Source organism: Lampetra fluviatilis, chromosome 1 (genome assembly GCF_964198595.1).
Source record: "Lampetra fluviatilis chromosome 1, kcLamFluv1.1, whole genome shotgun sequence".
In the NCBI taxonomy this organism is placed as follows: domain Eukaryota; kingdom Metazoa; phylum Chordata; class Hyperoartia; order Petromyzontiformes; family Petromyzontidae; genus Lampetra; species Lampetra fluviatilis.
The window spans coordinates 29,814,332-29,886,420 of NC_136275.1; the positions used below are offsets into that span (position 1 = coordinate 29,814,332).

Sequence of the window (72,089 nt, forward strand, 5' to 3'; positions counted from 1 at the left end):
TATTTATTACTGAACACAACAGTTAACTCTAACATTACGCATAGGGTGGTGACCACCGACCTACTCTAGCTAACACACACTTCTCTAACTCTCAGATACTCTAGCGTGACCCAGCCAGGTGGGCTACTGGCAGGTCCGCTGACTGGAGGCTTGACTCTTCTTGGCGTCTTCACGAGGCATCTTCATTCTTGATACGGGCAGCCTCGAACCTCGTGAGGAGGCTGCTTATATGGGCCTCGGCGTGCCCAGGTCCCACCTCGGCCACGCCTCCCTTCAAGAACCCTCTCGAAGCCCCCCTGCTGTCCACGTGCTCCCCGAGGTGCACCCTGGGCCCCCGGCCCCCACTGAGATCCGGTCACGTGTCCAGCCGGGGTCACAGAGAGTGCCACGACCTCACACCATGCCCGTGGACTCCCGAGTCCAGAACCGGCCATGACGTCATTCCCGCCTCCTGCCGGGATGGCGCCGTGTGTGTGTAGACCCGCGTGGTAGTGACGCTCCCCCGCATAGTAACGTCCCACGTGTGCATGATTACACAGTAGTGATGCTACAATAACTACATAAGTACGGGGTTCCAGTAGTCCTTTCACTCCACCTCCGGCACACATGTTTCCCTCCTTCATTCACATCTTTCTCCACACAGCTCCCTCCTTCAGCCACAGCTCTCTCCACACACAGCTTCCTCCTTCATCATCAGCTCCCTCTTTCATCCACAGCTCCCTCCTTAATCCACATGTATCTCCTCACACGGCTCCCTCCATCCACAACTATCTCCACATCTCCCTCCATCCACAGCTCTCTCCACACACAGCTCCCTCCATCCACAGCTCTTTTCACACAGATTCTTCCTTCATCCACAGCTCCCTCCACACAGCTCCCTCCTTCGTCCACAGCTCCCTCCTCCATTGACAGTTCCCTCCTTCACCCACAGCTCTCTCCACACACAGCTCCCTCCATCCACAGCTTTCTCCACAGACAGTTCCCTCCTTCATCCACAGCTCCCTCCATTGACAGCTCTCTCCACACACAGCTCCCTCCTTCATCCACAGCTCCCTCCACAGTTCTCTTCCTCCTCTCACGTCCCCCTCCCGTCAAAATGCATAACTGTTACAAAAGCGGTTGATCGTGAATGGCGATGGTGATGGCTGCTTCAGTTTTGAGTTGAGGGGGCCTATGGGAGTGATGCTGTGAACATCTGGAGATGCTGCCAGGGAGTGGGTGAAGCGGACATGGTATGAGGATAATGATGAGCACCACAGCAACAGAGCCACATTTAATATTTCTCCGGTGGAGTTGGTGGGCAGCACATTCAAGACTGAACAAAGACAAAGATCCCACGTATAGCCTGTAACAGACTTGGGGCAAGTGCTGTTAGCGAGCAGCACCTATGAAGGCCGGCACGGCACACTATGGGGTGGGTGGCCAGCACCACGCCTGGCCACCTTTGTCTCCACAGTGACGAATTTACTGCACCAGGTACTCATTTGAGACTCAGTCGACCTAGGGGAGGCCCAGGACCAGATCATATAATCGTCACTGGTGTTGGCCGTGAGCGGGAATTGAACTCGGGTCGCCGGGTTCGTTGAGCAGCGCGCTAACCACTACACTACTGCTCCCCATATTCAAGACTAAACACACAGGCACAGACACACAAGTCGCTATTTGCAACTCAAATTTAATCACGCGCTATTCATTAACAGCGGAGAATATTGTTTTCTTTGCACTCGTCACAGAATATTGGTGTGCACTCGATTATTACCACGTGACTTCTTCCCCCAATCACAACGTCAGATTCACGAGAAATTAAAACGCGGAAATCTACACATACATATATACGTATTGACTGATCAATTAAGAAAATGTGGACTGGGCGCGTCTGATGGCACGTAGCATGCAGCGTTTGGGACGCAAGACGAATCCCGGCTGAGGTGTTAGGTCAGGCAAGGGGCCCTCAGCGGGAGCTTGAAAGGAAAATGTGCGCAGGAGGGAGGCGAAGAAGATGAAGCTCTCCGTAATGGCGAGGCTCTCTCCCAGGCATGCCCGGAGCCCTGGTGGAGCAAAGCAGCATTCTATTATTATTACAACTTGTGACGAGGTCAAAGAGAATCCCACCCCCATCGGCGGAGTTTGTGGGGGGGTGGGGGGGGGCAACGTCCTGCCAAAACTGGATACCTTTATTAGATTATTTTCAGTAGTTTACATATAAACATTAAAAAAATAATTATATGCCTCCGCGATTCCTAACGTGAGGGACTAAGCTAACCCCCCAAATATAGAAGTCACACTGCGCCTATGTTTGGTGCGTTTTGTGAGAGTGGGAGTTGGAGCATTGCCCATGCATGTTAGAAAAGGTGATGAGAGTCTGAGCGTGGCTCATTCCACTTAAGGCTCCCCAGAGCTTGATCCCTGCTAGATTATGCAAATAGAAATGCGGTAGGGGGTATAAAAGGCAACGTAGAACACTCCGAGAAGAGCTGGAGAAATGAAGGCCTCGTGCATCAGACACGAGCCACCAGCAGGAAGGCCTGATCATCTGCCAGAGTGTGGGAGCAACCCCACCCGAGGCTGCGAGAGGGGGCCCAAGCAGTGCCGACCCCGGATGCTGAGAGTGCCAGATCTGGGGCTGTGAGTGGGCTGCACTGGAGAGGGAGGTGTGTGTGGGGGGGGGGGTTGCAGTGTCCGCTGCTAAAGTGTGGGGATGCGCCACACCAGGAGCTAAATGGAGGCTCCATTAACCGAGTTGGGAAAAGATCATGCCAGGAGGGGTGAATGCTCTCTATATTTTAGTGGTTCTTAACCTTTACTGCAGCCTTGCCACCCCTTTGGTTCACAATCGTTAAGTAAAGTATAATGTCAATAACTACATAGGTTTGATGAAACAAAGTAGTTGTACTTACGTGCCCGTGCTTAATTTGTGTTTCGATAATTTACCGTCATATCTCGCATCCCACAGAAAGGGCATATCGCACCCCCGGTTAAGAACTGCTGCTCTATAGGCCAGGGGAGCCTCATCCACTTGTGTGGGGGGGGGACCTAAGCACTGTTGACAAAGGGCTGTGAGTTGCAATGCACCCCGGTGCTCAGTGTGTGCTGTGGGTTGTTGTGTGCTGTGGGGTGGGTTCGGTCAGTCGGTCACTCTGGGGTACTGATTGTGGATGATAATTTTCGGGGATGTACAGCCTCGTCGCTTGTTGTCAAGCGCTGCGAAGGTTACCGACACATGAGTCGATGGATAACACGCATGCAACAACCCGTCATAAGGATTTCAAAACCCAATACGTGAAGCGTGCTGAGTTATTCCTTCTAACGGGGGACCACACCACCCCAACCCACACCAAACAATATTCCGATTACTTTACATCACCGCACAAACTCATACGTTTACTGAAAAGGGCCTGTAGGCCGAAACGTCGAGATCTTTATCTGTCACAGTGACCACTTGTCTTGACATTTTACTGGAACGATTCTTTTGATGTGGAGCTACTTCTTTCCAGCCAGATTAGTGATCAATCTAGACGATCGTTTTCGGCTAGTAAACGAGCGGTGAGATCACGTTCAACTCCGCAGACAGCAGCCGATAGTTCTAGATTTGAAGCTTTCGTGACTGCAAGGATTCATATTCTTAGGTTTTTTGGTAAAGTCACGTAGGGAAAACAAATTAATTTATTTATTTATTTTACTTTTATTAATTAAAATTTTTTACCTACGTGACTTTACCGAAAAAACCTAAGAATAAGCAGCCGATAGCTTAAGGCAGTTGGCGAACTATGCGACTGCAACAGAACGCAGACGACACCGCCCAATCCCTCGGCACATAACAAACGTCTCTTGCCCGTCCCGGCTCCAATACTTCTTCCAGTTTATACAGTTGTATTGGGTTCACTTGAGAGACACACTTGACTTAGGAGGCAACACGTTAATTCTATGACCACAATGGGGTAACTACATAAACGTAACGGGATAACTATATTGCGGTAACCACCACAAGGTAACTCCATAACCAGGTCAGGTCAGTAACACGCATGCAACGTGGGCCTGACCCACGATGCCGAGCGTGAAGACCGAAGAGACGTAACACGGCGGGTTCCATTCCAGTGGACAGCCTGGATCGGACCTCAGGATCTCCCTTTATTGCCCCTCAGCGTGGCCTGCCTCCGCCTCGCCCACGCCCCCTTCTAGAACTCACTAGAACACTCTGGACCTTATATCACATGTTCCTTCTGTCACCTTTGGCCCACATCCTTACCCTGTCCTGTCACGTGCCCTTGCCAGCCAATCGGGGTGCTACTTCCTCACATTCTCTCTGCCCGCCGCGAGAACCATTCTCCTTAGGGACCATTTACCATGGCATAGCACACCCTGCTGGCAGAGAGGGTTAATTACACTCCAGTTCTCCTCTCCAGAAGAAACTGGCGCTGGGCACCTCAGTGTCCCCAATATACGTAAATACACAGTTGATTATAATTTATCCGGTGCGTGATTATTATCCGGCTGCATACTTGTCAACCTTTTCTCAGTGCCTATCTTATTACAGACCAATTAAGATATTATTGGTCACCGAGTGCCCTTATAAATCTCAAGGTTCATCCTACAACGTCCCATCACAAGGGAGATACACAAACAAATAGACAAAAAAATGGTTTTGCCCGTATTAAAACGGCTGCACGCGGTATGGACCTGAAGACTAAATTTCACTGTACAAGAATATGGGTAAACCGTATGGGTTGACAGCCATGAGGTTGCTTCCAACATTCGGCCGATCTGGCAAAACCAGAAAAACCGCTACAAAGGCTGTTACCAGTCTGGCGATTGTCCAACACAATCATGGTTGTGTTGAAACAAGAGCGTAGTACTACGTACATCACCCCTTGCAGAGTCTTCGAGATTAAGAGTGGTAAATACGTTACAGTAAATACCTTTAACAGTAGGATATTTATTTGTGTCTATTTGTATGTTTATTTATGCCAATTTCACATAGTACATGTGTAGTAGTTTAATGCGCCAAGGTGGCTAATTGTACACACGTGTGGGTTGGGAACAGTGGGGTCGAATCGGGACATACTGCTGTTGCTGGGGGCCAACGAGTGAGTCGGAGACGGCCCGTTAGGCAATTATGATGCAGGGCAGTGATTGGCCGGTTGTTGTTGTTGAGTACAAGGTGGCGCCTCCAAGTCTGGGAATGGAGACAGGTGGCAGTGGGGGGGGGGGGCGCGGGGCGTAAGGGGGGATGCCAACTAATGTGCTGGGAGCTGGACGGAGTAGGTCGGGGGAGAAGAAGAATAAGCATAGAGTAGCAGTGGAGAGGAAGAAGAAGCATAGAGTAGCAGTGGAGAAGAAGTGTAGGGTAGCAGTGGAGTGGAAGAAGACATATAGGGTAGCAGTAGAGACGGAGAAGCTGAACGAGAGAGATAGTAGGAGTAAGACGCAGAAGCCGAGAGACAGCAGCAATGGCTGGAGTGGGATGGGGAAGCAGAGAAGGGAGTCGGGAGAGACGGAGAGAGAGAGGGAGGAACGGAGCGAGCGAGGAACGAAGCGAGCGAGGCCGGCGGGGTGCGGCGAGCGAGCGAAGAACGCGTTAAAGGATGGTGGCAAATTGTGCTGTGTTGGACAAATAAAGTGACGACAGAAAAGGAAGAAGTTGTCCACGTAAAGTTCAGCACTAAATATATACACAACACCTAAAAACATTACGTTATGCAAGAATAGGCAAAAATAATCTATTTAAATAATGATGATTCTGGATTATCCGGTGCCCCCTTCCCCCCCCGAAGCCGCCGGATAATCGACTGTGTATATTTAAATAAGAGTAACATGTACCTGCAGAGAAGGGCAAGGCGGCTTCTCTTTTACGGAACTTGCCACTCGTGTCAAGGAAGTGGTTCGGGTTGAACTCAAAGGGCGCCTCCCACTGCGATGGGTCCTTGAGCACCGAGTGGAGCATAGGGATCACGTACGTGCCCTGTGGGGCCCAGGGAACAGCGGTCAAAATCTCCCCCGCACCACCGATTTTAGCACGGGTTTGACAAAGTACGGTGCGAGAAGTTTAAAACGTACACAATGGTACGGGTATGTATAAATCACCGCACACGTGTTGCATCCGGAGTCTCGCAAACCATTTTAAGTGACTGGCAGAGGTTTGCGGTTCCAAGGCGGACGGCCACCCTGGTAATTATTACCGTGGGTGGTGTAATAACCGCATCAATAGTGCACAATGTCCGATCCACAGTGGATATTAAAGATCGCGAGATGTCGTTGGAAATGTGGAGGCCATTGTGTTGTCGGCGCCAGGGGTCAAAAAGTTCCAAATTCAAGAAATGACCCCCCCTCCCCCAAACTAATTAATCATTCGAGGATTACCCGAAGAAGTCCTCACTACCTCGTGGCAAGCTGAATACCCGTTTGCAGGGCAGTTACTGTCACCTTGTACAGATTGAAAACTAATTTCCCTCTCGATTAAAAACACTAGGTTGAAAACTCATTCTTTCGAACTGATTTTTGTTTTTAGTTTGTTGTCCCCCCCCCCCGCACCTCCAGTTATATTTTTTGTTAAACTTTTAATTTTATTTTACCAGGTAAAGCCCACTATTGAGCTCTGTAGCTCTTTTTCAGGTGCGACCTGGCAATCACAAATGATAGCGCAACGAAGTGGCTTATCACGTGGAAATGTACAGCAGCCAAATACTCTAAACGCGTTTTTCTAAATGTGGAATGAAAACCCGGAAGACCTGGAGAAAAATCCATGCGACCACGGGGAGAGAGAGACACGCAGATTCCAAAAATACAGGTGTCAGGCTTGGTTGGGATCGAACCCACGACGTCCTGTATACCAGGCAAGGTAGTTAACATCTCGCCACCACGTCCGGTGCGGAATATGTTCAATATGCATACATAGGGACAGCTGTCACTCGGTGTGCCCTTTCAAAAGCTTGAGGTGTGATGTTAGCTGCTCTCATGCTGCGGCGTAAAGGATGCAATATAAAAACAAATATTTGTCCTCATTTTATGACTGCGAAAAATGTTTCATACATTCTAAATTGTATGTCTGCTCGCTATTCCTCTTTCTTGTTTGGGAATGTGTAGAATATAACAGGCTACCATAACATAGAGAGGGGCAGGGGGAATTGTACGGCGACGAACCTTTGGAAGGAAGTATCCCTGGAATGTTGTGTCGGAGGTCGTCGCGTGCATCAAGTTTGTGGGTACAAAGGAAGAAAATCGCAAGACCTCGTGGACCACGGCGTTTGTGAAGGGCATGACATTCCGGTCGGCATACGTCAACCTCCGCGATGGACCCACTGCATTGTCGATCTCCTCGTGAACTCGCGCTGCAGATGGAATGCAGGGAAACAGCTATGAGCGTGCATATTGAACATTAGTTTTTTTTACTTTACATGATTTATAGGAGCATAATTCGTAAGGTCTGATTTCCGTACGAATAGTGTGGGCACCTCCGATTAGCACGGTTGGCTACGTACGATGCGAAAAAAGTTCAACATACATACTATTGTGACGGAACATCCATGGCTTAGAGATTAATGCGCGCGGTCATTTTAGGCGAGATTGAGCTGCGATAGACCGAACGTTGCACGCGTTGGGATGTTGCGTGCGTGGTCACTCAAAGAGCAGGCAGAATTTACCACCACCTTGCTCACCATTGGGTCGGACTCGCAAGTTGTGCAGGGGAAAGTGCTCACACCGCAAAAGTCATTCATTTGCTCGCTCACCATTGGTCAATTGTGCTTGCTCTTCGAATATAACAACCTGAACGTTGATGCAGAGCTCCGATTTAAAGCAATTTGGTGGGCAAGCCCGATGTAATTGCTTAAGTGTGGAGTGGCCCTCCCATTGACTAGGGATGGCTTGGGGCTATGTTTATAATTAAGGCAGAGGACGTGGTCACACCAGCAGCTACTGTACTTACAATGGAGGCCAGCTGGACTTCCAGCTAGACTTCCAGCTCGACTGTCAGCTGCACTACCAGCTGCAATACCAGCTAGACTACCCGCTGGACTTCCGGCTGAACTTCCAGCTGAACTACCAGTTGGACTATCAACTGCACTTCCAAGCTGGAATACCAGCTGCACTGCCAGTTGCACTATCCAGTTGTACTACCAGCTGCACTACCAGCCGGACTAACAGCTGCACTACCAGCCGGACTAACAGCTGCACTACTATCTGCAGTGGAGACTGAAGGCGAGTGTAGTCGGTTCACCAGCTACAGGCAACTGTCACAATTTATGCTGAGTAAATTCCTACGTTCCCTTTATCAATTACACAAAACAATAGAAGTAAGTGGAGATAGGTGAGTGATGCATTCTTGAGTGTGGAAGGGCAGACAGTGGATCACGGAAGCACCGGCCGCGGCGATCCACGTGTAATGTAGCACTCAGAGACGCTGTCTTGCTTAAGTTTTATTTTAATATTTATTATATATTAGTCCACCCGACTCGATGACATGTTATCAGGTGGACACAGGTTGACTAAATACAACTGGGTGACTGTAGCTGCTACACGATGTTCACTATATAGCTGACTAACTATATAGGAGCCGTCGATGTAGAAGCCACGGCGAAGATAAACAACTTCTTTCTCAGCCTTCCAAGATGATGAGGGCAATCCACCCTTTCTCCGCGCTGCCTTTTATTTCCCCTCGGCTCTGCCACGCCCCTTTTCCCGAATTTTTTCCTTTGCCTCACTATAACACCTCAGGGGTTCCATCTCTACCCCTGAGTTGACTCCTCACCCAGTTACTTCACTTGACCTTGCCTGTTCTCATCGCTGCAATCATTATTTACGGCCACCTAGGCCCCGTACTGTCCTTGTTAATGTAAGGGCGAAAAACCAAGCAGTAATCACAGGCTGGCACACGATTGGCCGCACGGTACGATGCGACCCTGGGCTGCTGAAGTCAGGGGGATAAAAAGGGGGGCCCAGGGGTTGTTTAAAAAAGTTAATGTTAAACATCTTGCCCGTCAAGACCCCCCTGCCCATTCTGCCTTCTTCAGTAGCTCGCAGCATCCGTGTGACGCCTGTGAGTGCCACTACGAGGCAGTGTTCGGCAAGGCTTTCTCGTCCTCTTCCCTCCGCCTCTCACAGCGTGCACGGGACGCCGTGAATACAGCTACGAGGTATGTGTAGTAGGATGTTTGAGTGACTGGGTGCGTAGGCAGCAGTAGGCTCGGCTTTTCTCGCAAGATACTCCTTCTGGGTAGGGGCGGCTGGGCAGCTTACTGTAAAGCGACTGCATGTGCAAGCTGAGTCCTGAACGCACGGCGAGCAGCCCCCTTTTGTTAGCGGGGGGGGGGGGGGGGGCACGGTGTGCACGGACATGCACGTTAAGAGTTAACCGCCTGCAGGTGGAAGTGTGCGGTTGCCGCAGCGCAGCTGATAGCTAGTTAATCGCTCGCAGATGATAGAACGGTGTGCGGCCCCTCTGTTCACGACAGCTGTGGTATGCACGGGCGTGTGTTTTAACCCCGTGCGGCTCAGAGGCCAGCAGCATGAGCATGTCCCTCAGAGAGGGTGCTAGCGGGTGGGGATCCATCACTCGGTCGGCGGGGGCCCGGCGGGAGCCGACTGACCTGGTGGAGGAGGGAGCGGAATGGGCGGACGTCGCGCCCCACCTGCCCAGCGAGGGCGGCGGGGTGTACATCGGGCCCCACACATGTTCTCCCTGTGGTCATATGGATTCTTCTCTGGGTGCTCCGGGGTTTCCCTCCACATTTATAAACATGCGTTTAGAGTATTTGGCTGCTATAAATGTCCATGCGATGATAAGCCAATTTGTTGGGCTCTCATCTGTGGCCAGGTCGCTTCTGAATAAGAGCTACATAGCTTTGTGCAGGCCTTACATTTCGATCGCAACACAAGCAATCGTCATCAGGTGGGACAACCACAGCAAGAAAAAACTGCTGAAGTAGGCGAGAGATCTGCCGTGGCACGAGGTTATATAGGACTCGGCAGTAGGGGGGGAGAGAGGAGGTGGGGGGAGAGAGGGGGGGCGGGGCAGAAAGTGGACCCCGCGGCAGCACTAGAGAGATCGGCCTTGTGACCATCTTTTACTTATTGAGGCTGTGCCACCTGGATTCTCTCTTTTTGAGATGCCATGATCCTCAGGTCGTGGTGGCGGCCTTGCACTTATCGGCGCTAATTCTACTATGCTGCATCCACTATTCAACTCACGGTATATCTTTTGAATACCTAGCGCTTGAATGGAAAATTACACAGTCTCTTCGGATTGTGCTAGTTATCGCCCACCAAAGCTGTCTCTCCTTTCCTTGAAAGATTTCACAGTTATTCTCCATGCTCTGCCCCCTCTACGACCGGATACTGTTGCTTGGCGATTTAAATACCCATGTTGATTAGCCATCTAATCCTTTTGCCAGGGACTTTCTGGCAACTCTTGATGTGTTGAGTTTCATTCAGCATGTTCAGGGACCTACCCATTCCCATGGTGATACTCTGGATCTGGTTTGCTCTACTGCTGTTCACGTGAATAATATATCTGTGTTCGATGTGGGTCTATCTGACCATTCTACAGTGTCCTTTGAAATGTCCTTATTTTGCCTTGCTCCTTCCTATAGTCAGATCTCCTTTCGGAATTTTAAATCCATTTGTCCAGCTGACCTTACTGATGCTTTATATCTCTCGGTTTTATCTGAGTCCAATCTACTCCCTATTGATGAGGCTGTGCTTGAGTATAACTTTTCACTCTCTGATAGTCTGGATTCCATGACTCCCCGTAGGTCCGGATTAATTTCAGCCACCCATCCCCTTGGTATTCACCAGAGCTACAGACCCTTTAGTTCAAAGCTCGTCAATCTGAACAGTTTTGGCGGAAAGGCCTCACTTCATCGTCTTCGGTTTAAGCAATCGTTATTTGTGCAGAATCAATCTCCCCCACCCCATGATTTGAAAAATGTGGAATGGGGTTTATTTTAGGTGAAAGCAGTTATAACTGGGCATTGGACCCACAACTTTCTAATTATGAACATTGTGCTCTTTAACTACTGTATATATAATCCAACCAGATCCTCCTGAAAAAAAATAAGAGACAATAAGTGGATCATTCTTCATTGCAATACATTTTTTTATTTTACCGCCAACTATTTTCAGACTTACTCTGTATGTCGGGGTGTTTCACCATGAGGTAGAGAGCCCATTGGAGCAATGTGGAGGTTGTTTCGGTACCTGCTTGAAACAGGTTGATTACCGAGATGCAAAGGGATTTTTCACAAAACGATGAATCGGCTTTTCTGGACTCCTGAAAAATGTAATGGAATATATAGTTAGAAATATAGTGTGGTATAGTATCTGCATCGTCAATGTTAATATTCCCCTCGGCTACTAGAGTAGACCCATAGTTACTATTCACGTACGCGGCAGATTCGGCCTCTGGGATGTGTGGAGCGCCAGTCTGCTCCACTATTTCCAACCAATGCTAATTTAGAGGCGGAGTTAGGCTAATTTCACCACCACCACAATGTGATGCCATCGTGACGCATTCCCCACCCGACTGATGGTTTAACACGTAGCCTTTCGAGACAAATATTATCCATAATAGGGGTTTTTGGGTTATATCGCATAACTATAAATGTTGGTACTGGATATCCATTGTAATTTATTTGCATACATTACCCCCCCCCCCCCCACATCTGGCCTTTGCACCTGATTGGCTTACAGTGACGACATCACATTTATCCCTCTATTTAAGACCGTAACAGGAGGAGGATTTCTCCACAATTCTGGCTATCGCCTGACGATTCTAGTTGTAATTACTGGCGAAACGTTGTACTCTAATTGTAAATTATATGGGTTTACTCTCCAACACACCGGTGTGATGTACTAGTGTAGAGGAGAAGTGTGGGTATCCCATGAGGAGGCGAGCGGAAGGAGATGCGAACGCGTTGAGAGTCATGTGGGGCCAAGGATGACGTAATATTACGGGTTACGTAAGGGGCTTTTGGATGGCGCATGCGAGAAGGTGGGCAGTACCGAGCTGGGGGGAGGAGCCGCCCAAAGGGATTCTTAAGGGGGACCCCGGGACGGGGGCGGGGTCGTCGTTGGGGGCCAGGGTAAGGAGCGGCTGGAAGAGGGTCTCTCTCCTCGTCGCAGAGCGATGTTGGCTGATCCCCCGTTCCGGGCAGACGAGTGAGAGAGCTGAGGGGATAGCCGGGGTAGGCTCTAAATAGTTACTAAGTGTCCGGGTGAAGGACCGAGACAGAGTGCACCTACACTGGTGTGAGTGTAGTGGTGGTATTGACGTGCGCCGACTGTGACAGTGATGGATCACGGGGCGGCGCGGGGTGCGGGGTTGGGCACGCGTTGTGGGCGTGGTGTGGACGCGCGCGCCGGGAGTGACAGATGACGAGGCGGCGCGGAGTGAGTGGTGAGGCACGATGAGATGTGGGAAAAGAGGATCGTAGCCAGCGCCCGGCGATTGGTCGAATAAGTGGGTGCTCGCAGCGACGTCCGCAGGTGGGGTATAAAGGGGGACGCGCGAGAGCACTCGGGGAGAGTTACCCAGTTGAAGACCCGAAGACGGAGCTGAAGACCTAGTGAAGCCGAGTAGCTCAGTGGCGTTAGTCGCCGAGTAGCTAAGTGGATGTTGGTCATCCGAGTAGCTCAGTGGCGTTAGTCGCCGAGTAGCTAAGTGGATGTTGGTCATCCGAGTAGCTCAGTGGGCGTTAGTCGCCAAGTAGCTAAGTGGGTGTTTGTCACCCGAGTACTAAGTGGATGTTGGTCATCCGAGTAGCTCAGTGGCGTTAGTCGCCAAGTAGCTAAGAGGATGTTGGTCATCCGAGTAGCTCAGTGGGCGTTAGTCGCCAAGTAGCTAAGTGGGTGTTTGTCACCCGAGTACTAAGTGGATGTTGGTCATCCGAGTAACTCAGTGGGCGTTAGTCGCCAAGTAGCTAAGTGGGTGTTTGTCACCCGAGTACTAAGTGGATGTTGGTCATCCGAGTAGCTCAGTGGGCGTTAGTCGCCAAGTAGCTAAGTGGGTGTTTGTCACCCGAGATACAAAGTAGGTGTTAGTCACCTGTAACCAAGTTTGATAAAATAAAGAGTGTGTTACCCGTGAAGTCGTCTCCCGTGGAGTTACTACATTACAACTGGCGTCAGAAGTAAACCTGTCTTCAAGAAGTATGGACACAAGGAAGACTACCCGTACCCACGAGCGAGGTCGGGATGACGACGGCGTACCGGGGACACCGACCTCGGGAGTAGAGGACGAGGAGTTGCCGCCGATGCAGCACTTCGCGGTGATGGCCGACGCTCCGCTTGCCTCCGACACCGGCCTCCAGGACACGCACGCCCGCTTGGCGGAGTTGCTACTCGCCGCCGCCGCTGTCTTGGCCGACATCTCCGTTCCGGCGAGCGGAAAAACGGCTGCGGGGGTCGTGGAGGAAGCGACGGTGGAGGATTCCCGCCAAAGGGCGCTTCGCGCCAAAAGCCTGGAAGTTGCCGCCGTTTTTGGGGGGCCGCCACCGATTGGCGGGAAAGACGGACGCCACGTGGCCGGACACCTCCGCGCAGCGCAGCCCACGTCATCGGCGCGCCGGAGCCCTCCATTTTGCGCCTGACAACCGAGCCGACATTTTACACAACTCCAGCGGAGCGCGGGAAAATCTCTCCGACGTCGACGACGATCGGGTCCTCCAGCAAAGATTGCCCGCGCTGTCGGCGTTCAAGGCGGATGGGGGCGACTGGGGAGCCTTCCAACGAAGGTTCCTCGCTCATCAGGAGATGTCGGGGTGGTCCGACACCACTGCCCTGCGTGCGTTGCCAGCGATGCTTGACGACGACGCGCTTGCAGCCTTCACATCTGCTGCAAGGTCGTCCCGCTCTACGCTCCAGGCCGCACTACACCTGATGGCGAAGGTGTTCGGGCCGCCCTCCACGTGCCGCCACCAGTTCTACGATCGGCGGAAGGTGGCTGGGGAAACGACGCTAGCCTACCGCACGGCACTGCTCGCCTTGGCGGACGCGGCTTTTCCCCGCATGGATAAGGAGGGGAAGGACGCCATGATGACGGAGCAGCTGCTGGTGTTGGCCCACGAGTTGGGGGTCCCCATCAACGTGGCAGACGAGATGGAGATCTGCTCCCTGGCGATCGCCACGAGCATTCACGCGTACGAGGTCCTCAAACGCAAGCCGGGGGTCGTCTGCAAATGGCCGGGGAATGCGGCACTGGCCGCCACGATCGCCGAACCTCAGCCAGCTGCAGTGCAGGAGCGGGGCTTCGCTGCATCGTGTCCGGGGGAGTGGAGAACGGGAGGTCGTTCGCCCACACGTTCGCCCCGCAAGCTGGAGCAACCGAAACCTACGACGTCCGTCGTCTGCTACAACTGCGGCCTTCGGGGTCACGTCGCAGCCGGGTGCCGGGCCCCGCGTCCGCGCGCCGCAGGACCACGTCGGGACGACGACCAGGGCCACAAGTCATCCCAACAAAACCCGGTGCCTCGGGCTTGACGGCTGCTGACCGTCGAGAGCCTGAACCCCGGGGCACGCACGAGTCCTCGATGCCTGGCCGATGTCTTCCTGAACCGCCGGCACCACCGGACGTTCAACCGCGTCTGGTGCCGTACGACGGACCGGCAAGGCGGACTCGGGCTAGGTCTCAACAATTTTCATGAGGACGGTTTTTTTGTGCTCTACACCGAGCTCGCCCGGTGTTCCCCTCTGCCGGGGTAATGTCCCGTTGTAGGGACGCTCGGAAGAAAAGGGGACACTGCACGAGTCGAAAGAAAAAAAAAAAAAAATTTCCATTTATTTTTTTTGTATACACATTGCTATTGTCACTCGCCGGTTTGTATATATTGTTCTATTGTCGCGGTGGCATTGGTTGAGGGTTGCAGATGGTGGTGTTCGCGTCGTGTTGTGTTGTTAGCTTAGTTGTTGTTCTTGTTGTTGTGTTGTGTTACGGGGCACACAGGGAGGGTTTGTATATTTTTGTAGCAGCCGGGGCGGCTGCGAGCTATGTGGTAGGGGGTGATGTAGTGGTGGTATTGACGTGCGCCGACTGTGACAGTGATGGATCACGGGGCGGCGCGGGGTGCGGGGTTGGGCACGCGTTGTGGTCGTGGTGTGGACGCGCGCGCCGGGAGTGACAGATGACGAGGCGGCGCGGAGTGAGTGGTGAGGCACGATGAGATGTGGGAAAAGAGGATCGTAGCCAGCGCCCGGCGATTGGTCGAATAAGTGGGTGCTCGCAGCGACGTCCGCAGGTGGGGTATAAAGGGGGACGCGCGAGAGCACTCGGGGAGAGTTACCCAGTTGAAGACCCGAAGACGGAGCTGAAGACCTAGTGAAGCCGAGTAGCTCAGTGGCGTTAGTCGCCGAGTAGCTAAGTGGATGTTGGTCATCCGAGTAGCTCAGTGGCGTTAGTCGCCGAGTAGCTAAGTGGATGTTGGTCATCCGAGTAGCTCAGTGGGCGTTAGTCGCCAAGTAGCTAAGTGGGTGTTTGTCACCCGAGTACTAAGTGGATGTTGGTCATCCGAGTAGCTCAGTGGCGTTAGTCGCCAAGTAGCTAAGAGGATGTTGGTCATCCGAGTAGCTCAGTGGGCGTTAGTCGCCAAGTAGCTAAGTGGGTGTTTGTCACCCGAGTACTAAGTGGATGTTGGTCATCCGAGTAACTCAGTGGGCGTTAGTCGCCAAGTAGCTAAGTGGGTGTTTGTCACCCGAGTACTAAGTGGATGTTGGTCATCCGAGTAGCTCAGTGGGCGTTAGTCGCCAAGTAGCTAAGTGGGTGTTTGTCACCCGAGATACAAAGTAGGTGTTAGTCACCTGTAACCAAGTTTGATAAAATAAAGAGTGTGTTACCCGTGAAGTCGTCTCCCGTGGAGTTACTACATTACATGAGTGTAGGAAGAGGAGTGTGAACGTGCTTAATAAACGGCAATAGCCGTTATACAATTCCTTGTCTCCGCGTGGTTCTACTGCACAACACTAGTAACGAATTGGCATGTTTTGTTTACGTGATAATCCTTACTAATTGACTGTATCGGGTGGTGTCAGGTTTAACAACACATTTATATTTACACGATCTGACCCAAAAACCTCTTATCTACGGATGGTGCTGACCAACTCAAGCCTTCTAACAAAAACCCACCCACACGTGTGTGTGTGCACAATTCCTCCATTACTCTGGCATGAATCAGAGCCTCCATATATCAACCACTGGCGACTTACCACTAAATCCATTGGATTGACAAAATGGCTGCTCGTGTGTTGTAGGTGAGGTAGGTGTGAGCGTATGTGTGTGCATGCGGTCTTGGGGGAGCAGTAGTGTAGTGGTTAGCGCACTGCGCTACGAATCTGACGACCCGAGTTCGATTCCTACGCACGGCCAACACCAGTGACATTATCTGAACTGGTCCTGGGCCTCCCCTGGGTCGACTCAGCCTCAAATTAGTACCTGGTGCAGTATGTAAAACATCACCACTGGGTAGACAAAGACGGCCGGGAGTAGTGTTGACCACCCACCCCCTCGTGTGTTGTACCGGCCTTCATAGGTGCTACTCACTAACAGCACTTGCCCCAACAGTTTGTTATAGGCTATACGGGGGGAATCTTTGTGCGGTCTGTGCAGAATGGATCCGTTTGTGATGGAACGCATACGCATCTGCCACTCGTTTCCAGTCAGGGGTGAAAGGTCAGCTGTTGCCCGCCCCCCAGCGTTCCCTGTGTGGCTGCATGCCTAACTATAGTGATTTTTGTACATGGCTGAGCTTCGGATTGAAATTTGCAAACCTTGGTGATCTCATCGAGAAATGCATCGATGTAATCTCGAGGCTCGCCCGCGCTCCTCGTGGCGCGATGCTTGGCAATGCTGGATTTCACGAACTTCGTGAGCCGGGCTAAGTTTTCGACGACCTTTCTGTGTGGCCCAGGAAAGTGCTTAAAAATGGGGAAAAAATTTACCATCTGTAAAAGAAACATTGGCGACGCGTTTAAATCCTTCATAAGAAAAACAATGCGCACAAATAAGAGGGGTTGATTAACAAACATATTTTGCTGTTTGGCTTTTTTTTTGCCAGAATGAGACTGCTGCCTACACCTAACGAAGAAAATTCACTCACCTGAGCCCAAGCATTTCCAGTCAATTTGAAATCTTCATTTAGTAATGTAATTAGATGCAGAAACTCTTCATCGTTGTAATCAAAGCGTTTCCCAAATACGATGGAACAGATGATATTAGACACTGCTGGCTGGATGGAAGAAACAATGTCGCTTGGTTTCTCTAAAAACAAAGAGAAAAAACAGTCTTAAAACCTTTTCAAGCATTACTTGTTTTTAAGAAAGCACATCTTTTATGTAGTAGACTCTCGATTATCCGTGCTACGGACAGGGAGGGCGGCCGCGAATAATACAAAATCGCAGATCCGAAAATATCAATTTTCTGCAGAAGCCCACAGAGTGGATGACAGCAGAGCCGAGCCATTCAAAATCAATCAAACTCCACCCGTCGTCGTCGTCGGTAGTCCCTCGGAGTTCGAGGATGACATCCATCAGGTTTAGTGGTGGCTCTTCAGGTGGCTGAGGAGTTCCATTCTGGATCAACAGATACTTGGACAATAAGGGCACGTGGTCCCAGATGGAAGTGGAATTAACAGTGCCGCGTTGGTTTCCCTATCTTTTCTGGCATCGATCCACTTTGGCATCGAGATGTTGGGTCTCGAAGTGGGCCGTGGCCTGGTGGATGCAGCGGCGCCACCCGAGGTGGTCAGCAGCCTACTATTCTCAGTCTTGAAGGCTGATTTTTCTGCACTTCAGGGAGGACTTGAGGGTATCCTTGAACCGCTTCCTTCATCCTCCCCTCGTCCACTGACCAATGGAGAGCTGGGAGAAAAGGATCTGGCAGGGAAAGCAGTTCTCGGGCATGCGGATGCAGTGGCCGGTCCACCAGAGTTGTTTTATTAGAAGTATCGCTTCAATGCTGGTAGTGTCAGCTAGAAGGACACTCGCATTGGTGCATTGATCTTCCCACTTGGCAGCACTGATGGAAGCACTCCAGTGCAGTGACATGGCGCCGGTAGGTTGTCCATGTTTCGCTTCAGTAGATGAGCATTGGGATGACAACGGCCCAGTAAACTAGGATCCTTGTTGTCCTGTAGAAATCTTTGTTATTGAAGATGGCACTGTCGCAGTTTGTAGAAGGCGGTGCTGGCGCACTGCACTCTTAAGTTGGATCTCCTCGTCAACAGTGGCTGTTTGGGAGAGATGTATACCGAGGTAAGGGAAATACTCCACATATTCAAGTGCCTCTTCATCGACATAGATTGTCGGAGGGTTGTTTGATTGGTTGGATGGCGGTTGGTGGAGGACCCTGGTTTTGGTGATGTTCAAGGTTAAGCCAAGTTTCTTTTATGCAGAGTTCAATACATCGAGGGTCATTTGGATGTCCCGCACAGAGTGAGCCACCACGCAGCAGTCGTCTGCAAACTGCAGATCGTGGATATCCTTTGTGGTAAGCTTATACTTTGCCCGAAAACGTCCAAGGTTGAAGAGCTTCCCATCCAGACGGTACTGGATGCTGACGCCAGATGGAAGTCGACCGTCGACGAGGAGGGTGACCATGACCAGAGAGATAGTGAATAAGGTGGGGCGATCACACAACCCTGTCTGACACATGTTTGGATCTGAAAGGCATCCGTTTCAGATCCCCCACTTTGCATGGTGGCGGTCATGTGTTCGTACAGGAGCCATTGGATGGTGGCAAACTTCTCCGGACATCCAAGATGGTGGAGGATACTCCAATGGGCTTCCCGGTCGAGGGAGTCAAATACCTTGGTTAGGTCGATGAATGCCAAGAACAGTTCTTGATGCTTCGCTCGACACTTTTCTTGAATCTGCCGGGCAGCAAAGACCATATCTGCAGTGCCCCAGGATGGACGGAATCCGCACTGTGTCTCTTGCAGGACTTTCTCAGCAACAGGACTGAGACGATTGAGTAGGCTGCAGGCCAAAATCTTTTCTGCTATGGACATGAGGGAGATTCCCCTGTAGTTTCCGCAGCAAGACTTGTCGCCCTTCTTGAAGATTATTACGATGGTCGCATTCCTGAGGTCGCCGGGGAGGTCTTCTTTGTGCCAGATCCAGAGGATCAGCTTGTGTAGCCTTGCAGAGAGCAGGTGGCTGCCAACTTGGAAGACGTTAGTTTCCCAACTAAATCCGGACCGCAGACTCTGTTGGACTTCTTTTTCTTGATGGCACACCTCAGTTCACTGATGGTTTGTGGCTCGTTGAGGTGGTGCTCTATGGGGTGTTGCAATTGCTTTTTCCACCCACCAGCTGTTCTTCATGGCGCGGATCTGACATTTTGTTTCGGCCTTTAGTTGGTGGTACGCTGTAGTCCTGCGCCGTGTCCTCGGGTGGTTTTAGAATGCGAGGAAGGCAGCAGCTTACACTCAAGGAGGTCACGGATCTGGGTGTGATTTGAGTCAAACCAGTCCTTTTGTCTTCGTAGTTCGTAGCCGATGGTTTAGGCCAGGGGTCCTCAAACTACGGCCCGCGGGCCACATGCGGCCCACCGAGGGCATTTATCCGGCCCATGGTCACTAATTGGGCTGCGCTTGTGAGCACTAATTGGGCTGCGCTGGTGAGCACTAATTGGGCTGCGCTGGTGAGCACTCATTGGGCTGTGATCTGTGAACAAAACTGCAGGTGTAATTAACTTTTTAATGGCACCCGCACCAGTGTGAGCCTGGGGTAAAAGCGGAGTTCCCCCAATCAGACTGCATTGATGGGCAGTGCAGTCTGTATGTCTCTGTGTGGGCAAAGTTATTGCTGGTATATTGTTTTTGTAGCGCTGTATATATATTGGTATTTTACTAATAGCAATTTTGACTCCCTAGGAAACAATGATGTCAAGAAAGAGAAAAAATTACTCGGAGTGTAGGATATTCAAAAAACAGTGGACTTATGATTACTTTTTCATGCAGTACAAGGAAAGAGCTGTGTGTCTGATATGCCAGAATATAGTGTCTGTGTTCAAAGAATACAATTTACGTCGACACTATGAAAGTCAACATAAAGATAAATATGATTGTTTGGTCGGAGAAGTGAGAAAAGATAAAATATAAAAACTGAAAAATACATTAACAACTCAGCAAAATACTTTTGTGAAGCAGAAGCAGCTAAATATTTCATCACTGCGAGCAAGTTTTCCAGTTGCCAAGCTAATAGTGTGCACTGGCAGACCATTCGTTGAGGGAGAATTTGTTAAAGAATGCCTTCTTTCTGTTGACAAAGAGATGTGTCCAGAGAAGGCCGATTTATTTAGTACAGTGAGTCTTTCAGGACCTACAATTACACGGAGGATTGAAGAAATGGGAGACAATTTCCATCAGCATTTGCAAAACTCCACAAAAAAAACTTTCCTATTTTTCTTGGCACTCGACGAAAGCAATGATGTTCGTGATTCTGCACAACTTCTAATTTTTATTCGTGGGATGAATGACTATTTCAAAGTCACAGAAGAGCTTGCTGCACTGCAAAGCATCAAAGGAACAACTACAGGAGAGGATATCTATGAAAAGGTTTGCCAAACTGTGAATGGTTTGGAGCTGAACTGGGCTAAACTAGCCAGTGTGACAACTGATGGTGCTCCTAGCATGGTGGGGTCTAAGAAAGGAGTAATTGCTCGCATTAACCAAGAGATAGACAAACATAACCATTCTCTTCCCATAGCCATACACTGCCTCATCCACCAACAAGCGCTGTGTAGTAAATCACTGAAGTGGGACTCTGTTATGAAATTTGTGTTATCTTGTGTTAACTTCATTAGAGCTCATGCACTAAACCACAGACAATTTCAGGAATTTCTGTCTGAGATAAATGTTGACTATGAAGATGTTCTGTACCACACAGAAGTCCGTTGGCTGAGTCGAGGGAGAGTTTTGAAACGTTTCTATGACTTACTTCCACAGATTACAGCTTTTCTGTTTTCAAAAAACAAAGAAGTACCAGAGCTCAATGATGCAGAATGGAAATGGCACCTTGCCTTTCTGACAAATGTAACAGAGCTACTCAACAGTTTCAATGTGCAACTTCAAGGAAATGGGAAGCTCATCTGTGATGTGCAATCACATGTCAAAGCATTTGAAGTAAAATTAGGCCTCCTCATCAAACAAGTGAAGGAGGAAAACTTCTGCCATCTCCCCACAACTCAAAATCTGTTAGCGGAAAAACCATTGGTTGCATTCCCAAACAAAACATATGTGGATTCACTGGAAAAATTGCAAAAGGAGTTCCAATTTAGATTTAAAGAGCTTCATCTCCATGAACAGGACATACAGCTTTTCCGTAACCCATTTTCTATTGACATTGAAAATGTGGATACACTTTACCAAATGGAACTGGCTGAACTGCAGAATTGTGACTCTCTGAAAGACGCATTCAAGTCAAGCAACCTTCATAATTTCTATGCATTTCTCCCCTCTGAGACATATCCTCATCTCAGGAACCATGCACTCAAAATGGCAACCATCTTTGGCAGCGCTTATGTCTGTGAACAAACTCTTTCCAGAATGAAACATTTGAAATCCCCAACCAGATCTAGACTAACGGATGCACACTTGCATCACTTGTTACGACTAGCAGTGACAAATATGGAACCGGACATTGACCATCTCATTAGCCAAAAGCAGGCCCATAGTTCCCATTGAAATACTGGCAAGTTTGTTGATTTAACTTTACTTGTTCTTCATTTTAAATATTGTATTTGTTCCCGTTTTGTTTCTTCACTTCAAAATAAGATATATGCAGTGTGCATAGGAATTTGTTCATAGTTTTTTTTAACTATAGTCCGGCCCTCCAATGGTCTGAGGGACAGTGAACTGGCCCCCTGTTTAAAAAGTTTGAGGACCCCTGGTTTAGACACACGAGTATAGTACAGTGGTTTTGAGCTGGTTCCATTGTGTGTGGATGGCGGTGGCCTCTGGTGTCGTAAGGTTTTCCAATGCGGTATGAAGTTGTGCTTGACGTTCCTCTCGCTTTCCAGGGGCCTTTAGTGCTGAAAGATTCAGCTTTTTCTGGCTGGTCTTCCTGGTCTTTCAGTGTCTCAGCGCCAGGTGAATAACCATCATGGAGCCCACAAGACGGTGGTTGATCGGATTTCCTTCATTTTTGTAAAGAGAATGTTTATCAGATCACTGGCATGGATGATGACATAGTCCAGGAGGTGCCAGTGCTTGGACCTGGGGTGCTTCCATGTGTTTTTTTGTTGGTCTTTCTGGCGAAAGACTGTTTGTTGTGATCAGGCTGTATTGGGCACACTTGGTCAGAAGGAGGATGCCGTTGGCGTTGACTTTTTCCACCCCGTCCTTGCCAATGGTTCCACTCCGGATGCTGTGGTCACGTCTAACCCGGGCATTGAAGTTGCCCAGGAGTATGACCTTGTCGCTTCTCGGGATGGCGGTGAGGGTGTCATCGAGATCGGAGTAGAACTGCTCTTTAATGCCGTCATCCATGTCGAGGGTCGGGGGATAGGCGCTGATGACAGCTGCGTGTTGGTTTTGGCTGAGGTGGAGGCATAGGGTCATCAGTCTTTTGTTGATGCCTGTGGGAAGTTCCATCAGCAATCTTAATATTGACTGCTAAGCCGACTCAATTGATCCGAGGTTCACTGTCCAGCTTCGTCTTCCAGAAGAAGGTATACCCTGCTCCTCTTGTTTCCCTCAGTTGTCCCTCTCTGGGTAGTTGTGTTTCACTGAGAGCAGCAATATCAATGTTGTGCTTCACTAACTCTCTGGACACAATGGCTGTTCTTCGTTTGGGGCAATCACTTTTGATGTTGTCCATGAGTGTTCTTACATTTCAGGTGGCAAAATGTATATTTCTTTTAGTTTATTTTCATCCATTTAGTTTTCGTTTTGTTTTTGTTCGATCACAAGTATGGTGACCCCGCATGGTGCGGTTTCCTAGCCAGGAAATGTGGGATAGCCTTTGTTGGGGGCACATTTTCTTGCCCCTTCCCCCATTTGAGGGTGAGCAGAGGGCATCCTAAAGAGGACTGCTCAGCCACAGATGTTGCTGCCGAAGGACACCTCTATCCTGTTGCGGGTGTCCAACGACCATCACACATCCACCGCCTGCATGCAGAGTCTTTATTAAGGGCTTCCAGATTGACAGCTCTGCCCCCCTTCGCTAATTGTTCATCGCTGCAGGACTTTTCACTAACCTGATGAAAACCTGTAAGTGGAGTTGATTTCCGTGGGGAACCCGGTGTGCAGGTGGGATCCACACGACCTTGATGGGTTAGTGGCTGGGTCCAGTGGCATGGCGAGCTGCGACGACTGGAGCCTTCGTCCGCCTTTACAGCCGTGGAGACCCACAGTGTCTGCCTGTTCTGCCGTTGAGGACTTCTTGGATCGCTTTTAATCTGGAACTTCTCCTTTGACCTTGCAGCCATAGGTGGGTGACCCTACCAGGAGCACGAAGCTCCCGACGGCTTCACTCTCGGGACCATTGGGACACGCAAACCTCTCTACCACAATAAGTTGGCGATCCTTGAAGAGGAAACTCCACCCACTGTTGTAAATATATTCAACTACTGTACTATCGAGGTTATCACATCGATTTCGAATTAACCGGAGCAACATATTTGTTTGATTTAAGCACGTGACTTGTCATAAGCATTTTCAAGAATAACAATGTATAACTGTTTTTAGATGATTAATTTGGGCTTCAGGGAAAATCCATGATTTATTGATTTATTTCAAAATCTCAGGTGTGCGGTTTATCCACAAATCGGATTTTATCTTCATGGAATTTATACAGCTTCTTCTTCCGAGTCTCCTGTCCATCCTATATGTGGCACATTAGGAATGGATCACTCTTTTAATTATATCCTTGTGCAGCAAGGGAGTAAAGTCTGGTTCTGTGAAAGTCCTGATGTGCTGTGCAGTGCATCAATGCATGTGTGTACAGCAGCACATGATGACTGAGTTGGGCCTGTAGGTGGCTGGCAGGGTTAATGAATAACCGCACGTGTAAACCAGCCACATGGTTAATGGCGACTCGTAAGAAATGCTGTTCGTGACACGTGCTGTTGCATTTTACAGGTGTAGAGGAGTAAAATGGGGACGTGACATCAGGTGTGCCGTTCAGTGCGATGACGTCACGTCTCCTAGGGTACTTAAGGGATACCCCGTGACGTAAGCTAGGTCACTGTGGGAACGGGTAAAGTAAACAGGGTGAAGAGGGAACCAGGGGTAGAGAGAGGGATCGAATAGGGAGTCTGGGGAGAAGCCGGTGGTAGCCGTAGAGGTGCTTCTCTCTCCGGTCGGTGGAGTCGGCAGAGTCCACGATCCGACGCGAGAGAGAGAGACCGGAGCTAGCCGGCAGGGACCAGGACTCAGATTAGGACCCCTAGCCCCTGGGAGTTGTGCCCCCTGTGTAATATTGATAAGCTTTAATAAACCCTGGCGGAAGCCCTTAACTTACCGCCGTCTCCTAGTACGTCCGTCGGGACACTTCTCTACAACTGGTGTCAGAGTGTCTGCACTGCCGCTACCATGTTTACATCGGGAGTGGATCAGAGGATGAAGACGGCGGGGAGGAGGCTTCGGCAGTGACCCCGGAGTCCGGGGCTCCGGTGACAGGCCCTGGGAAGACGACGGGCGGGGGTGCCAGCTCGCCGCCACCACCGCCGGAGACGGGGAGCGCCCCTGCAGACCTGCTGAAGTAGCTCCTGCAGACGATGGCGCAGCTCTGCGCCCGTCTCGACATCGCGGAGGCGAAGTTGGGTGCTCCCGGCCCGCACTCGGGACGGGAGCAACTGTCAACTGCCGGGACGCCGCGAGAGGCGGCCACCATTTTGGCCGCGACGCCCCAGCTGGCCGCCATTTTGCCTGCGACGTCGCCAGCGGCGGCCATGTTGGTTGGGGCGCCTCAGGTGGCCGCCATTTTGGCTGCGACGCGACAGGCGGCGGCCATTGTTCATGCGACGCCGCACGTCGGCGCCATGGCTGCCATGGCGACCGCGACGCCGTTGTCCACCGTGGGTGCCGCCGCAACTTCGCGCACGCCACGCGCGCGGGGTTTGCCGTCGGCGACGCCACAGCTCCACACCATGCTGCGCCCGCCGAGGGAGCCACAGGTACGTCCGGGGCTCCGCACCTCGCCGCACCACGGGAGTTGCCGAGGGTGCCGCCGTGGTTCCGGGCATCGCCGCGCTGGCGGGGTGCGCTGCGGGTGTCGCCGCGGCCCCGTGCATCACTGCCGCGGCTCCGCACGACGCCGCGCCGCAGAAGTTACCGCGGTTCCGAGCGTCGCCGTGCCTGCGGGGTTTGGCGCGCCCGCCACCGCGGCTCCACAAGTCGCCGCAGCCGCGGGGTGGGCCGAGGGTCACGCCGGGGCACCGCACCTCGCTGTGCATGCGGGTTTTGCCGCCGCCGCCGCACCAGGCTGCTATTTTGCCGCGATCGCGGCGTCGCCGGCGGCCCCGCACCTCACGGTGCCTGGGCGTTGCCATGCCGACGCTGCGGCTCTGCATCTTGCCGCGGAATGGGCAGCAGGAGCCGCCGCTCGGGCCGGCGCGCGCCTGGCAGGAGCTGCGTTGGGCTGCTCGGCTGCTGCAGCTCTCCCGGGGCCTATCACCAGCTGGCGCGGTGCCTGCCCTGGCGATTCGTGCCACATGGGGAGGCGTGCGCTCTGTTGATGGCCTGTGGGAATGCTGCCGTCGGCCTCCAGCCCTCATCGCCAAATTGTGTTATGTTGGCGTGTTTTGTCTAGACTGCCCAATTGTCAGTTTTGGTGTGGTTTGTCTGGGCTGCTCATTGTGTTATGTTGGTGTGTTTTGTCTAAGACTGCCCAATTGTCGGTTTTGGTGTGGTTTGTCTGGGCTGCTCAATTGTTGTTTGTTGGTGTGTGTTGTCTGGGCCATCGGGATTCCGCCTTTGTATTGATGGCAGCGCGTGATGAGAGTTTCAAGGTTTTGAAATTTGATTGATTGATGTCATGCTGCCTGGATGTTGTCGGTTGGTTGTGAATATGTTGGTTTGTGGTTCTGGGACTCCTCTACTTTTATATTGTTTACAGCCGAGTCGGCTGAATTTTTTTCACAGGGGGGGGGTAATGTAGAGGAGTAAAATGGGGACGTGACGTCAGGTGTGCCGTTCAGTGCGATGACGTCACGTCTCCTAGGGTACTTAAGGGATACCCCGTGACGTAAGCGGGGTCACTGTGGGAACGGGTAAAGTAAACCGGGTGAAGAGGGAACCAGGGGTAGAGAGAGGGATCGAATAGGGAATCTGGGGAGTAGCCGGTGGTAGCCGTAGAGGTGCTTCTCTCTCCGGTCGGTCGAGTCGGCAGAGTCCACGATCCGACACGAGAGAGAGAGACCGGAGCTAGCCGGCAGGGACCCGGACTCAGAGTAGGACCCCTAGCCCCTGGGAGTTGTGTGATGTTAGGGTGCCCTATACCAGATAGCACATATAGGCAGGGAACAGGGGTGGCTCTCAGGCACCCTGTTACGATTGTGCACCTACTATTTAGGGCGGTGTCGACATGTTTAATGTGGGTTGAACGTTCCCAGGTAGAGAATGCATATTCAACCACAGAGAAACAAAGTGCTAAGATGGTGGTGTGTAGAGTGGATGGATGCGCTTTTGCAGAATGCAAGGGTGACTGGGGTTCGCGTGATGGTTTATGCTCCGTGACGATATCAGCAAGGGTATTGCAGTGCATTTGTGGTGAGCACTTTGTGTGATAAGCCCGACCACATGGTCATACTCCCTGTCCTCGGCTGCATTGACCAATGTGGTGGTGTGTGGCCAACGAAGCCCCATCAGCCGCAGGCAATTGGGAGGCCCAGTTGATTGGCAAAAGGACCATATGTGTATGCGTACAAAAGCTGAGACTTGCAGCTCATGACATAATTAAATTAAATGAATTCTTCATTTTTTAAATATTTTTTATTGAAATACATCGGTGGGGGGGGGGGGTTAAATAATCGGGTCCTTCATTGACCATTCATAAAAATGAAAAAATGACAATGTTTGTAAAATAATTACCTTCTGTTTGTGCTATGTGTTGCACTAGAAACTCGGTCTCTTCGACGATTCTGTCCTCAATGCTATGTTTGCCCATGCCAAAGCTCTTGAGGGTCCTAATGGAAAAGCGTCTCCTTTCCCTCCATGCTTTGCCCACAGACATGACCAAACCTGCGTTTCACAGGCAATGAAGACGTACCAATGAGAATGTATGTTTTTTGTTTGTTTTTGATAACCACATTGGCCTATATTGTAAATAACAACAATAAACCACTATTTCCATAATATAGTTTTTTTTGGTTCAATCGCGTAAATATAAATCTGTTGTTAAACCCGCCACCTCCTGAACACAGCCAATTAGTTATGTTTGGCATGTAAACGTGCCAATGAGTTACTAGTTCAGCACTAACCGGTGTGTTGTAAATCTTGTAGGTTTCCTCTTCAACACACCAGTGTGCTGAATTAGTAACTAATTCGTCTGTTTTGTATATGTGACAAACCTTACAAATTGGCTGTGTTGGGTGGTGGCAGATTTAACGAACAAAAACCTTATGGAATAACTCACTCGGTAACCAAGAGTGACACTGCATCACATTCTGGATACAATGGACTCATCGAATGTTTATTGTAAATTGTTCAGCGCGATTGTAATGGCTTGCCATGTTATGGCGTAATAGAAATTGTCGTTATTATTATTAGCTTGGTATAAATCGTCAGACTGAGGAGGGGGAGATATTATATATACTATGGAAACGTGATAGTTTTGATCGGAGTTTCAAGTGGCTGTTTCTGTATGGTGGGAGAAACAGCTTGGCGGATATACATACATAGCAGGCGTGACCAAAAAGATCTCCAAAATTCTAAACAATCATAAGATCCCAGTCCGATTCAGTACAGTACATAAAATCCGTGATCTAATTCCATCTGTGAAAGTTGTCATTTCTGACTTACAATACCCTGAAGTCTACAAACTGAGTTGCAGCTGTGGCGATTGTTACATTGGAGAAACGAAACGTCATATCTCTGATCGTGTCCGTGAGCACAAGTCAGATCTGAAACACGGCAAAATTGAGTCTTCCGCCGTTGCCGATCATTGCTACAACGCTGTGGGCTCTCATAAGATTGTCTTTTCCGAGACCAAGGTACTCTGCAAACTTGCTGGCTACCATCAAAGGTTTGTACACGAAGCCATCCAAATATACAAACACAGACATAATTTAAACCGTGATGATGGGTACGAACTGAGTAATCATTGGAAAGATGTTATTAACCATGCAAAAAAGATTTAACTACACATATTTGGACAATCTTATTTGGCAGGCACTATTCTTTAGTTACTGTACAGTTTACTGATAGACAGCCAGTTTTGTTTTATCATGTTTAGCTTCTTTTTTCACACACTGGTTTCCTGCTTTAAGTTTTACCCACCCAGCAACATAGCAAAGGGCTGTTTCTTCCTGACCTCCTTTTCTGCTTCTACCATCTACATAACAAAGGCTCAGTCCCATTTGCAGCAGCCACACCTTAACAACTCTGGCACCTCCCAGTTCAACCAATCTACACAACAAAGGCTCATTCCTAGCAGCAGCCTCAGCCGCACCAACCTCATAATAACAATACAAAACTCTGATCCAGGGGCCTACCTTGGCTCCTCCCCCCTCAACCAGTATATATAAAAGGTCGGGTCTCTAAGAATGTATCTTTACTTGATACAGCAATCGTGCTGTGACGGTTCCACCTGAAGACGGAAGCTTGTGTTGCCTCCGAAACGTCGTGAATTTAGTATTTTACTTTTATTAATTTTAATTTTATATTTTACCTACGTGACTTTACCGAAAAAACCTAAGAGTATGAATCCTTGCAGTCACGAAAGCTTCAAATCTAGAATTGACTGAGCAACCCAACGTTCCTACCAGCTCCCTCCGCAGGAATGTGTTGTAAGGGCACCACGGGGTGACCAGCCCCTCCCCACCCAGCCCCACCCCCCACCCAGCCCCATCCTCCCCACCCAGCACCTTCCTGCACGACGGACGGACGGACACAATAATCCCCTGTGGGCTGGTGGAACCAGTGGGTTCCTACCAGTATTAGTATCTACTGACTAGTAGTATTAACTGACCGTAGTATATCTACTGACATTCGTCGTATTTACGAACTATACATGAGTTTTTACTGACTCTATAGTAGTATCTACTGACCGTAGTAGTATCTACAAACTGTATAGTAGTATCTACTGACTCTACTGGCTGTAGTAGTAGCTATACTAACTGCATATCAGTGTGTATTGGCTGTAGTAATAGCTATACGAACTATATAGCAGTGTGTAATGGCTGTAGTAGTAGCTATACTAACTCGATAATAGTACAAACCTCTTGACTTTAAACTTTCGTGACTGCAGCAATTCATATTCGTTGGTTCTTTCAATAAAGTCACGTAGAAAATTTTCAATAAAGTGAATCAATAATAATGAAAAATAAAAAAGCATAAAAAACAATAAACCACTAATGTAGACTGTAGCCTGGTTCTAAATCGGAGTGTACAGGCAGTCTATAATGTAGACTGTAGTCTGGTTAAGTTTGGTGAGTGTACTGGCAGTCTATTATGTAGCCTGTTGCTTGGTTCTTAACCTCGGTGAGCGTACTGGCAGTCTATAATGGTTATTAAATGCTTACTCAGTTTAATAACCATTGCTACAGTCTACATCATAGACTGCCAATATGCTCAGCAGCGTAAAAACCAGGCAACAGTCTACATTATAGGCTGCCAGTACACGCACCCAGCTTAATAACCATTGCTACAGTCTACATTATAGACTGCCAGTACACTCTCTTCGATTAAGAACCAGGCCACAGTCTACATGAGTGATTTTTTTGTTATGTATTGTTTTTATTTTACTTTTACTATTTTTAATCACTTAATTTTTTATGATTATTTTCCTGTCTACGTGACGATACCGAAAGAACCAAGAATATAGTACTTACCTAACAGTGCCGTGGTAAGGCCTAGTTCCATGCAGAGCCCCCGGCCTCGCCTAGATTGCCCAGCTGGCTGAGGTGGCACTTTGGCAGGCTGGGCCGCTACCCCCCCCCCCCACCATCCCCCCGCCCGCTCTACAGTAATAGTTGTGGAAGTGTGCATAGCATTTTGCAGCGACAGAACATTGACTTGGATCTTGCGGAGAAGGAAAAAAAGCGACGGAACAAACTTACAAAAATAAATTACGCGCATGACCTACCATCGCACATGTCCAAGATTTCAAAGATCGGCACTTTGGGACGATCGGCAAACACCTCGGCTTGATGAACGAGAGCATCTCTGACGGCGTCAAAGCCAACGATCACCACGACCCGGCTCAAGCCCATGGACACGCTAAAAACTGGACCGTAAGCCTCGGAGAGCTAAGGGACCAATGAAACAACACGTGTTTATCTGTGGCATATGACATTGAAATTAGTCTCGTTACACGTGATCACATTTGATCCATGAAATATATCGTGAAACAGATGTGTGATGATTATTATCCTCGCACGGATATATCCAACTTTTTGTCTTTAGTTTGTTGTCCTTCTCCCGCACCTCCGATTAGCACGGTTTGGCTACGTATGGTGCGAAAAAAGTTCAACATACATACAAAGCCATTCTGAGCTTCATGACTTTTTTGGAGGTTCATGCTAAACGCTTTCACAGTAATAATAATTAGCACTAATTAGGTGCCGTTAACAATGCCTCAAGACAACCCACGCACGAAAATCACAAAGATAACAAAGGGAAAAGCATGGTAAAATAAGAGCCAGAGAAAACCAGTGCTAATTAGACAAAACCTTTTTATAAATGTTTTTTGTATTTATTCAGAATTAGGGTGAGGGAATTGAAAAATATCAACACATCGATGATATCGCCAACCATCAGGAGTTCCACAACCCGGCGGGGGGGGGGGGGGTACCATAATAAACGCCCGATCAAGCCCAAGGACCGCAGCCGAGATGGAGGTATACATAAAAGGTGCACAATCGGCAGATCTTAAAGACCCTGAAGGGGCGCAAGATTAAATTGGCGCTAATTATAAAGTTGAGCTAGTCCTAGTTAAGGCCTAATCCAGAAGGGGAGATCCAGGATCCAACAGATCAAAATTTGACATTGAATGAGCAAATAAAGCCAATACAGAATATTGGTCAAGACCTTGGTGTGGCGTTCCTCACGATGTATACAAATAGAACATCTCAGGATGCCACGTATCCAGCAAACCCATGACAAAATCGGCATGCCCGAGGCAGGAAGCCAAGCACAGTTGTTGTACATTAAAATGGGACTATCCCTGTGATGTTGCGTCCAAAGTGAACACAAATGTTGAGATGAAGCTGACAACGTTATGTGGCACAGCGATCTCCTGCCACGACACGCTCCTTCATGGCAGCCAATGGTCACAACAGCTATTGATATTTTCTATACTAAAATTTTCGGTTAGATTGTGAAGAATCACGGAACAAATTGGTGCTTAGTTGAAGCTAACTGCAGTGAAGTGACGTACACCAAAAGTCAACCAGTTTACTCAACTAACCTTCTTCAGTGCACGTCGTCATGTGGCAAGATGAAGTTGGAGCCAAATGGTTTTTTAAACAATGTCGGGCCATGTCTACGCCCGTTTAATTCCATTTCTTACCTTCATGAAAGACTTGTACAGGAAGTTGAGGTCAAGCTGGTGGATGTTGCCAATCAACGGCCATGGCCGAGGACCAGGTGGGAAGCTCTTGGGGTCGTTCCTGAGGCACAGGGGGCCAGAGAGCAGCAGGAAGAGGAGCACCACCACGGCCAACAGGGCCAGCGTTGTGGTGCCAAACGTCGGCAGCATCGTGTCCATTCCCAGCACATCCGGCACCATTTTAGAAGATATGCCGGCACTCTGGCCGAACAGTTAAAAAAATTGTTATAAAAAAAAACGACCATAACAGACAGTCCCCAAGATACAAACGTCCGACTTACAAACATCTGCATCAACCAACGAACCGCCATAAGATGTTATTGTTTAACCATCTGAACGTTTCGCTCGTATTTTACAAACCAAACCGAACAGCAGAACTATTTTGTTCGACCGAGCGGTCCTCCATGAGCTGTAACGAGTCCCCAGCATCCTGGGTGATGCACGACAGTGAACCGCCCCTTCTGAAAAGCACCTCCGATTAGCACATTTGGCTTCGTACGGTGCGAAATAAGTTCAACATGCATACATGCAAGCCAGCATCAGGATTCAAGGTAAGTGGAAATAAAACGTATTCTTTAAATTGTCATATTCCTTTATGTATGCTTTATTTACTATATAGTATTTATTACAGTATTACATGCGAATGTACAATATTTCTTATTATTTATGATTTTAACAATTCCTTCCTATGTTTCACAAAAGCACAACATATAACACTGACTATGTACTGCAGAGTACAATTACATTTTGAGCTCCGAGATACGAACAAATCGACTTACGAATGGGTCTCACGAATGTAACCCGCTCGTAAGTCGATGACATTCGTACGCAACAAGTCAGCTTCAACTTTGGAAGATGGGGGGTCTACGTCATTTGAAAAGGCATTTATTCACTTTTCCCACGAAGTTTTTCTCAATAAAGTAAAGCTGGATTTTCCCAGCAAATGTCACGGTAACATTCTTTTCTAAGGGGCTAACATGTAGCAATACGAAGAACATGTTAATTTACAGTTAATATTAAAATAATTTTTAAAAATGCTGTATAATGTTTATATATATTTTTTGCTCATGGTATATACATCAATGAATGTGTTAAAGTGCAGTTCGTACATATGCAACACCATTCAGAAAACATAAGCAAGATATACATTTCACAATGCACTGTAGTTATAAAAAATGCTTTGCTAATTTTGAGGAACTATGCATATTTTAATGTAATTGAACGCAGGTTTTGGAAAACGGTTAACCCATATTGTACCAGAAAACCAATGGGTTCAACTCCTGGATTAATTATTTGGCTACCCACAAAATATCATACTGTTGTCTGATATTGCAGATGTGGCCTTCGTTTTAGAGAAATTGCCCAATGTTGTTAATGATTACAACTAATCAGCTTTGGCTCATGCAAGCCATCCCCGACTTATGAATGCCCCACTTACAAGCATCCACACTTCCAAATGAGCTTACATAAGATATTAATTGTTTTTAATCATCCGACTTGCGAACGTTCACTCGTACTTGCGAACCGAACCGCGGTACTATTTTGTTCAGCGGAGCAATCTTACACGAGATGTTGTGAGCCACATCATCTCTCATGGAGTGTCTGTGTGTGTGCACGCGCACGTGTGTGTGAAAGTGAGTACCTGATGCGGTGTGTAAACATCACCACTCGGGAAACAAAGGCGGTCAGGCGTGGTGCTGGTCACCCATCCGCTCGTGTACCATTCCGTACTTCATAGGTGCTCGCTAACAGCACTTGCCCTGACAGTCTGTTCAAGGCTATACGGCGGATGTTTGTAGTGGAAAATGGTAGTGTAGCAGTTAGCGCGCTGCGCTATTCCCAATCATGACCAACACTGGTGACGATGATCTGAACCGGTCCTAGGGCTCTTCCCCCTAGATCGACTCGGCCTCAAATGAGTACCAGGTGCGGTGTGTAAACATTGCCATTGGGGAGACAAAGGCGGCCGGGCGTGGTGTTGTTGGTCACCCACCCCCTCGTGTCCTGTGCCGGCCATCAGGTGCTCGCTAACACCACTTGCCCCAACAGTCTGTTAAGGCTACACGGGGGATCTTTGTCTTTGTATCCATGTGTAGTGTCAGCGGAGCGGAAGACAAGGTTCTTGAGGAGGCAACATTTTCGGGTTCACAGGTTCGCCCTCACTTCTCCCCAGTCATCTAGCCTCGTTTTGACACAACCCTGACCGTTTTACATTGACGGCGCTGACCAAGACAGTCAATAACTATTCGGCCGCACAATATCTAGCGAAGACGGCAGTGACGAAGGCGGGGAAGACAGCGTTGATGAGACGAGCCTACTTCCCAGAACCGGCAGCCCCGAGCTCCCATTCTCCGCTGCTTTTATGCTACCAGGCGCGGCCCGGCTCCACCCTGGCCGCGCCTCCGTGTGTGTGTGTATGCAATTGTGACTCATTGCACCCCTTCCGACAAGCAAGCCAGAATCAGTACTCAACGTATGTGACAATGTTTCCGTCTTCTATCTATGTTACTTTATTTAATGTTTTATTTTCTGTGAAGTACTTTTTTTGACAGTGCAAATGTACAACATTTATTATTATTCACGAGTTTAACAATACTTCCCTTTTTGTTGAACCGTTACACATTTCATATCACTGACTGTATGGGCAATTAAATGTACTGTATTTATTATTGTTAAGACAAAGATCTCCCGTACAGTCTTAACAGACTGTTGGGGCAAGTAGTGTTAGCGAGCACCTATGAAGGCCGGCACGGCTCACGAGGAGGATGGGCAGCACCACACTTGGCCGCCTTTGTATCCCCAGTGGCTATGTTTACACATTGTACCAGCTACTCATTTGAGGCCGAGTCGACCTAGGGAAGGACCAGGACCAGTTCAATGATTAAATACACACACACAGACGCACACTCCAATGAAAAACCGTTCGACTTATGAACAGAGGGATCGGGGTCCGTTGTGGGGATCAGCCTGGAGTCCCGCCGGCGCAGCAGCACCTGGCACTCGAAATACTGACGCCATCAAGGAGGGAACACCGCCCGGAGCTCGCTTTTGCCGCTGCCGCCAGGGAGAGAGCGCCGCTCGAAAAAAAGAGTGCCTCGGTGACCTCCTGGCCGCCGTCGCAGCTCTGGTGGTTGTTATCCAGCGGGAGGATGACGACGACGTGGCGCCGACACCGCTTCCACGCACCTCCGTCGCTGCTTCCCGCGCGCGAGTAACGCGGGAGCTCGCCAAAATCTTCAACGCGCAGGAACTAACTCCCGCCGAGGCTGACCTCCCGCCAAAACAGCTTGATGCAGAACGTGGCTTCAAGAAGCGGCTCCCCTTCGTACGGGAGTTCACCACCATGGACGGCGACTGGGAGGCGTTCCGCCACCGGTTCTCCGCCACCTGCACGCTGGCGGGGTGGACAGAGGAGTCGTTGTGAGCGCTCCTCACGGCACTCGACGGTGATGCTTTGGCGGCGCTCGACACTATCCCTGGCGCAGATGGGGGTGATCTTCGCCCCACCGTCCACCAAGCGGCATAGGTTTGCGACGCGTAGGCAGGGGAGGCCGAGACGCCCCTTGCCTACCGCATCGCACTCCTGGCGCTGGCAAAGTCGGCGTTTCCTGGCATGGACCAGGTGGGGCAGGATTCCCTCATCCTCAAGAAGATGCTGTTGCTGGCCCAGGAGCTCCAGGTCGTTTTACCAGCCATGGAGGACGATGGGCTGACATCCCTCCAGGTCGCGCGGTGCCTCGAGGCACATCTTAACATCTGTCGGCATTCTGGTGTGGTGGCGAGCATGGGACCGGCTGCGGAGGAGGAGGGAGCACTAGCGGGGGAGCAGCACCTGCAAGTTGGTGTTTTGCGTCCCACGGCTAAGTGGAGGAGATCGCGAAAGATCAACTGTGCGGGCGAGACGGATCGAGGGGAGCTTTCCCTCGACAGAGGGACGGCCCCATTTTCTGCTTCAAGTGCGGGCTGCTGGTTACACGTCTCCGTAGGGTGCCGCGCTCAACAATGAGGACCCTCCTCGTCGACGCCAGCTACGGATCGTCGCCCCTTCTCTCCACTTGGTCCTCAGGCGAGTCACGGTGCACCTCACACAGCCCTCTGTTCCACCTCACACATCGGGTTCGGAGTCGTGTGTTGGGAATTTTGTCATGGTTCGTTGCGTGCTGATCGGCACTCTGCAGGCGAGGGTTGGCCGCGGCGTCCCGCGTAATTGACGGCCCTGGCACGCCGTATTGTGGCTGCAGCGGCCGGATCATCTGCTATTATCGGGACTCTTGAGGGGATAGAGGTACGTATTCTTGTTGATACGGGAGCGTCGGCGACGATTTTTTCGGAAATGATTTTTGATTGTTTGCCACCAAAATCGCGTGCCATTTTGCCCGTCTCCATACCCTTTTTTCCCACCAATGGTCAGTCGTTAGGAATTATTGGCCAGTTATTGGCTACAGTATGTATTGGCGACATTTGATTGATGGGCCTGATTCTCATTTCCAAATCCCTTGCCGTATCCTGCCTGCCTATTAGGGACGGATTTTCTGGGTAAGATTTCGCTAAATATCCTGGTGGATCAGGGCTGCATAGAGTTGCCGTTAGGCCGCCGAATGTCATTCTTGTCATCGCCAACTCTATTTCGCACGGAAAAACGCATCAGCCCCAGCGTTGGCCAACCGAATGGTCAATATTCCCCCCGGTGCACAGATGCTCATTCCCTTACGTTTAAAAAAACAACTCGACCCGAAATTCAATCATAGAAGGGATGTTATTAGCCCCCTCTACCAAGGCGGTTCGTGGCCAAAATTTAGTGTATGTGCAGACATTGGTGGCGGGCGATCAACAACCATTCATCCAAGTCTTGAACGTCGGTCCAGATGCATCTGTTATTCAAGAGGGCACTGTTTTGGCACATGCATCGGCCGCGGGTTGCTAAGGGAAGAGTGGCAGAAATACGGGTGTTGCAGCAGCTGCGGGGCAGGGTAAGGACTGTGACGAGTCATGGCTGGACGCGCTCTGTACCGAAAGCAAAGATTTATCAGAGGCACAGAGGTTCGAGCTGCATGCGCTCTTAAAGGAGTTCTCCGATGTTTTTAGCAAAAAAAATTCGATATTGGCCGCACACCCCTACTGCACCACCACATCGACACGGGAGACTGTGCCCTCATTCGTCAAAACCCATATCATTTGAGTCCCAAGGAGAAGGCCGCCAACATAATTTCTCCGTCCAACAGCCCTTGAGGGGCACCCATTGTGCTCGTTAAAAAGCAGGATGATAGTTTGAGGTTTTGCGTGGATTTCCGCAAACTCAACAAAGTTTCCATGGCTGATGCGTAAATGCTCCCATGGATGGACGACTCATTGGATGTTTTGTCGGGAGCGCGGTTCTTCTCTACACTCGATTTGTTGTCAGGGTTTTGGCAGTTTCCTTTGGATGACAGCTCTCGACCAAAAACTGCATTCCGCACACCCCAAGGGCTCTTGGAGTTTAACCGGCTTCCGATGAGACTTCACTCAGCCCCGGCCAAATTCCAACGGCTGATGGAGCTGGTATTGGCAGGCCTACAATGGGACACGTGCTTAATTTACCTCGACGTCATTGTATTCGGACGTACATTCGAGGAGCACCTACAGAGGTTTGCGGGCAGTATTCCTCAAAATGCGGGCTGCTAAATAGAAGTTTAACTGCAGAAGAGCCACCTGTTGCAGAGTTCGGTCAGGTACCTGGGCCACATCGGCGAATCCGAGATATCAACGGACCCTGACAAAACTGCGTGTGTGCGCACGTGGCCAACCCCCAAGTCGGTGAGTGAAGTATGTAGTTTTGACTTTTCATCCCCGGGTTAGCCATGATCGCAATACCGCTCCACGTCCTCATGGCCAAGGGTCAGAAATTTCGGTGGGGGGAAGAGGAGGAGGCTGCATTTGCCGCACTGCGTGACGGCCTGGTCAACGCACCTCCCCTTCGGTACCCCGATTTTTCTTTACCCTTCATCCTCGACACGGACGCCAGCAACACTGGTATAGGCGCCGTTTTTTGGCAGGTTGTGGACCGGGTAGAGCGTGTGGTTGCATACGGGAGTAGGGTGCTGTCATCGGCAGAGCAGCGCAACTGCGTGACACGCAGAGAGTTTCTGGCGATTGTCTATTTCGTACAGCAGTACTGGCCGGACCTCTATCAGATCATGCGGCTCTGCAGTACGCGCTGTGTGTTGAACAGTCGTCGGGTCAGCTTTCCCGTTGGCTTGAGGACCTTCAGGACTACGCGTTTGTAGTTTCCTACAGGAAGGGCGCTCGCCACATAAATGCGGACGCGCTGTCATATGCGTGTGCATTTCGGGTGCGGGGCGATGCAAGCCCGCTGATGGGGTACCGCCCCGCACTGTGGTCACTGCGGTGGACGGTGCAGGTGTAGAGGTGTAATTGTGGAAATGTATGGGCACGGATGGGTAACAAACACAAGGGGCGTGGCTAGGGCCGTACACAGAGGAGGTGCTCACACCGACGTCCGCACCGGCATCCCCCACGGGCCCCTCCCGGGGGCCGAGTGCTATAAAAGGTGGTGAGCCGGAGGGCTCGAGGTCGAGTGTTAGCTTTAACCAGCGAAGAGTGAAGACCAGCTAGAATAGGCCCCGGAGCTCCCCTGGCTCGCTGTCCTTGTCAGGACCGACCAGGGCAAGCCGGTGGCGTGGCCCCGATAGCCCAGACTGACGTTCTTATAAGAGCCGGTCTGGAGACTCAGGGTGCCGGGATCCCAGCTTGACCAGGGCTGGGATAGGTAGCCTCCCCTAGCTCCGTAGTGGAGGACTCGGGCGTAGGTTAGCGGGGTTAGACGTTGTGTCTCCCTGTTAGACGAGTGAAGGGGACGATACCCCTTCAAGTGTTGTGTGTACCCGTTACTGTACACGAGTTGGTATTAATAAATAAGGGTGCCTCTGACCCCATCGTCAAAGCCTCCTAAATACTTACTACATCTGGGGTCAGAAGTGATCATTCAACGATGGACACACGAGGGACGACGCGTACCAGGGAGTCGGAGATGGAGGACACCTCGGCCGAATCGGCACCAGAGATGGCCGAGGTCGGATCAGAGCAGCCGGGGCCGAGTACACCCGCGCCGCTACGACAGGAAGGGAGGGATGCATCGGCCAAGGGACTTCGGCTGGCTCACTCCCGCCTGGCGGAGTTGCTCTACGCTGCGGCCGCCACGTTGGAGGAGATCACGCGGCTGGGGGCTGGAGGGGCTGCGCGGGACGACGACGGCAGCCGACACGCGGCGCCGTTTCCCGCCACCCCGACGCGGCTCGCGGTTAAATTTCCCGCCATCGCTACAGTGGGAGCAGAGGGCGGGGCCGGCCCGCGTCAGGTGACTGCCGAGGTCCAAGCAGAAGCCGTGACATCATCAACACCGGCCAGCGCGTCAACAACGGAGCGACCGGCGATGCCATGCTCGCAGCCCGCCCACACGGGAACGACGGAGCGCGATCCACGACCACAGACGTCGCGTTACAGCAGCGACTGCCGCCTCTTAAAGAGTTCGTGGGCGCGGACGGTGACTGGGGTGGCTTCAAGAGACGGTTCCTCACTCATCAGGAGATGGCGAACTGGACGGACGGTGAAGCACTACGCGCGCTGCCAGCGATGCTGGACAACGACGCCCTGGCTACCCTCACCTCGGCGCCTAAGGAAAAGCGCGCCACGCTGCACTTGGCGCTGCAGCTACTGTCCGCTGTCTACGGGCCGCCTTCGGACTGCAGGCAGCTGTTCCACGATCGCCAACGGGGCACCACCGAATCGCCGCTGGCTTTCCGGACGGCTCTCCTGGCCCTGGCGAAGGCAGCTTTTCCGCGGATGGATGAGGAGGGAGTGGACGCTATGGTGGCGGAAAAGTTGTTGCTACTCGCGGATGAGCTGGACGTCGCCGTCTTGGCTCAAGACGACACAGAGATGTCTTCCCTGCTGGTCGCGCGCCACATCCATGGGGGCTTGCGGTCTCTGTGTCGCAAGGCTGCCAAGGGGGTGGCCGGCCATGTCATGGCGGCTCCCGCCCTTCCATCGGTGGAGGTCTGCGGGGTGGAGCGGCGGGAGGAATGGAGATCTGCGAGACCACAGGCTCGGAACGGACCGAGCCGCCAGGAGCAGCCCAGGCCATCTGGGGCGCTCACACGCTGCTACAACTGTGGCCTTCAAGGCCATGTGGCTTCAGGATGCCGGACTCCCCGTCAGCGCGGGGCGACACCTCGTCAGGACGCCGTGCCGTCTCCACCCAAGCTCCAGCAGAGAAATACGGCGAATCGTGGCACCTCACACGTTTGGCCCGTGCACACATCCGACACACACTCACGCGGTGAAACGAACAGGCCTCGCAAATCGCCGGCCGTTGCGTCGGATTGTTCTGAAATGCGGCGAGCGCTCCAATCGGGCCAGGAGTCGGAGCTCGCCCATCGTGTCGTTGCAGCGTCGGCGGGGTCGTCAGTCGTGGTCGGTCATATTGATGGGGTTGAGGTGCGGATTCTAATTGACACAGGAGCATCGGCGACCATTATATCTGATTTGATTTATAACATCCTTCCCGTTCAAAGTCGTCCGTTGCTCCCCGTTGACGTGCCATGCTATGCTGCTAACGGGGGCTCGCTGGGCATCATTGGGAAAATCCGCGCCAAAATTTGCATTGGAGACATTAAATTATCCGGCCCTGTATTGGTTTCCTCCTCGCTGGCGGTTCCGTGCCTGTTGGGGACGGATTTCTTGGCCACAATGCCCATTCGTATATTGATCGACCAGGGGTGCATCGAGTTCCCGTCGGGCCGACGTGTAACATTTTTGTCTTCCCCCGCCACGGAGCGTCGGGCGTTTGCGACCGTGCAGGCGCTCGTGCAAAAACTGTGCGTGTACCCCCGGGGGCTCAGATGCTCGTCCCTCTTAGGTTGCGTCGGCCGTTTGCTGAGGGGGTTGCAGATCGGGGGTTCTTGTTGGGACCATCTCGAGCCGGGGTCAATGGACCCGATTTGCTAGCAGCTCAGACCATAGTGAAAGGGGATGGGGACCCCTTCATTGCAGTCCTTAATGTGGGATCGCGAACGGCCGTGGTTCCACAAGGGACCGTGCTTGCACACGCAACGCCGGCACTTTATGAGGAACCACTCGTGGGTCAGGTAAGCACCGATCCTCCGTCGCGACCGCATTCGGACTGTGATGACGGATGGCTGGATGCGCTTTGCGCGGGATCAGTGGACCTGTCTGACTCACAGCGTGGGAAGCTGCGAGTTCTCCTGAAAGAGTTTGCCGACGTTTTTAGTCAACACAAATTTGATATTGGTTGTACTAAATTGCTGCGACACCATATTGACACGGGTGACAGCGCGCCAATCCGCCAAAATCCTTTTCGGTTGAGTCCCGCCGAAAAGGATCATGTCACATCGGCCGTTGATGACATGCTAGCCGCCGATATCATATCCCCTTCCAACAGCCCGTGGGGCGCACCGATCGTTTTGGTGAAAAAACACGACGGCTCACTGCGGTTTTGTGTCGACTTTCGGCGGTTGAACAAAATTTCAGTGGCAGATGCCTACCCGCTTCCTCGAATGGATGAGTCGCTCGATGCCTTGGCGGGGGCGCGATTCTTTTCCACCCTGGATTTACTTTTTGGATTCTGGCAGCTTCCTCTGGATAACGAATCAAAACCTAAGACTGCTTTCCGTACACCGCACGGCCTCTTCCAATTTAACCGCTTGCCGATGGGCTTACATTCTGCACCGGCAACTTTTCAGCAGTTAATGGAACTGGTCTTGGCGGGCTTGCAATGGGATTCGTGTTTAATTTACTTGGACGATGTCATCGTCTTTAGCAAAACATTCGATGAACACCTCCAGAGGTTGCGTGCTGTTTTTCTCAAAATGCGGGCTGCCAATTTGAAATTTAAACCGCAGAAATGCCATTTGCTCCGCGAATCGGTGCGGTATTTGGGTCATATTGTTGGACGCTCGGGGATATCCACTGATCCCGCCAAAACGAAATGCGTCAGCTCCTGTCCGACTCCCACCTCGGTGGGGGAGGTCAGGAGTTTCATTGGGTTCGCGTCGTACTACCGACGGTTTGTGGCTGACTTCGCTACGATCGCGAAACCCTTGCATGCCTTGACGTCCAATTGAGTCAGGTTTTGTTGGGAGCCGGAGGAGGAGGCTGCTTTTCGCGCCCTCCGGGATGCCCTGGTGGGGGCTCCGCCGTTGAATTATCCTGATTTCTCACAACCCTTCTTGCTCGATACAGACGCAAGTAACACGGGCATTGGAGGCGTGCTGTCCCAGCTCATTGGTGGCGTAGAGCATGTGGTGGCTTACGGTAGTCGGGTGTTGTCTCCGGCGGAACAACGGTACTGCGTTACCCGTCGGGAACTATTGGCGATTGTTTATTTCATTCAGCAGTACCGCCCGTATCTGTACGGTCGACGTTTCACCGTCCGTACAGATCATGCGGCTCTGCAGTACGCCCTGCGGGTTCAACAACCATCGGGGCAGTTGTCTCGATGGTTGGAGATTCTCCAAGACTACGACTTTGTCACCACATATCGTAAGGGCGTCCGCCACACGAACGCTGACGCTCTGTCGCGGTTGCCACCCACTTCGGAGTGCGCTTGCCTCTTGGGTTCGGGGCGTTGTAGGCCCCCGAACGTGAACACGGATTCGGTCCTCGTGGCCGCCGCCGATGCGCCTTCAGCTTCGGGTCCTATCGAGCAAGAAGGGAGGGATTCCTTGCTGGGGTTGTCCGTTGCGGAGTGGGGACGCCTCCAAATGGAGGACACCTCCCTCCTCGCTCTGCGCCGTCGCATCGGGGGGGTTGGTCAGGGGGCGGCGAATGTTGACTCGTGGGGGTTGTTCCAGGGGCTTTTAATGCACTGGGACGGGAAATCCCGCCGCCAACGGCTGGTGGTGCCTGCAGCATTGAGGGGTAAGGTGGTGTGGGCTGCGCATGAGCGGCTCCTGCACTTGGGGACTCACAAGACCCTTGCCATGCTCCAGCTCGATTTCTTCTGGTCGGGCATGGCAAAGGACGTGGAGGATCTCCTGGGGTCGTGCACGCAATGCGTGCAGCGGAAGCCACCGGCGAGGGGGTCCAACCCTCCGCTGCAGTCCATAAAGGTTTCCCGGATTAACGAGCTCCTCTCGGGCCATTTCCCGCTATACCCAGGGGAAATAGGTACTTATTGACAGGGGTCGAATACTTCACGAGATGGCCCATGGCCTGGCCCCTGGCCAACCAGTCGGCAGCAGCCGTCACGGAGACCTTTGTCCAGGGCTATGTCCTCGACAAGGGTGCTCCGGAACGGCTGCTGACTGATCAGGGTAAGAATTTTTCGGGGAAACTCCTCCGCGAGGTGTGCGACCTCTTGGGTATGGAGAAAATTCGGACCTCCCCATATCACCCACAAACTGACGGGATGGTGGAACGGCTGCATCGGACTATCACGTCCATGCTGTCCCAGCAGGTATCGGAATCCCAGACAGATTGGGACCTTCGCATTGCCGGTGTGTTACAAGCCTACAGGATGGCTCCCCATGCGGCCACCGGATTTTCACCTTTCTTTTTAATGTATGGCCGCGAGGCTAACCCGCCTGTGACGACTCAGCTGAAGCTCTCGGCGCCTCAGGCGAAGTCTAAATTGTCCGAACACGTTAAATTTAACATCGGGAAATTAACTGAGGCGCGGGAAGCGGCCGTGCAAAATTCTGAACTCCGCCAGAAGGCGAACGAGAGGCTTAGGCTGGGGCGGGCACATGTGTTCAAATGGAAACCGGGGGACAGGGCATGGTTGCACTGTCCCCCAGGTGCCCCTGGCGACCTCGTCAAAGCTGGTACGGCCGTGGCGGGGGCCCGTGGAGGTCGTACAGGTCTTGCAGCCGCAATGTGTACGCGTCAAGTGGGGGAGGCGTCGGTGGTACGTGCACCCCTCCAGGTTAAACCGTTCATTGCGCCGCCCCGTGGGTCGCACACACACACGCATGGCCAAACGTGTGAGGGGTCTGCCGACTCCCCGGCTTCGCTGCTTTCACCTAACCTGACACCGACTGTTCCATCTCTAGGTGCACCAGGAGTGACGGGTCCACGACCGCCAACCCCTCCCGGGGGGGTCGGGGGTCACTCAGCAGCGAAGCCGGACACTCTCGCATCCGGACTGTCGACACCCGCCACTGGGCGAGCCGGGGCGGACCCTTGTGACGGGCCCGCCGCGAGAACGCGCGCCAAAACGCGCAGACTTTTGTGAGGTCGGCCATTGGGGGGCCCTTGCGGAAGAAGGGGGGGCGTCCGGAGTGTGTGTATATATGTTGGTTTTGCGGAATGGGGTATTTATTCAGGGGGGGTGCGTCGGGGTGTTTTTTTTCTGTTCCTGTTGTTATTGTTGTTGTTCTTGTTAAAATTACGCGAGGCACACACGGTTTTGGGGGGGGATTATGATTTTGTTGCAGCCGGGGACGGCTGCGAGCTGTACAGGGGGGGGGGGGGGGGGTGATGTAGAGGTGTAATTGTGGAAATGTATGGGCACGGATGGGTAACAAACACGAGGGGCGTGGCTAGGGCCGTACACAGAGGAGGTGCTCACACCGACGTCCGCACCTGCATCCCCCACGGGCCCCTCCCGGGGGCCGAGTGATATAAAAGGTGGTGAGCCGGAGGGCTCGAGGTCGAGTGTTAGCTTTAACCAGCGAAGAGTGAAGACCAGCTAGAATAGGCCCCGGAGCTCCCCTGGCTCGCTGTCCTTGTCAGGACCGACCAGGGCAAGCCGGTGGCCTGGCCCCGATAGCCCAGACTGACGTTCTTATAAGAGCCGGTCTGGAGACTCAGGGTGCCGGGATCCCAGCTTGACCAGGGCTGGGATAGGTAGCCTCCCCTAGCTCCGTAGTGGAGGACTCGGGCGTAGGTTAGCGGGGTTAGACGTTGTGTCTCCCTGTTAGACGAGTGAAGGGGACGATACCCCTTCAAGTGTTGTATGTACCCGTTACTGTACACGAGTTGGTATTAATAAATAAGTGTGCCTCCGACCCCGTCGTCAAAGCCTCCTAAATACTTACTACACAGGTACTGACGTTGCTGACAGGCAGGACCACACTCTGGGTCTCACAAACACCAAATGGGGGCAACTCCAGGCGGAGGACGCCTCCTTATTAAATATTAGGCGCCGCGTTAATGACTCCGCGGATGGCGGGAACCGACGCGCTTTGTCCACGGTGATCATTAAAGGAGGCCTCCTAATGAGATGGGATGCAAAATTGCGTAAATATAACTTGGTCGTTCACATCATCTCGCGGGGTAAATTGATCTGGGCAATGCACGAATGCGTGATGTACCTGGGTATCCAAAAGACCCCGTTCACTCTCCGCCTAAATTTTTTCTGGCCCGACATGGCTGCGGATGTGCGGAATGTGCTGCTAGGTTGCACTGAATGCGCCCGCCGAAAACCTCCGCCAAAATTGGCTTGCCCCCCTCTCCAACCCATTAACATATCCCGTGTGAATGAGCTCGTCATGCTCAACATGCTCGGTCCCTTTCCTACCGCGGGGTAATAAATATTTGTTGGTGGATATGGAGTATCTTTCGCGGTGGCCAATAGCCTGGCTGTTGCTGGACCAGTTGGCTGCGACGATCACGGATGCTTTCCTCCACGGGTATGTCTTCAGATCCACACCCTGCCCTATCACCCGCAAACTGACGGGATGGTGTAACGCCTCAACAGGACCCTGACCTCCATGCTGTGCCACCAGGTAAATGCGGAGCAGACGGACTGGGACCTGCACGTCCCAGGTGTTCTCGCTGCATACTGATTGGCTCCTTACGCTTCCACCGGCTAGTCGACGTTTTTCCTCATGTATGGGAGAGAACAGGATCAACCTATGGATATTCAATTGAATCCGGGGCTAGCAAGCAAAACCATGCCCACCCCTGTACTCCTTACCCTCCAACGCTTAGCCGAAGCTAGGGAATCTTCCAGAGGAAATTCGGCCATGCACCAAGCTGCGAACGAGTGATGGGTTGGGCTCCAAGAAACAGGGACCAAATGGTCAATAGGGATAGGGTGTGGCTTTATTGCCCCCAGGTCCCGGCGGGGATGTCCCCTAAACTATGCAAGCCTTAGTGGGGTCCCGTGGAAATTGTGGAGGTTAAAAGCCCACAGAGTGGTCGCATCCAGTTCGGTCCCAGGCACTGGTTCGTGCATGCGTCGCGTCTGAAACCCTTTTGTCCGCCTGACAGCGCCCCTTCATCTCCACTACCTGAGGGCTGTGTGTTGGGTGCGCCCGATGTGCCGGGTGGGGGTCTGGGGATGTGGTACTTAAAGAGATTTCTGCCAATACCCCCATAGGGACATAGCGCCTAAGGTCGGCGGAGCGACTGATTTCGCCGCCAGGTTCGGGACCCTGCGAGAGGGAGCGGCCATCATCCGCTCCTTCTTCGGCTGACCAGCCCTTGTCTTCTTCTTCATCTCCACAGGAGGAGCCGCAGCCCTTGAGCCAGTTTTGTCCCGCCCCGGAATCTCTAGAAAAGGCCTCCCTCACCTCATCTGGGGGCCTGGCAACAAGGACCCGCTCCAAAACTTCTCGTTTTAATTGACCCTTGGTGGCAGACAAGCCTCCTCGTCACTGCGGTTGTGGTATTCCGCACGTGCCGGGGTGGTCGTGGTTGACTCCGGCCTCCTGCGTGCCATGGGTGGTGACTCGCTTGCTGGGGGACGGTTGTGCTGCTCCCAGGGGTCTTGTATGCGCGTTTTTGGGGCGCTCGCCCCGCCTCATTTGTTGTTCGACCCTGTTTCCCTGGACCTTCGTGGCTGACGACGTTCTTCGTTGCCATTTATCTTGCCGTTTGGTTGCTTGTTGTTATTGTCGTAGCGCTCTCGTTGCACTTTAACTCCTTTCCTTAATGGCCTCCCCTTTAGTTACACGATCGTTTGGTTGCTTATTGTTAGTGTCTTAGCGCTCTCGTTGTGCTTGATCTCCTTTCCTTAATGGCCTCCCCTTTAGTTATGCGCTTTTTGTATGCGTGCTATGGTCTCGGGGTTGAACACACTGGCTGGGGAAAAGTCATCCATACATAGGCACTGGCCGTGCTCGATTGGCCGCGCTTACAGCCCTTCCCTTTTTCCCCTTCCCCCCTTCTCGGCTGCATGGGATTATTGCTGGGATGGGGTCCATTGCCTCTGATGCTATTGCATCCTCTTCCCCTCCCCTTCGATTCTGGGAGGGTTTTACAGCCGGGTCGGCTGTATTTTTTTTCTTATATAGGGGAGGAAAATCTACATTTGATGTTTTCATGACTGCAGGGATCCATACTCTTTGGTTCTTTTGGTAAAGTCACGTAGGTATAAAATAAAATTAATGAAATCACGACGTTTCTGGCGCAACACAAGCGTCCGTCATCAGGTGGGACAACCACAGCAAGAAACAATTGCTGAAGTGGGCAAAAGAGCTGCTGTGACAAGGGGCTATATAGGTAAGAGAGGGGGGAGGAGCCAGGGAGGAGAGATAGAGGGGGGGGGGGGCGAGCAAGGAGAGCAAGGCACAATACCGGGGGAGGGGGGGAAGTGAGCGGGGCTGGGAGTGGGAGGCTGCTAGTTAGAGAGGGTGGGGGGGAGGAGCCAGGAAGGAGAGATAGAGAGGGGGATGTGGGGTAGGGCGAGCAAGGAGAGCAAGGCAAAATGCCGGCGGGGGGGGGGTGGAGAAGTGAGCGCGGCTGGGAGTGGGAGGCTGAAGAAACTGGGGATGCGGATATGAAGGCAACACCATAAAGCAGTTTAGGTTTTGCCTGGTTAATAGCATAATTCCAATGATTGCTCAATTTGTATCCATCTTCTCGGTTGAAGTTACGTCTATCTAACCTACAAAAGTCATTTTTTGTCTGTCTGTCTGTCCGTCTATCCGTCTGTCCGTCTGCGTACGCTCGCTTGCGGGGGATTTGGCTCTCGGACCGTGGGGTTCGCCGAGATACAATTTTGCTGGTGGGCAAGCCCTCGGCCCCGCGGTGGGAATAGGCATTTCCGTTTTTTCATTCCTAAACTTTAAATCGGTCCCATTTTCGATTTAGTGCGATTTCTATTTTATTTATTTATTTACGTTTGCCGACCAGCGCGCGACGAGACACGCATTTGCGCATGCCCCTGGCAACGGGACGTTGCCCCTGGCAACAGGCGGTTGCCACTGGCAACGGGCAGCAACGCTGTCGCTACGGGGTGGACGCCATTTTTAATTCCCGTTAAAAATATGCACACGCATTAACACGCAACGCTGAGGTAAATTCATCAAAGTTTCACGTCCTCTTCACTCCCCCCCCACCCCAATGTGTGCAATTACTATTATAGGGTCGGTAGATAATACAATTAGACAGTATCATTCTAGCGCGGGGGGGGGGGGGGGTAGCGGCCCCAGCACCCAGCCTCCGCCGGGTGGGCAATCTAGGCGAGGCCCGAGGCTCTGCACGGTACTAGGCCTCGACACTCCACACTTGTCAGGTGAAGACTTTGTGCTATAAACTCGATATACCCAGCGTTGCCCGGGGGAAAAATACATTTAAAATCTTCTGAAAACTTTAAACATAACATACCAATGAAAATACAACTGTGTAATTAAAATTTTAAACCCGACCGCGTCAAGAATCGATTCTCTGAATCGCGCATAGGAATCGAAGGTTGTAGATTCATTTAGAATCGGCTTATTCCCGTTTAATATAAGTTGGTTATAGAGTTGATATAAACTGCTACGAATGGGAAATATCCGGCGTTGACCGGGGCAAAAATATAATTAAAAACTCCTGAAAACTTTAAAACATAACATACCAATGAAAATAAAACTCTCTAATTAGAAAATGTAAACCCCCAGCCGCGCCAGGAATCAATTCTTTGAATCGCGCAAAGGAATCATGGAAGGTTGTAGATTACATTAGAATTGCCCTATTCCCGTTTTAAAAACTGCATGTCGCCAAGTTTGCTTAACATTTCCAACAGACACACACATTCACACATTTAGCTTTTACATTTAACATACAAAACGTCAGCAAGTACTGCTGTCATCATAGGCAAAAATATATACAACCTCACCACTCTCCCTCACCACTTTCCCTCAACACTCACACTCACCACTCACCATCACTCACCCTCACTACTCACCCTCACCACCACTACTCACCCTCACCACTCTCCCTCACCAATCACCCTCACCACTCACCCCTCTCCCTCAACACTCACGCTCACCACTCACCCTCACCAACCATCCTCACCACCACCACTCTCCCTCACCACTCTCCCTCACCATTCTCTCTCACCACTCACCCTCACCACTCACCCCTCTCCCTCACCACTCACGCTCACCACTCACCCTCACCAACCATCCTCACCCTCACCACAAACACTCTCCCTCACCACTCTCCCTCACCATTCTATATCACCACTCACCCTCACCACTCACTACTCACCCTCACCACCACTACTCACCCTCACCACTCTCCCTCACCAATCACCCTCACCAATCATCCTCACCACTCAGCCTCACCACTCACGCTCACCACTCACCCTCACCACTCACCACTCACCACTCACCCCTCGCCCTCACCACTCACCATCACCACTCACCCCTCTCCTTCACCACTCATGCTCACCACTCACCCTCACCAATCATCCTCACTACTCACCACTCATCCTCACCACTCACCTTCACCACTCACGCTCACCACTCACGCTCACCACTTACCCTCACCACTCACCACTCACCCCTCTCCCTCACCCTCACCACTCACCCCTCTCCCTCACCACTCATGCTCACCACTCACCCTCACCAATCATACTCACTACTCACCACTCACCCTCACCACTCACCACTCACTCTCACCACTCACCCTCACCACTCACCCCTCTCCCTCACCACTCATGCTCAACACTCACCCTCACCACTCACTCTCACCACTCACCACTCACTCTCACCACTCACTCTCACCACTCATGCTCAACCTCACCACTAACCCTCACTACTCACCACTCACCCTGACCACTCACCCTCACCACCACCACTCACCCTCACCACTCACACTCACCCTCAACACTCACCATCAGCATTCACCACTCACCCCTCACTACTCAACACTTACCCTCACCACTCACCCTCACTACTCACCACTCACCCTCACCACTCACCACTCTTCCTCACCACTATTCTTCACCATTCACCACTCACCCTCACCACTCACCACTTTTCCTCACCACTCTTCCTCACCACTCTTCCTCACCCCTCACCACTAAACACTCACGCTCACCACTCACCCCTCACTACTCACTAATCACCTTCACCACTCACCCTCACAACTCACTACTCACCCTCACCACCACTACTCACCCTCACCACTCTCCCTCACCACTCACCCTCACCACTCACCCCTCTCCCTCATCATTCACACTCACCACTCACCCTCACCAACCATCCTCACCCTCACCACTCTCCCTCACCATTCTCTCTTATATCTCACCCTCAATACTCACCCTCACCACTCACCCTCACCACTCACTCCTCACTACTCACCACTCACCCTCACCACTAACCCTCACTACTCACCACTCACCCTGACCACTCACCCTCACCACCACCACTCACCCTCACCACTCACACTCACCCTCACTATTCACCACTCACCCTCACCACTTTTCCTCACCACTCTTCCTCACCACTCTTCCTCACCCCTCACCACTAACCACTCACGCTCACCACTCACGCTAATCACTCCCCACTCACCCTCACCACTCACCCCTCACTACTCACTAATCACCTTCAGCACTCACCCTCACCACTCACTACTCAGCCTCACCACCACTACTCGCCCTCAACACTCTCCCTCACCACTCACCCTCACCACTTACCCCTCTCCCTCACCACTCACGCTCACCACTCACCCTCACCAACCATCCTCGCCCTCACCACTCTCCCTCACCATTCTCTCTTACCACTCACCCTCACCACTCACACTCACGCTCACCACTCACCACTCACACTCACCCTCACCACTCACCCTCACCACTCACCACTCACCCTCACCACTCACCACTCACCCCTCTCCCTCACCACTCACCCTCTCCCTCACCATTCATGCTCACCACTCACCCTAACCAATCATCCTCACTACTCACCACTCACCCTCACCACACACCCTCACCACTCACGCTCACCACTCACCACTCACCCTCACCACTCACCACTCACCCCTCTCCCTCACCACTCACCCTCACCACTCACCCTCACCACTCACGCTCACCACTCACTCTCACCACTGACCCCTCACCCTCACCACTCACACTCACTATCACCACTCATGCTCAATACTCACCCTCACCACTCACCCTTAATACTCACCACTCACCACTCACTCTCACCACTCACTCTCACCACTCATGCTCACCACTCACCCTCACCACTCACACTCACCACTCACACTCATCACTCACCACTCACACTCACCACCTCACCACTCACCCCTCTCCCTCACCACTCACCCTCACTACTCACCACGCACCCTCACGCTCACCACTCACCTTCACCACTCATCCCTCACCATTCACCCACACCACTCACCCCTCTTCCTCACCAATCACGCTCACCACTTACCCTCACCACTCACCCCTCTCCCTCACCACTCACCCTCACCACTCACCCCTCTCCCTCACCACTCATGCTCACCACTCACCCTCACCACTAACCCTCACTACTCACCACTCACCCTGACCACTCACCCTCACTACCACCACTCACCCTCACCACTCACACTCACCCTCAACACTCACCGTCAGCATTCACCACTCACCCCTCACTACTCAACACTTACCCTCACCACTCACCCTCACTACTCACCACTCACCCTCACCACTCTTCCTCACCACTATTCTTCACCATTCACCACTCACCCTCACCACTCACCACTTTTTCTCACCACTCTTCCTCACCACTCTTCCTCACCCCTCACCACTAAACACTCACGCTCACCACTCACCCCTCACTACTCACTAATCACCTTCACCACTCACCCTCACAACTCACTACTCACCCTCACCACCACTACTCACCCTCACCACTCTCCCTCACCACTCACCCTCACCACTCACCCCTCTCCCTCATCATTCACACTCACCACTCACCCTCACCAACCATCCTCACCCTCACCACTCTCCCTCACCATTCTCTCTTATATCTCACCCTCAATACTCACCCTCACCACTCACCCTCACCACTCACTCCTCACTACTCACCACTCACCCTCACCACTAACCCTCACTACTCACCACTCACCCTGACCACTCACCCTCACCACCACCACTCACCCTCACCACTCACACTCACCCTCACTATTCACCACTCACCCTCACCACTTTTCCTCACCACTCTTCCTCACCACTCTTCCTCACCCCTCACCACTAACCACTCACGCTCACCACTCACGCTAATCACTCCCCACTCACCCTCACCACTCACCCCTCACTACTCACTAATCACCTTCAGCACTCACCCTCACCACTCACTACTCAGCCTCACCACCACTACTCGCCCTCAACACTCTCCCTCACCACTCACCCTCACCACTTACCCCTCTCCCTCACCACTCACGCTCACCACTCACCCTCACCAACCATCCTCGCCCTCACCACTCTCCCTCACCATTCTCTCTTACCACTCACACTCACCCTCACCACTCACACTCACGCTCACCACTCACCACACACACTCACCCTCACCACTCACCCTCACCACTCACCACTCACCCTCACCACTCACCACTCACCCCTCTCCCTCACCACTCACCCTCTCCCTCACCATTCATGCTCACCACTCACCCTAACCAATCATCCTCACTACTCACCACTCACCCTCACCACACACCCTCACCACTCACGCTCACCACTCACCACTCACCCTCACCACTCACCACTCACCCCTCTCCCTCACCACTCACCCTCACCACTCACCCTCACCACTCACGCTCACCACTCACTCTCACCACTGACCCCTCACCCTCACCACTCACACTCACTATCACCACTCATGCTCAATACTCACCCTCACCACTCACCCTTAATACTCACCACTCACCACTCACTCTTACCACTCACTCTCACCACTCATGCTCACCACTCACCCTCACCACTCACACTCACCACTCACACTCATCACTCACCACTCACACTCACCACCTCACCACTCACCCCTCTCCCTCACCACTCACCCTCACTACTCACCACTCACCCTCACGCTCACCACTCACCTTCACCACTCACCCCTCACCATTCACCCACACCACTCACCCCTCTTCCTCACCAATCACGCTCACCACTTACCCTCACCACTCACCCCTCTCCCTCACCACTCACCCTCACCACTCACCCCTCTCCCTCACCACTCATGCTCACCACTCACCCTCACCACTAACCCTCACTACTCACCACTCACCCTGACCACTCACCCTCACTACCACCACTCACCCTCACCACTCACACTCACCCTCAACACTCACCGTCAGCATTCACCACTCACCCTCACTACTCAACACTTACCCTCACCACTCACCCTCACTACTCACCACTCACCCTCACCACTCTTCCTCACCACTATTCTTCACCATTCACCACTCACCCTCACCACTCACCACTTTTTCTCACCACTCTTCCTCACCACTCTTCCTCACCCCTCACCACTAAACACTCACGCTCACCACTCACCCCTCACTACTCACTAATCACCTTCACCACTCACCCTCACCACTCACTACTCACCCTCACCACCACTACTCACCCTCACCACTCTCCCTCACCACTCACCCTCACCACTCACCCCTCTCCCTCACCATTCACACTCACCACTCACCCTCACCAACCATCCTCACCCTTACCACTCTCCCTCACCATTCTCTCTTACTACTCACCCTCAACACTCACCCTCACCACTCACCCTCACCACTCACTCCTCACTACTCACCACTCACCCTCACCACTAACCCTCACTACTCACCACTCACCCTGACCACTCACCCTCACCACCACCACTCACCCTCACCACTCACACTCACCCTCACTATTCACCACTCACCCTCACCACTTTTCCTCACCACTCTTCCTCACCACTCTTCCTCACCCCTCACCACTAACCACTCACTCCTCACTACTCACCACTCACCCTCACCACTAACCCTCACTACTCACCACTCACGCTAACCACTCCCCACTCACCCTCACCACTCACCCCTCACTACTCACTAATCACCTTCAGCACTCACCCTCACCACTCACTACTCAGCCTCACCACCACTACTCGCCCTCAACACTCTCCCTCACCACTCACCCTCACCACTTACCCCTCTCCCTCACCACTCACGCTCACCACTCACCCTCACCAACCATCCTCGCCCTCACCACTCTCCCTCACCATTCTCTCTTACCACTCACCCTCACCACTCACACTCACGCTCACCACTCACCACTCACACTCACCCTCACCACTCACCCTCACCACTCACCACTCACCCTCACCACTCACCACTCACCCCTCTCCCTCACCACTCACCCTCTCCCCCACCATTCATGCTCACCACTCACCCTAACCAATCATCCTCACTACTCACCACTCACCTTCACCACACACCCTCACCACTCACGCTCACCACTCACCACTCACCCTCACCACTCACCACTCACCCCTCTCCCTCACCACTCACCCTCACCACTCACCCTCACCACTCACGCTCACCACTCACTCTCACCACTGACCCCTCACCCTCACCACTCACACTCACTATCACCACTCATGCTCAATACTCACCCTCACCACTCACCCTTAATACTCACCACTCACCACTCACTCTCACCACTCACTCTCACCACTCATGCTCACCAGTCACCCTCACCACTCACACTCACCACTCACACTCATCATTCACCACTCACACTCACCACCTCACCACTCACCCCTCTCCCTCACCACTCACCCTCACTACTCACCACTCACCCTCACGCTCACCACTCACCTTCACCACTCACCCCTCACCATTCACCCTCACCACTCACCCCTCTTCCTCACCAATCACGCTCACCACTTACCCTCACCACTCACCCCTCTCCCTCACCACTCACCCTCACCACTCACCCCTCTCCCTCACCACTCATGCTCACCACTCACCCTCACCACTAACCCTCACTACTCACCACTCACCCTGACCACTTACCCTCACCACCACCACTCACCCTCACCACTCACACTCACCCTCAACACTCACCGTCAGCATTCACCACTCACCCCTCACTACTCAACACTTACCCTCACCACTCACCCTCACTACTCACCACTCACCCTCACCACTCACCACTCTTCCTCACCACTATTCTTCACCATTCACCACTCACCCTCACCACTCACCACTTTTCCTCACCACTCTTCCTCACCACTCTTCCTCACCCCTCACCACTAAACACTCACGCTCACCACTCACCCCTCACTACTCACTAATCACCTTCACCACTCACCCTCACCACTCACTACTCACCCTCACCACCACTACTCACCCTCACCACTCTCCCTCACCACTCATCCTCACCACTCACCCCTCTCCCTCACCATTCACACTCACCACTCACCCTCACCAACCATCCTCACCCTCACCACTCTCCCTCACCATTCTCTCTTACTACTCACCCTCAACACTCACCCTCACCACTCACCCTCACCACTCACTCCTCACTACTCACCACTCACCCTCACCACTAACCCTCACTACTCACCACACACCCTGACCACTCACCCTCACCACCACCACTCACCCTCACCACTCACACTCACCCTCACTATTCACCACTCACCCTCACCACTTTTCCTCACCACTCTTCCTCACCACTCTTCCTCACCCCTCACCACTAACCACTCACGCTCACCACTCACGCTAACCACTCCCCACTCACCCTCACCACTCACCAATCACCCTCACCACTCATGCTCACCATTCACCACTCACCAACCATCCTCGCCCTCACCACTCTCCCTCACCATTCTCTCTTACCACTCACCCTCACCACTCACACTCACGCTCACCACTCACCACTCACACTCACCCTCACCACTCACCCTCACCACTCACCACTCACCCTCACCACTCACCCCTCTAACCTCACCACTCACCCTTTCCCTCACCATTCATGCTCACCACTCACCCTAACCAATCATCCTCACTACTCACCACTCACCCTCACCACACACCCTCACCACTCACGCTCCCCACTCACCACTCACCCTCACCACTCACCCCTCTCGCTCACCACTCACCCTCACCACTCACCCTCACCACTCACGCTCACAACTCACTCTCACCACTGACCCCTCACCCTCACCACTCACACTCACTATCACCACTCATGCTCAATACTCACCCTCACCACTCACCCTTAATACTCACCCTCACCACTCACCATCACCACTCACCCTCACCACACACCCTCACTACTCACCACTCACCCTCACCACTAACCCTCACTACTCACCACTCACCCTGACCACTCACCCTCACCACCACCACTCACAATCACCACTCACACTCACCCTCAACACTCACCCTCAACATTCACCACTCACCCCTCACTACTCAACACTTACCCTCACCACTCACCCTCACTACTCACCACTCACCCTCACCACTCACCACTCTCCCTCACCACTCACCCTCACCACTCACCCCTCTCCCTCACCACTCACGCTCACCACTCACCCTCACCAACCATCCTCACCCTCACCACTCTCCCTCACCATTCTCTCTTACTACTCACCCTCAACACTGACCCTCACCACTCACTACTCACCCTCACCACCACTACTCACCCTCACCACTCTCCCTCACCACTCACCCTCACCACTCACCCCTCTCCCTCACCACTCACGCTCACCACTCACCCTCACCAACCATTCTTACCCTCACCACTCTCCCTCACCATTCTCTCTTACCACTCACCCTCACCACTCACACTCACGCTCACCACTCACCACTCACACTCACCCTCACCACTCACCCTCACCACTCACCACTCACCCTCACCACTCACCACTCACCCTTCTCCCTCACCACTGACCCTCACCACTCACCCTCTCCCTCACCATTCATGCTCACCACTCACCCTAACCACTCACCCTCACCACTCACCACTCTTCCTCACCACTATTCTTCACCATTCACCACTCACCCTCAACACTCACCACTCTTCCTCACCACTCTTCCTCACCACTCTTCCTCACCTCTCACCAATGACCACTCACGCTCACCACTCACGCTAACCACTCCTCACTCATCCTCACCACTCACTACTCACTAATCACCTTCACCACTCACCCCTCTCCCTCACCACTCACGCTCACCACTCACCCTCACCAACCATCCTCACCCTGCCACTCTCTCTCACCATTCTCTCTTACCACTCACCCTCAACACTCACACTCACGCTCACCATGCACCACTCACACTCACCCTCACCACTCACCCTCACCACTCAGCACTCACCGTCACCACTCACCACTCACCCCTCTCCCTCAACACTCACCCTCACCACTCACCCTCTCCCTCACCATTCATGCTCACCACTCACCCTCACCACTAACCCTCACTACTCACCACTCACCCTGACCACTCGCCCTCACCACCGCCACTCACCCTCACCACTCACACTCACCCTCAACACTCACCGTCAGCATTCACCACTCACCCCTCACTACTCAACACTTACCCTCACCACTCACCCTCACTACTCACCACTCACCCTCACCACTCACCACTCTTCCTCACCCCTCACCACTAACCACTCACGCTCACCACTCACCCCTCACTACTCATTAATCACCTTCACCACTCACCCTCACCACTCACTACTCACCCTCACCACCACTACTCACCCTCAACACTCTCCCTCACCACTCACCCTCAACACTCACCCCTCTCCCTCACCACTCACGCTCACCACTCACCCTCACCAACCATCCTCACCCTCACCACTCTCCCTCACCATTCTCTCTTACTACTCACCCTCAACACTCACCCTCACCACTCAACCTCACCACTCACTCCTCACTACTCACCACTCACCCTGACCACTCACCCTCACCACCACCACTCACCCTCACCACTCACACTCACCCTCAACACTCACCCTCAACATTCACCACTCACCCCTCACTACTCAACACTTACCCTCACCACTCACCCTCACTACTCACCACTCACCCTCACCACTCACCACTCTTCCTCACCACTATTCTTCACCATTCACCACTCACCCTCAACACTCACCACTCTTCCTCACCACTCTTCCTCACCACTCTTCCTCACCTCTCACCAATGACCACTCACGCTCACCACTCACGCTAACCACTCCTCACTCATCCTCACCACTCACCCCTCACTACTCACTAATCACCTTCACCACTCACCCCTCTCCCTCACCACTCACGCTCACCACTCACCCTCACCAACCATCCTCACCCTGCCACTCTCTCTCACCATTCTCTCTTACCACTCACCCTCAACACTCACACTCACGCTCACCATGCACCACTCACACTCACCCTCACCACTCACCCTCACCACTCAGCACTCACCGTCACCACTCACCACTCACCCCTCTCCCTCAACACTCACCCTCACCACTCACCCTCTCCCTCACCATTCATGCTCACCACTCACCCTCACCACTAACCCTCACTACTCACCACTCACCCTGACCACTCGCCCTCACCACCGCCACTCACCCTCACCACTCACACTCACCCTCAACACTCACCGTCAGCATTCACCACTCACCCCTCACTACTCAACACTTACCCTCACCACTCACCCTCACTACTCACCACTCACCCTCACCACTCACCACTCTTCCTCACCACTATTCTTCACCATTCACCACTCACCCTCACCACTCACCACTCTTCCTCACCCCTCACCACTAACCACTCACGCTCACCACTCACCCCTCACTACTCACTAATCACCTTCACCACTCACCCTCACCACTCACTACTCACCCTCACCACCACTACTCACCCTCAACACTCTCCCTCACCACTCACCCTCAACACTCACCCCTCTCCCTCACCACTCACGCTCACCACTCACCCTCACCAACCATCCTCACCCTCACCACTCTCCCTCACCATTCTCTCTTACTACTCACCCTCAACACTCACCCTCACCACTCAACCTCACCACTCACTCCTCACTACTCACCACTCACCCTGACCACTCACCCTCACCACCACCACTCACGCTCACCACTCACGCTAACCACTCCTCACTCATCCTCACCACTCACTACTCACTAATCACCTTCACCACTCACCCCTCTCCCTCACCACTCACGCTCACCACTCACCCTCACCAACCATCCTCACCCTGCCACTCTCTCTCACCATTCTCTCTTACCACTCACCCTCAACACTCACACTCACGCTCACCATGCACCACTCACACTCACCCTCACCACTCACCCTCACCACTCAGCACTCACCGTCACCACTCACCACTCACCCCTCTCCCTCAACACTCACCCTCACCACTCACCCTCTCCCTCACCATTCATGCTCACCACTCACCCTCACCACTAACCCTCACTACTCACCACTCACCCTGACCACTCGCCCTCACCACCGCCACTCACCCTCACCACTCACACTCACCCTCAACACTCACCGTCAGCATTCACCACTCACCCCTCACTACTCAACACTTACCCTCACCACTCACCCTCACTACTCACCACTCACCCTCACCACTCACCACTCTTCCTCACCACTATTCTTCACCATTCACCACTCACCCTCACCACTCACCACTCTTCCTCACCCCTCACCACTAACCACTCACGCTCACCACTCACCCCTCACTACTCACTAATCACCTTCACCACTCACCCTCACCACTCACTACTCACCCTCACCACCACTACTCACCCTCAACACTCTCCCTCACCACTCACCCTCAACACTCACCCCTCTCCCTCACCACTCACGCTCACCACTCACCCTCACCAACCATCCTCACCCTCACCACTCTCCCTCACCATTCTCTCTTACTACTCACCCTCAACACTCACCCTCACCACTCAACCTCACCACTCACTCCTCACTACTCACCACTCACCCTGACCACTCACCCTCACCACCACCACTCACCCTCACCACTCACACTCACCCTCAACACTCACCCTCAACATTCACCACTCACCCCTCACTACTCAACACTTACCCTCACCACTCACCCTCACTACTCACCACTCACCCTCACCACTCACCACTCTTCCTCACCACTATTATTCACCATTCACCACTCACCCTCAACACTCACCACTCTTCCTCACCACTCTTCCTCACCACTCTTCCTCACCTCTCACCAATGACCACTCACGCTCACCACTCACGCTAACCACTCCTCACTCATCCTCACCACTCACCCCTCACTACTCACTAATCACCTTCACCACTCACCCCTCTCCCTCACCACTCACGCTCACCACTCACCCTCACCAACCATCCTCACCCTGCCACTCTCTCTCACCATTCTCTCTTACCACTCACCCTCAACACTCACACTCACGCTCACCATGCACCACTCACACTCACCCTCACCACTCACCCTCACCACTCAGCACTCACCGTCACCACTCACCACTCACCCCTCTCCCTCAACACTCACCCTCACCACTCACCCTCTCCCTCACCATTCATGCTCACCACTCACCCTCACCACTAACCCTCACTACTCACCACTCACCCTGACCACTCGCCCTCACCACCGCCACTCACCCTCACCACTCACACTCACCCTCAACACTCACCGTCAGCATTCACCACTCACCCCTCACTACTCAACACTTACCCTCACCACTCACCCTCACTACTCACCACTCACCCTCACCACTCACCACTCTTCCTCACCACTATTCTTCACCATTCACCACTCACCCTCACCACTCACCACTCTTCCTCACCCCTCACCACTAACCACTCACGCTCACCACTCACCCCTCACTACTCACTAATCACCTTCACCACTCACCCTCACCACTCACTACTCACCCTCACCACCACTACTCACCCTCAACACTCTCCCTCACCACTCACCCTCAACACTCACCCCTCTCCCTCACCACTCACGCTCACCACTCACCCTCACCAACCATCCTCACCCTCACCACTCTCCCTCACCATTCTCTCTTACTACTCACCCTCAACACTCACCCTCACCACTCAACCTCACCACTCACTCCTCACTACTCACCACTCACCCTGACCACTCACCCTCACCACCACCACTCACCCTCACCACTCACACTCATTCTAGATTTGAAGCTTTCGTGACTGCAATGATTCATATTCTCAGGTTTTTTCGGTAAAGTCACGTAGTTAAAAACATTAAAACTAATGAAAGTAAAATAAAACAAAACAAAATAAGCAGCTAATTCGGCTGTGACGGTCCCACCTGATGACGGAGACTTGTGTTGCCTCCGAAACTTTTTTATTTTGTTTTGTTTTATTTTACTTTCATTAGTTTTAATGTTTTTAACTACGTGACTTTACCGAAAAAACCTGAGAATATCACTCACACTCACCCTCAACACTCACCCTCAACATTCACCACTCACCCCTCACTACTCAACACTTACCCTCACCACTCACCCTCACTACTCACCACTCACCCTCACCACTCACCACTCTTCCTCACCACTATTCTTCACCATTCACCACTCACCCTCACTACTCACCACTCTTCCTCACCACTCTTCCTCACCACTCTTCCTCACCACTCACCAATAACCACTCACGCTCACCACTCACGCTAACCACTCCCCACTCACCCTCACCACTCACCCCTCACTATTCACTAATCACCTTCACCACTCACCCTCACCACTCACTTCTCACCTTCACCACCACTACTCACCCTCACCACTCTCCCTCACCACTCACCCTCACCACTCACCCCTCTCCCTCACCACTCACGCTCACCACTCACCCTCACCAACCATCCTCACCCTCACCACTCTCCCTCACCATTCTCTCTTACTACTCACCCTCAACACTCACCCTCACCACTCACTACTCACCCTCACCACCACTACTTACCCTCACCACTCTCCCTCACCACTCACCCTCACCACTCACCCCTCTCCCTCACCACTCACGCTCACCACTCACCCTCACCAACCATCCTTACCCTCACCACTCTCCCTCACCATTCTCTCTTACCACTCACCCTCACCACTCACACTCACGCTCACCACTCACCACTCACACTCACCCTCACCACTCACCCTCACCACTCACCACTCACCCTCACCACTCACCACTCACCCCTCTCCCTCACCACTGACCCTCACCACTCACCCTCTCCCTCACCATTCATGCTCACCACTCACCCTAACCACTCACCCTCACCACTCACCACTCTTCCTCACCACTATTCTTCACCATTCACCACTCACCCTCAACACTCACCACTCTTCCTCACCACTCTTCCTCACCACTCTTCCTCACCTCTCACCAATGACCACTCACGCTCACCACTCACGCTAACCACTCCTCACTCATCCTCACCACTCACCCCTCACTACTCACTAATCACCTTCACCACTCACCCCTCTCCCTCACCACTCACGCTCACCACTCACCCTCACCAACCATCCTCACCCTGCCACTCTCTCTCACCATTCTCTCTTACCACTCACCCTCAACACTCACACTCACGCTCACCATGCACCACTCACACTCACCCTCACCACTCACCCTCACCACTCAGCACTCACCGTCACCACTCACCACTCACCCCTCTCCCTCAACACTCACCCTCACCACTCACCCTCTCCCTCACCATTCATGCTCACCACTCACTCTCACCACTAACCCTCACTACTCACCACTCACCCTGACCACTCACCATCACCACCGCCACTCACCCTCACCACTCACACTCACCCTCAACACTCACCGTCAGCATTCACCACTCACCCCTCACTACTCAACACTTACCCTCACCACTCACCCTCACTACTCACCACTCACCCTCACCACTCTTCCTCACCACTATTCTTCACCATTCACCACTCACCCTCACCACTCACCACTCTTCCTCACCCCTCACCACTAACCACTCACGCTCACCACTCACCCCTCACTACTCACTAATCACCTTCACCACTCACCCTCACCACTCACTACTCACCCTCACCACCACTACTCACCCTCAACACTCTCCCTCACCACTCACCCTCAACACTCACCCCTCTCCCTCACCACTCACGCTCACCACTCACCCTCACCAACCATCCTCACCCTCACCACTCTCCCTCACCATTCTCTCTTACTACTCACCCTCAACACTCACCCTCACCACTCACCCACACCACTCACTCCTCACTACTCACCACTCACCCTGACCACTCACCCTCACCACCACCACTCACCCTCACCACTCACACTCACCCTCAACACTCACCCTCAACATTCACCACTCACCCCTCACTACTCAACACTTACCCTCACCACTCACCCTCACTACTCACCACTCACCCTCACCACTCACCACTCTTCCTCACCACTATTCTTCACCATTCACCACTCACCCTCACTACTCACCACTCTTCCTCACCACTCTTCCTTACCACTCTTACTCACCACTCACCAATAACCACTCACGCTCACCACTCACGCTAACCACTCCCCACTCACCCTCACCACTCACCCCTCACTATTCACTAATCACCTTCACCACTCACCCTCACCACTCACTTCTCACCTTCACCACCACTACTCACCCTCACCACTCTCCCTCACCACTCACCCTCACCACTCACCCCTCTCCCTCACCACTCACGCTCACTACTCACCCTCACCAACCATCCTCACCCTCACCACTCTCCCTCACCATTCTCTCTTACTACTCACCCTCAACACTCACCCTCACCACTCACTACTCACCCTCACCACCACTACTTACCCTCACCACTCTCCCTCACCACTCACCCTCACCACTCACCCCTCTCCCTCACCACTCACGCTCACCACTCACCCTCACCAACCATCCTTACCCTCACCACTCTCCCTCACCATTCTCTCTTACCACTCACCCTCACCACTCACACTCACGCTCACCACTCACCACTCACACTCACCCTCACCACTCACCCTCACCACTCACCACTCACCCTCACCACTCACCACTCACCCCTCTCCCTCACCACTGACCCTCACCACTCACCCTCTCCCTCACCATTCATGCTCACCACTCACCCTAACCACTCACCCTCACCACTCACCACTCTTCCTCACCACTATTCTTCACCATTCACCACTCACCCTCAACACTCACCACTCTTCCTCACCACTCTTCCTCACCACTCTTCCTCACCTCTCACCAATGACCACTCACGCTCACCACTCACGCTAACCACTCCTCATTCATCCTCACCACTCACCCCTCACTACTCACTAATCACCTTCACCACTCACCCCTCTCCCTCACCACTCACGCTCACCACTCACCCTCACCAACCATCCTCACCCTGCCACTCTCTCTCACCATTCTCTCTTACCACTCACCCTCAACACTCACACTCACGCTCACCATGCACCACTCACACTCACCCTCACCACTCACCCTCACCACTCAGCACTCACCGTCACCACTCACCACTCACCCCTCTCCCTCAACACTCACCCTCACCACTCACCCTCTCCCTCACCATTCATGCTCACCACTCACCCTCACCACTAACCCTCACTACTCACCACTCACCCTGACCACTCACCCTCACCACCGCCACTCACCCTCACCACTCACACTCACCCTCAACACTCACCGTCAGCATTCACCACTCACCCCTCACTACTCAACACTTACTCTCACCACTCACCCTCACTACTCACCACTCACCCTCACCACTCACCACTCTTCCTCACCACTATTCTTCACCATTCACCACTCACCCTCACCACTCACCACTCTTCCTCACCCCTCACCACTAACCACTCACGCTCACCACTCACCCCTCACTACTCACTAATCACCTTCACCACTCACCCTCACCACTCACTACTCACCCTCACCACCACTACTCACCCTCAACACTCTCCCTCACCACTCACCCTCAACACTCACCCCTCTCCCTCACCACTCACGCTCACCACTCACCCTCACCAACCATCCTCACCCTCACCACTCTCCCTCACCATTCTCTCTAACCACTCACCCTCACCACTCACACTCACGCTCACCACTCACCACTCACACTCACCCTCACCACTCACTACTCACCCTCACCACCACTACTCACCCTCACCACTCTCCCTCACCACTCACCACTCACCCTCACCGCTCACCACTCACCCCTCTCCCTCACCACTCACCCTCACCAATCATCATCACTACTCACCACTCATACCTCTCCCTCACCACTCACCACTCACTCTCACCACTGACCCCTCACCCTCACCACTCACACTCACCATCACCACTCACGCTCAATACTCACCCTCACCACTCACCCTTAATACTCACCCTCACCACTCACCCTCACCACTCACCCTCACCACTCACCCTCACCACTCACCCTCAAAACTCACCCTCACTACTCACCACTCACCCTCACCACTTTTCCTCACCACTCTTCCTCACCATTATTCTTCACCATTCACCACTCACCCTCACCACTCACCACTCTTCCTCACCACTCTTCGTCAACACTCTTCCTCACCTCTCACCAATGACCACTCACGCTCACCACTCATGCTAACCACTCCCCACTCACCCTCACCCCTCACTACTCACTAATCACCTTCACCACTCACCCTCACCACTCACTACTCACCCTCACCACCACTACTCACCATCACCACTCTCCCTCACCACTCACCGTCACCACTCACTCTCTCCCTCACCACTCACGCTCACCACTCACCCTCACCAACCATCCTCACCTGCCACTCTCCCTCACCATTCTCGCTTACCACTCACCCTCAACACTCACACTCACGCTCACCACTCACCACTCACCACTCACACTCACCCTCACCACTCACCCTCACCACTCAGCACTCACCCTCACCACTCACCACTCACCCCTCTCCCTCACTACTCACCCTCACCACTCACCCTCTCCCTCACCATTCATGCTCACCACTCACCAATCATCATCACTACTCACCAATCACCCTCACCACTAACCCTCACTACTCACCACTCACCCTGACCACTCACCCTCACCACCACCACTCACCCTTACCACTCACACTCACCCTCAACACGCTTCTTCACCATTCACCACTCACCCTCACCACTCACCACTTTTCCTCAACACTCTTCCTCACCACTCTTCCTCACCCCTCACCACTAACTACTCACGCTCACCACTTACCCCTCACTACTCACTAATCACCTTCACCACTCACCCTCACCACTCACTACTCACCCTCACCACCACTACTCACCCTCAACACTCTCCCTCACCACTCACCCTCACCACTCACCCCTCTACCTCTCACCACTCACGCTCACCACTCACCCTCACCAACCATCCTCACCCTCACCACTATCCCTCACCATTCTCTCTTACCACTCACCCTCACCACTCACGCTCACCACTCACCACTCACCTTCACCACTCACCCCTCACTACTCACAAATCACCTTCACCACTCACCCTCACCACTCACTACTCACCCTCAACAACACTACTCACCCTCAACACTCTCCCTCACCACTCACCCTAACCACTCACCCCTCTCCCTCACCACTCACGCTCACCACTCACCCTCACCAACCATCCTCACCCTCATCACTCTCCCTCACCATTCTCTCTCACCACTCACCCTCAACACTCACACTCACGCTCACCACTCACCACTCACCCTCACCACTCACCCTCACCACTCACCACTCACCCTCACCGCTCACCACTCACCCCTCTCCCTCACCACTCACCCTCACCACTCACCCTCTCCCTCACCCTTCATGCTCACCACTCACCCTCACCAATCATCATCACTACTCACCACTCACCACTCACCCTCACCACTAACCCTCACTACTCACCTCTCACCCTGACCACTCACCCTCACCACCACCACTCACCCTCACCACTCACACTCACCCTCAACACTCACCCTCAACATTCACCACTCACCCCTCACTACTCAACACTTACCCTCACCACTCACCCTCACTACTCACAACTCACCCTCACCACTCACCACTCTTCCTCACCACTATTCTTCACCATTCACCACTCACCCTCACCACTCACCACTTTTCTTCACCACTCTTCCTCACCACTCTTCCTCACCCTCACCACTAACCACTCATGCTCACCACTCATGCTAACCACTCCCCACTCACCCTCACCACTCACCCCTCACTACTCACTAATCACCTTCACCACTCACCCTCACCACTCACTACTCACCCTCACCACCACTACTCACCCTCACCACTCTCCCTCCCCACTCACCCTCACCACTCACCCCTCTCCCTCACCATTCACGCTTACCACTCACCCTCACCAACCATCCTCACCCTCACCACTCTCCCTCACCATTCTCTCTTACTACTCACCCTCAACACTCACCCTCACCACTCATCCTCACCACTCACTCCTCACTACTCACCACTCACCCTCACCACTAACCCTCACTACTCACCACTCACCCTGACCACTCACCCTCACCACCACCACTCACCCTCACCACCACCACTCACCCTCACCACTCACACTCACCCTCACTATTCACCACTCACCCTCACCACTTTTCCTCACCACTCTTCCTCACCACTCTTCCTCACCCCTCACCAATAACCACTCACGCTCACCACTCACGCTAACCACTCCCCACTCACCCTCACCACTCACCCCTCACTACTCACTAATCACCTTCAGCACTCACCCTCACCACTCACTACTCAGCCCCACCACCACTACTTGCCCTCAACACTCTCCCTCACCACTCACCCTCACCACTTACCCCTCTCCCTCACCACTCACCCTCACCACTCACCCTCACCAACCATCCTCGCCCTCACCACTCTCCCTCACCATTCTCTCTTACCACTCACCCTCACCACTCACACTCACGCTCACCACTCACCACTCACACTCACCCTCACCACTCACCCTCACCACTCACCACTCACCCTCACCACTCACCACTCACCCCTCTCCCTCACCAATCACCCTCTCCCTCACCATTCATGCTCACCACTCACCCTAACCAATCATCCTCACTACTCACCACTCACCCTCACCACACACCCTCACCACTCACGCTCACCACTCACCACTCATCCTCACCACTCACCACTCACCCCTCTCCCTCACCACTCACCCTCACCACTCACCCTCACCACTCACGCTCACCACTCACTCTCACCACTGACCCCTCACCCTCACCACTCACACTCACTATCACCACTCATGCTCAATACTCACCCTCACCACTCACCCTTAATACTCACCCTCACCACTCACCATCACCACTCACCCTCACCACACACCCTCACTACTCACCACTCACCCTCACCACTAACCCTCACTACTCACCACTCACCCTGACCACTCACCCTCACCACCACCACTCACCCTCACCACCACCACTCACCCTCACCACTCACACTCACCCTCAACACTCACCCTCAACATTCACCACTCACCCCTCACTACTCAACACTTACCCTCACCACTCACCCTCACTACTCACAACTCACCTTCACCACTCACCACTCTTCCTCACCATTATTCTTCACCATTCACCACTCACCCTCACCACTCACCACTTTTCTTCACCACTCTTCCTCACCACTCTTCCTCACCCTCACCACTAACCACTCATGCTCACCACTCACGCTAACCACTCCCCACTCACCCTCACCACTCACCCCTCACTACTCACTAATCACCTTCACCACTCACCCTCACTACTCACCCTCACCACCACTACTCACCCTCACCACTCTCCCTCACCACTCACCCTCACCACTCACCCCTCTCCCTCACCATTCACGCTTACCACTCACCCTCACCAACCATCCTCACCCTCACCACTCTCCCTCACCATTCTCTCTTACTACTCACCCTCAACACTCACCCTCACCACTCATCCTCACCACTCACTCCTCACTACTCACCACTCACCCTCACCACTAACCCTCACTACTCACCACTCACCCTGACCACTCACCCTCACCACCACCACTCACCCTCACCACTCACACTCACCCTCACTATTCACCACTCACCCTCACCACTTTTCCTCACCACTCTTCCTCACCACTCTTCCTCACCCCTCACCACTAACCACTCACGCTCACCACTCACGCTAACCACTCCCCACTCACCCTCACCACTCACCCCTCACTACTCACTAATCACCTTCAGCACTCACCCTCACCACTCACTACTCAGCCCCACCACCACTACTTGCCCTCAACACTCTCCCTCACCACTCACCCTCACCACTTACCCCTCTCCCTCACCACTCACCCTCACCACTCACCCTCACCAACCATCCTCGCCCTCACCACTCTCCCTCACCATTCTCTCTTACCACTCACCCTCACCACTCACACTCATGCTCACCACTCACCACTCACACTCACCCTCACCACTCACCCTCACCACTCACCACTCACCCTCACCACTCACCACTCACCCCTCTCCCTCACCAATCACCCTCTCCCTCACCATTCATGCTCACCACTCACCCTAACCAATCATCCTCACTACTCACCACTCACCCTCACCACACACCCTCACCACTCACGCTCACCACTCACCACTCACCCTCACCACTCACCACTCACCCCTCTCCCTCACCACTCACCCTCACCACTCACCCTCACTACTCACGCTCACCACTCACTCTCACCACTGACCCCTCACCCTCACCACTCACACTCACTATCACCACTCATGCTCAATACTCACCCTCACCACTCACCCTTAATACTCACCCTCACCACTCACCATCACCACTCACCCTCACCACACACCCTCACTACTCACCACTCACCCTCACCACTAACCCTCACTACTCACCACTCACCCTGACCACTCACCCTCACCACCACCACTCACCCTCACCACTCACACTCACCCTCAACACTCACCCTCAACATTCACCACTCACCCCTCACTACTCAACACTTACCCTCAACACTCACCCTCACTACTCACCACTCACCCTCACCACTCACCACTCTTCCTCACCACTATTCTTCACCATTCACCACTCACCCTCACTACTCACCACTCTTCCTCACCACTCTTCCTCACCACTCTTCCTCACCACTCACCAATAACCACTCACGCTCACCACTCACGCTAACCACTCCCCACTCACCCTCACCACTCACCCCCCACTACTCACTAATCACCTTCACCACTCAACCTCACCACTCACTTCTCACCCTCACCACCACTACTCACCCTCACCACTCTCCCTCACCACTCACCCTCACCACTCACCCCTCTCCCTCACCACTCACGCTCACCACTCACCCTCACCAACCATCCTCACCCTCACCACTCTCCCTCACCATTCTCTCTTACTACTCACCCTCAACACTCACCCTCACCACTCACTACTCACCCTCACCAACACTACTCACCCTCACCACTCTCCCTCACCACTCACCCTCACCACTCACCCCTCTCCCTCACCACTCACGCTCACCACTCACCCTCACCAACCATCCTTACCCTCACCACTCTCCCTCACCATTCTCTCTTACCACTCACCCTCACCACTCACACTCACGCTCACCACTCACCACTCACACTCACCCTCACCACTCACCCTCACCACTCACCCTCACCACTCACCACTCACCCCTCTCCCTCACTATTCATGCTCACAACTCACCCTAACCACTCACCCTCACCACTCACCACTCTTCCTCACCACTATTCTTCACCATTCACCACTCACCCTCACCACTCACCACTCTTCCTCACCACTCTTCCTCACCACTCTTCCTCACCTCTCACCAATGACCACTCACGCTCACCACTCACGCTAACCACTCCTCACTCATCCTCACCACTCACCCCTCACTACTCACTAATCACCTTCACCGCTCACCCTCACCACTCACTACTCACCCTCACCACCACTATTCACCCTCACCACTCTTTCTCACCACTCACCCTCACCACTCACCCCTACCACTCACCCTCCCCAACCATCCTCACCATCACCACTTTCCCTCACCACTTTCACTCACCATTCTCTCTCACCACTCACCCTCACCATTCACCCCTCACCACTCATGCTCACCACTCACCCTCACCAACCAGCCTCACCCTCACCACAACCACTCTCCCTCACCACTCTCCCTCACCATTCTATCTCACCAATCACCCTCACCAATCATCCTCACCACTCACCCTCACCACTCACGCTCCCCACTCACCCTCACCACTCACCTTCACCACTCACCCCTCTCCCTCACCACTCATGCTCACCGTCACCAATCATCCTCACTCCTCACCTCTCACCCTCACCACTCACCACTCTTCCTCACCACTATTCTTCACCATTCACCACTCACCCTCACCACTCACCACTTTTCCTCACCACTATTCATCACCCCTCACCACTAACCACTCACGCTCACCACTCACGCTAACCACTCCCCACTCACCTTCACCACTCACTACTCACTAATCACCTTCACCACTCACCTTCACCACTCACTACTCACTATCACTACCACTACTCACCCTCAACACTCTACCTCACCAATCACCCTCACCACTCACCCCTCTCCCTCACCACTCACGCTCACCACTCACCCTCACCAACCATCCTCACCCTCACCACTCTCCCTCACCATTCTCTCTTACCACTCACCCTCACCACTCACCCTCACCACTCACCACTCTTCCTCACCACTCTTCCTCACCACTCACCAATAACCACTCACGCTCACCACTCACGCTAACCACTCCCCACTCACCCTCACCACTCACCCCTCACTACTCACTAATCACCTTCACCACTCAACCTCACCACTCACTTCTCACCCTCACCACCACTACTCACCCTCACCACTCTCCCTCACCACTCACCCTCACCACTCACCCCTCTCCCTCACCACTCACGCTCACCACTCACCCTCACCAACCATCCTCACCCTCACCACTCTCCCTCACCATTCTCTCTTACTACTCATCCTCAACACTCACCCTCACCACTCACTACTCACCCTCACCACCACTACTCACCCTCACCACTCTCCCTCACCACTCACCCCTCTCCCTCACCACTCACGCTCACCACTCACCCTCACCAACCATCCTTACCCTCACCACTCTCCCTCACCATTCTCTCTTACCA

General features: G+C 52.8%; 1 protein-coding gene across 1 annotated transcript; it reads right to left on the minus strand.

Moving 5' to 3' along the window:
* Positions 1-1,851: 1,851 nt before the first annotated feature.
* Positions 1,852-31,872, minus strand: LOC144940634 (cytochrome P450 2B11-like). Its single transcript, XM_078866934.1, has 9 exons — positions 31,654-31,872; positions 30,229-30,391; positions 27,015-27,164; positions 17,079-17,239; positions 16,750-16,923; positions 11,122-11,263; positions 7,138-7,325; positions 5,818-5,959; positions 1,852-2,048 (listed from the first exon to the last, which is right to left on the minus strand). The coding sequence occupies exons 1-9, from the start codon at positions 31,870-31,872 to the stop codon at positions 1,852-1,854; spliced, it is 1,536 nt and encodes a 511-aa protein (XP_078723060.1).
* Positions 31,873-72,089: the final 40,217 nt, after the last annotated feature.

Bases quoted from the DNA above. Each gene is read 5' to 3' on its own strand.
- LOC144940634 (XM_078866934.1), bottom strand. From the start codon at position 31,872: ATGGTGCCGGATGTGCTGGGAATGGACACGATGCTGCCGACGTTTGGC. The intron at 5,960-7,137 runs GTTCGTCGCCGT...TGGGCCCCACAG, and splicing joins AGGGATACTTCCTTCCAAAG to GGCACGTACGTGATCCCTAT. The intron at 2,049-5,817 runs GTACATGTTACT...TTGCTCCACCAG, and splicing joins CGCCTTGCCCTTCTCTGCAG to GGCTCCGGGCATGCCTGGGA.